Source organism: Gossypium raimondii, chromosome 2 (assembly GCF_025698545.1).
Source record: "Gossypium raimondii isolate GPD5lz chromosome 2, ASM2569854v1, whole genome shotgun sequence".
NCBI classification, from domain to species: Eukaryota; Viridiplantae; Streptophyta; class Magnoliopsida; order Malvales; family Malvaceae; genus Gossypium; species Gossypium raimondii.
The window spans coordinates 29,002,668-29,074,756 of record NC_068566.1 but is presented as its reverse complement, the minus strand read 5'-3'; the positions used below and the strand labels follow the sequence as shown (position 1 = coordinate 29,074,756).

Sequence of the window (72,089 nt, the reverse complement as noted above, 5' to 3'; positions counted from 1 at the left end):
TCCCATCTTTTTTCTCCCTTGCATTACTCTTCAATATATTCATCATCAATCTAACAATGACCTGCCAACTCGCACTTTCTTTTGTCACACACTTACTATCATTTATCAACTCAAAGGACTAAGTCAGATCTAAGGTATCATGTATGTAGGGCTATTTCATAATTTTCTACTCCTAGAGGATTGGCTAAATCAAAGCTCTAATACCAATAAAATTCTCACACTCGATGCTCGACCTGATCACCAGGTCTTGATACCGAATGATACGATGATTTAATTCACATAGCAGGGTTTCCAATTATGTTTATATTGCACGTTTAAATTCTCAAATCTAAATTATAGCATTTTTTTCGTGCCAGACTACAGGTGAGTGCTTACAAAATAGATTTCTAATAATAAGGTACAAATTTTAAATAAGTTTATAATGCAACACTTAATCAAATTAAACCATGAGGCGTGGCCTCAGTGAGTGCCGCTCTATCTACATGAACAATTACCACACTCCACGTAACTTGGGATAAGTATAGCTTGGTCCCTCTTGATGTCCCAATCTTTGTCAACCTACATTCAAGCTACGGTTTTATAAGTTCCGAAGAACTTAGTGAGACCTGCACATAAATTTATATAAGCCGCATAATTTTTAAGAAATTAGGGTGTCTGGATCAGAAGTACAACTCCCTAATTTTCGTAAAAGAATTTGCGAACTCCCTTCGCAAGACCCATGCCCTAGTTTCTCTAAGCCATTCATTGGAAAACTTAGACTCCAGACTAGTCCTGATAGAGTCCATCTCTTGGGTCTCATTTTCTCTTCCTATCTCTCATCATTCTACCTTATGATATTCGTTTTCATTACATTTGGCTGGTGGCGCTTAGCGTCTACCCAAGTAATGATAGTAACTATGGTTATTTCAAGAACGTAATACCTTTACTTCTTCAATGAGCTAGTACCCTCAGTGAGTGCCCCTCTATATACATGAACAATTACCACACTCCACGTAACTTGGGATAAGTATAGCTTGGTCCCTCTTGATGTCCCAATCTTTGTCAACCTACATTCAAGCTACGGTTTTATAAGTTTCGAAGAACTTAGTGAGACCTGCACATAAATTTATATAAGCCGCATAATTTTTAAGAAATTAGGGTGTCTGGATCAGAAGTACAACTCCCTAATTTTCGTAAAAGAATTTACGAACTCCCTTCGCAAGACCCATGCTCTAGTTTCTCTAAGCCATTCATTGGAAGGCTTAGACTCCAGACTGGTCCTGATAGAGTCCATCTCTTGGGTCTCATTTTCTCTTCCTATCTCTCATCATTCTACCTTATGATATTTGTTTTCATTACATTTGGCTGGCGGCGCTTAGCGTCTGCCCAAGTAATGATCGTAACTATGGTTATTTCAAGAACGTAATACCCTCACTTCTTCGGTGAGCTAGTACCCACATAACAGCACCATAATACCCATTCTTTCAGCCCATCCTTTTGGAAGCTTCATTTGATAGGTGGTGCCCAACCTATCATCTCTTACTTAGGTATTATGCAAAGGTTTCCACCTTTGGCTGATCCGCCTATTAATTTATGTGTTTCCTAGCCTTGACGAACTTTCGTTTCCACCCTTCTCTAGTGGACTTAAGCGATCATTCTGCATTAAGCTACTTTTCCCTACCGTGGCAACCTTGGTCGGTCTACCTAATCTCTCGACTACCTCTTTATTAACTTAAAATTTTAAAATTGCAACCGTGATATCCCTGGTGGACTTACTTGTTTCACATTACCTTTACTTACTTTTTTAAAGAGCCTTTTTTCCCTTTCACCTTAACTGGGTTGAAAAGTCATCTTGACCTTACTTATTATCGCCTTTGGCAAATTTTCTCATTACCCGATGGTCTAAGTCTTTCAGACGCACCACGTTCCTTCATTCTTGTGACTTATCGTGTAACACCCCTTACCCGTATCCAACACCGGAATAGGGTACGAGGCATTACCAAAACACATACACTTGTAAACGTATTTAACCGAGTTATAAAATTTCATTAATATATAAAACTTTCAAAATAATTAACATGTTTCTATAACTTTTCACAATATATCCTCAAAATATTATAATCATAATAATTAGGGCCTGCGAGAACCGATACATACTCATGCAATTTAATGCTTCATTTCCATTTCATTCAATTCGCAATTTCTCATGCTCATAATTTAAATCATATCACTAGCAATTTCCATTTAATTCACGTACAATTCAATGACATCAAATTCAAAACTAATACGTATTTACCATTTAACTCAATGTTTATTGATTATACCATTCAATAACACATTTATGAAATTCTCAATTTAGCAATGAAAATATCACTTTAGTTTGAATAACAACATCGTCCTGATATAAATACACTACCACTTATCCATTTACTTTAATTCTTTTGGGCCCATTTGTCACTTACCATCCTTAATCAAATTAGGGAACGGTCACGGAAAATTGAGTACTTCACTTTCACTTTGCCATAGTATAACTATGGTCTTACGTATGATCACTTATCACTTGTCCCCGATCGATAAGTGTAGCCACCTATCACTTTGTTTCTTGATCGATAAGTGTAGCCACTTATCACTTTGTTTCTTGATCGATAAGTGTAGCCACTTATCACTTTGTCTCTTGATCGATAAGTGTAGCTAAAGCTATCACTTATCACTTTGTCTCTTGATCGATAAGTATAGCCAAGCTATCACTTATCACTTTTCACTTGTCACTTGATCGATAAGTGTAGCGAAGCTATCACTTATCACTTTCCACTTGTCACTTGATCGATAAGTGTAGTGAAGCTATCACTTATCACTTTGTCACTTGATCGATAAGTATAGCCAAGCTATCACTTATCACTTTGTCACCGATCGAAGTACTCAAATCCGCGTTCCGCTCAATTTGATCATTTATTCATATATCAAGCTTACCAACATGTGTTAATTCATAAACCATTCATGGTATTATTTCATGCCAAATCATATACTGAATATACCATACACACATACTATGAAACTTTATTTTCACACATGAGCTTAAACCATGACCAATAATGCACAAAAATAAGCATCATTCATATTTCATCGTTTATGAGTTATAATCAAACATATGACCATTTATACACGAATCATTCATATATTTCCCAATTTTCCTCCTCCTCCTCTCCATTCCACATCCTTATTGTGTATAACACACTTAAACAACATTAACCATAATTTCAATATTCACTAACATGTATATTCAAAGCTGTTTATCCGAGTCAGAGTCACTAAATTATTTTTATCCAGAGCTACAGACCTCCAAATTAAGATCCGTTAATTTTCCCTGAAACTACACTCACATATCTTCATACCATAAAATTTTCAGAATTTTTGGTTCAGCAAAATAGTACAGTTTATTCTTTAAAGTTTCCCCTGTTTCGCTGTCTGACAGTTTCGACCACTCTTCACTAAAAATTAATTATCTCATTGTACAGAATTCGGATGATGTTTTAGCTTGTTTCTTCTAAAAATAGACTCATTAAGGATTCTAACCATATAAACTATAACTCATAATCATTTTTTTACAATTTTTAATGATTTTCCAAAGTCAGAACAGGGGAACCCGAATTCATTCTGACCTTGTCTCACAAAATCTATTATATCTCATGATTTACAATTCCATTGCTCACATATCTTTTATAAGAAACTAGACTCAATAAGCTTTAGTTTCATATTTTATTCATCCTCTAATTCAATCTCTACAATTTTTGGTGATTTTTCGAAGTTACACTACTGCTATTGTCCAAAACTGCTTTAGTGCAAAATGTTGATTTCCATTTTGCCCCAAATTTCACAGTTTATACAATTCGGTCCTTTCTCAATTAACCCCTCAATTAATCTAATTTTCTCAATTAGTACTTTACTAGACATTATAAGTTGTTACACAACTATTGAAATTCAGAATTTCCACATATAACTCTATCTTCAAACTCTTTTACTATTAGGTCCCAAACATTTACTTTCTATTCAATTCTTTCAATAAAATCAGCATATGAACAATTTAAAGCTCTAATTTCATGCTAAATCATCATATACTTCCAGTACATATTCATATCAACTTTCAACTTCTTTCATAAAATCAAAACTAATGAATTTAACAAGTGGGCCTAGTTGTAAAAGTCATAAAAATACAAAATTTCAAGAAATAGTCAAGAATTGAACTTACTTGTAATAAAAATATGAAGAAACAGCTTGAAGAAGCCCTTCCATGGTGTTTTAGCTGATGAGAATTCAGAAAATGAAGAGAAATCTAGATAATTCCACTTGGGTCCTAACTTTATTAAGCAAATTTTGCAATTTTCCAATTTTGCCCTTAATTCTCCTTACTTTCTTGCTGATTTCATGCCTCTGTTGTCCAGCCCAAATAGACCTTGGGTCTATTTGCCTTTTAACCCTCTTCCTTTTATCATTTAAGCTATTTAATCATTTCCCAAAATTTTGCATTTGTTACAATTTAGTCCTTTTGTTCAATTAATTATCGAACTTTAAAATTTCTTAACGAAACTTTAATACTAACTTTTAACACTCCATAAATATTTATAAAAATATTTATGGCTCAGTTTAAAATCCCGAGGTCTTGATACCTCATTTCGATTCTAATTATTTTAATATTTATTTCTAGTGCACTATTCACTATTTCAAAAATTTTCCTAACTTCATATTTAACTTATACTTACTAAATTAATAATATTTTCTACCCATTTGTCGAATTTAGTGATCTCGAATCACCGTTCCGACACCTCTGAAAATTCAAGCCATTACATTTTTTTTTCGTCGGATTTGTGGTCCCGAAACCACTGTTCCGACTAAGCCTAAAATCAGGCTATTACATATCGCACCAATCACACCTCAAACTCTACCTTAAACCCTGGCGTCCCCCCTAGTGTACTAACCTACAAATTTCCCATGCATAACCCCATGTTTTTCGTCCTAGTATAACCCCATGTCCTGACAGACTACTACGTGTTTTTTGTGTCAGTGGACTACTTATGTCGCCATGCACAAGCCATGGTTTTCCACATTATTTCCTATGTTTGTGTCTTGGCGAACTCCTTTGGATCCCATAGTCAAGTTATAATCTTATACATTATACCTCTTTGAGGTGTCACCCCGAAGGACCTTACTGTCATCATAAATTTTCCCCAAAGAGCCTACTGACCGTCGTCATAGTGGTACTCTATAAAGCCTAAATATTGTCGTCACGATGTCGCCCCGAAGGACCATTCTATATCATTCATTTTCACATTTTTACCTTGATGCTCGAACATCGAAGTGTCCCCCCTAGGCAAGGCCCGGAGCTTTACACATCATGATTTGCACTCAGCAACACCGTGTGACGGTATCTTAATGAAATTCTATTTCCCTATCCATCTGTCTATTCCTCCATTTCACCATTCCTATACCTTGACGCTTGATCTACTGTAATTCGATGTAGCAGATTAAACTAGTTTTCGCACTTGAGGAGCTTGAATACAAGCACTTTTATTATGTTTTAATTAAGTTTTCCTAGTTTCATTTACATTCAATAAAAAGTGTAATTTGAGTCTTTTATTGACCTTAGGGGTCGAATGAGGCCTAGGGGTGAGTAATATACTTAGTGAGTGTGTAGGGGACCATTTGAGGGCGTACCAACTCAAATATTGGCCGTTGTGTTGCAACACGAGGAGTTTGATGTTGCAACATAGGGAGAAAAGTACAAGAACCTCGAACCTTTGGTGTCACGACAAAGCCAAGGGATGTCACAACACACCCCTGAAGTCACCCGAAAGTTGAGTATACTACCTTCGATGTCACGACACAGACACTAGGGTGTTGTGATATCGGTCTTGTACGAGAAACACTTATGAGCCAGGGACATTTTGGCCTGTACAATCAAATGTTTAATATGAGAGTGTCAGCTGACCTAGGATTAAGGATGGTGAAACCCTAAATCTATAAATAGGCTCATTTAACACTTGTTAGGGACGACTTTGATACTTGAGAATTTTCTTTGTAATTTAAGTTTTCAGTTTTTCCCCTTTCTTAGGTTTTAGGTTGTTTCTAGCTTTTATCTTTGCATTTGTTAGGATATCTGATTTGTAGTCTCGATCAACTCTTTGTGGATTTTCCACTTCATTCAAATACAATTCAGGATTCTCTTAAACCTTTCTCTTGATTCATTATTCATGTTTATCTTTAGCATCAAGTTTGTTGTGTTTATGAAATCCAAGGGGAACTAATTCTTTTATGGGGGATTAGCGAGTGGGGGTATGACTAATTAATTTTTGTATAAGGTTTTCTTAGCAGATCAGTTGTTTCAAAGATGAAGAACTTAAACCCTAGGCTTGACAACCCTAAAAAGTTATCTGGGTGTGAATTAACACAAAATTAGTATGCCCTATCTGTAAACACCTTAGCCTTGAACCGATTTGGACTATGACGTCGAGAGATAAGTAGTTCTTGCCGACTCATTAGTTTAGTGGAAGATTGAGAGATCCTACTAGGGCAACAATTAGTTGATTCAATAGAAACCCAAAGCGATAGTTAGTTATGATTACCAAAGTGAGCTAATCACCCATGCATAAATCTGGATTGTAAGGTCGAGAGATAAATAGTGCTCACCTACTTCGTTGTAACTATATTACAACCTAACCTGTATACTTATGGATACCACTTATTCCATATCTTTTGTGCATGATTCTTACTCTAGATGTTAGTACGTCCGAAGGTGGTCACTGCTCGATCACCAAAGTGTCCCCTCCGCAAGGCCCGGAGCTTCGCACATCCTGATTTGCACTAAGCAACTTCATATGGCGTATCCAACAGAGTTCCCATTCCCAACTCTTATATTTATTTATCCTGTCAATTCTTTTTCCGTCCGTACCTAAATTTCACCAACGTGCAAACACAGTCATGCAATTTATCATTTCACATTCATCATGAACTCAGGCCATCTCAGTACATGTTCAATGTAGTTCATGCAAGCAACATAATGACAATTTAACACCCAAAAAGCAAGGTACAAAGACTCACTTGGCTTTCCTATTCTTGTCAGCTTAGCTTATCCTAACGCCGAAGCCTCTTTTGTTTTGGCAGCTAGGCATGACAACCATTTATAGGTTAAGCTAATGGTGGTCAGCCCTTAAAAACCCATAATCTTAAATCATACAGAACCTTTAAGAGTTTTACTCTACTTTTTTCTTCAATCCATAAGTACAGAGAGATAAGGAAGCTTACTAGTTCCACAATTTCTCTACTACTTAACTTCCATTCACGGGGTTGCTGTGACATGCAGAGCTACCTACAGCCGCATCCCTTTCTTCCTCAAAACGACTAAAGAAGATTATGCAATAGAGAGAAAAAGATTGGTAAACAGAATTGAGAAAATTTTACCTTCACACACACCTATATATACATTCCTTAGTCATCTTGTCATCGGCCATCTCAACCATTTATCCTTAATCATCTTGTCTCCCACTATGGAACTAGTCGATTCTAATCTAACTAAACCAAAAGGGAAATCCAACTAATCACAATTCAACCATTAAAATCTCTGAATTTTCCAATAGAGTTTGAAAATTTGTTAATCCTTTCAAGTTAATCCTAACTTTCCTTAAATTTTGGGTCAATACATATAATCGAGTGTTACAGAATGTTGAATACATTTAAAAAAGTTCACTATCTCGTGCATGAAACTCATATTGATAATATGGATGAATAAGTAGTTGAGAATGATGAGGACCCCGAAGAGGTCCTTCAAGCTCTTATCGAGGTTTAACCCTATCTTATATGATTGTGGATTGTCATATCACATGAGTAAATATGCAGTTGAACAAATTTGAAATTCAATTTGTGAGTATTTTCTTTTTTAATTTGGATGTAACTTGTTTCCTGATTAATTTTCAAAACCTAAAAGGATAATTGTTGAATAAGTGAGTTTTGACAATAATTTTGGGACTCTTTGGGGTGTGATATAGTGAAATCGCGATATCATATGAAGGATATCATGCTTTCTTCAATGGATTCAATTGGAGTACCAAAAATTTTTTAGGTATCTGGATATTGGACCCCTGATATCGTGATACCCTTGGAATTTCAATAATAAAAAATTTTGGTTCATACACAGTGGTATTACGATATCAACTTTCGATATCGCGATACCTTGGAAAGTGTCAAAATGGGTGAAGGTCCAAAAATGGAGGATATCGCGATATCTAACCCCTAGTATTGCGATACCCACATCGGGTCAGGCAAAATAATCATTTCTAAAATCGTGACTCGTATGTTCAACCATTTTTTCCCTTCTTAACTTTAAAACACTATAAAAAACTCCAAATATCCCTAAATTCTTCTCACTCTTTCATCTTCCATCCCTATTGCACCTCTCGTGTCGGTTGCTTGCTCTTGTTAACACACCACTTTGTCTTGCTGTTGTAAATTTTGTTTGCCTTCCTTTATATTTACAGGTCTTTCTTTTTCCCCTCATTAGGACTCCTTAAAGTAGCAAGAAGAAGCGTAAACAAAGCTTCACCTTCATCATAAGGTTTTGCTTTCCTTAGCTTAATATGTTGTTATACTTCATATTTGCATTGGTCATTGTTTGTGATTCGATTTTTTTTAGGAACTAAATTAAAAAGACCCTAAATGCCTCCCCATCAAAATAGATCCCAATCTTCATCCATTCGGTCACCAAGTTTAATAGTGCAAAATTTGTCTCGAAACAAGCTGAAGAATTTTTTCTTAAGCTTTGGGAATGACTATTTGTCCACAAAAGTGGCTTTGATCATAACTCACATTTAGAAGATGAAGTTTATGACCTAATTGAATTACATGGGTGGAAATACTTTTTCCTTCGACCTTTGGCTCCTATGGTTATACCGATAGTTTTGGAATTTTATGTGAATTTGTAAGGTATATGTTAGGAACCGAGAGATGGAGTATCCCTCCTCATGTGTATATTATGACATTTCGTTTTATGAAAACAATGATACTGAAGAGATGGATATCTCTAGATATTATGGCTTAGATATGGATGCCATACTATCATACTTGACGAAAAATAGGCGAGAATGGGTTCGAGACAAAGAGTCGAGATGACCACTTTCATTTGATCATGCATTATTGTCTTCGATTGTGAAACTCTGGATGGAATTTATTTTTACCCAAGTTATTCCCCCCGCCTAATGCTCAAACGGTTAAAGCTTTCCGAGCTATCTTATTGACTTCTATTTTGCAGTGAAAGTGTGGTTGTCTAAGAACCTAGATATACTGATGCATGTTATTTTGCATGGAGAGTGACACGCCTGGCATCTATTTCCCCCATTTGATCACGGACTTATGCAAAAAATTTGGGGTAGTCATAGATCCCAATGAACCACACCATTGCCCACCTACATTTTTAATCGACGGCTCAATGCTACAATAATTCCAAAAGCTGAGGGAGCAACAAAACCAAAAGAGAAATCATAAACAAAAGAACAAAAAAGATTGACCTTTAGCTTAAAAAGAAAAGCTTTATTTGCAAGATATTATTGGTGCCATGCAGACAAAGCTAGAAGTGTTAGTAGAAATTATCCAATATAATACTCAAATGATCGAAGCAATGAAGTCCCACATTAATCGAGAAGCAACAGAGTATGGTTTTTTGCAACCAAGTTGGTAAGGGAAGCTAAAGGGAATAGAAATTCATACCTTAAGCGAGGAAGAGTCAGGTATTCAACCGCAAGATCAAATTAGGTCCACTTTCAAGAGAAAAAGGGAGCAACCATTGATCGATGAGTCAAGCTCTGACTTCGAATAGTTACATGGTTTCACAATTTTATTTTTAATTTTATTTATTTATGAGGCATGTAAATTGTATTAAACTTCATTACTTTTGGACTTATTTTTCTGTTTCTATATTTTGTATGCTTTTTTGTGCTTTTTGATTTTGTGTGTTTGTTTTATGTGTAGAAAATTACCCTAAAAGACTACACAACTTTCGTGAGCTTTGATAAGGAAGTGGACCTCCGAGCTCGTTTGACGCTCCATTCTAAGGAAGTCTGGTAACCTTATATCTCTTTTCGAGAACACATTGAAGATAATGTGTAGTCTAAGTGTGGGGGATGCACATAATTTTATGTGTTTTATTTTTTTCTTGCATTTATGTTATTTTGTGTGTTTATTTTCATTTTTAAGCCTTTTACAAAAAAAATTCAAAAAAATCCAAAAATATTTTTCATTTTCATTTTCATTTTTCATTTTTCATTTTTCATTTTCATTTTCATTTTCATTTTTCATTTTCATTTTTCATTTTTCATTTTCATTTTCATTTTCATTTTTCATTTTTTGTGTAATTGCATGGTGCTTAGAAAATGATTAGGTAATAAGTTATTAGTTGTAAATATTGAAAGTACATTGAATTGTCAAACTTGTACTAAACAACTTGATGTTCTTAATTGTAAGCTAATTAGTTCATTTACTTAATGTGTATAATATAGTAGAGGCAATAACCTAAATGAAAATGTATAAAGTATACCATAGGATGAATAAAGTATACAGATCCTTGTAGATAAATAATTTGAATTGTTAATTGTTAATTGTCCGTTTAAATAGATGTATACTTGATAGAACTCGTGTTGAGTGATTAATTCGGGAAAGACCTTAGGCATTGTTTGTACTAAACGAGAGCCTAAAAGCTTACCTTTTGCTATGTGCCCCTATTTCCCACATCTTTGAGCCTCAAGTACCCTTTCCTTGTAACCTTAATATCAAAGCTTTGAGCCTAAACGAGTCTTGTACTCAATCCTTCTCTGTTTTGATCTTTAAAATACACTATGTAATGGACGTCGGACCATGGACATTGAGGGTTAGGTAGAGACATGATGGTGGCTTTGTGTGTGAAAAAAGAAAATGAAGAGATTACGTGATTTAGTACGTAATAATAATAAAAAGTGAATGAAAAAGTACAAAATGAAGAAAGAGAGAGCTAAATCAAATTTAAGCTTGAAAAAGAAAATCTTTCGGTTTATAATTATCAATTTTGTGTGTACAAATATTGCGTAATACCTTATTACATTTTGGAGAATTAAGGTAGACAAATGAAGGAGAAATAAGGAAGTGAGCTTGTAAATAAATTGGGGGCAAGTAGGGAACAATGTCATGTGTTTAACCATTTATAGAGCTTGAACCTATTTTGAGTGCCTATTGCATCAATTCTGAACCGTCTTAAGCCTCAGAATGCTATAAGCCTAGAAGACCTTTGGGACCTGAATAATTAGCTAACACAATAATTTGTGAATAGCTTGCATTTGTTTGAACGAATATGACCAATTCTTTTTAAATATCTATGAGCGATCCGCATAATTTATTTTGATGGATAACACTTGTACATATGTTTATTTCCATTGCCTCTATATCTAATGACATTTTAACTTAGTGAACTAATTGTGGGGTAGAGGACACAGAGATGCAGGACATAGGAAATGTGAAGGGATTTTTTATGGATGTAGCAATCGCTCCTAAGGGAGAAAGGCGGTCCTATGAACCAGAAGAGTACGAAGTAGAACAATTTTCTGATGTCGATAGCTTGGATTTTGTGGATTCTAAATAGTAAGGATCACCTCTAGTTTCTGCAGCTCAACAAGAGGATGAAAGTCATTCTGATGATGATGACACTTTGGATGCTTACAACGATATTGAGGATCAAATTGAGCAGGAATGGGGTTAACCAACTAGATTGGTGGAGGAATTACAAGGAACCGTTGGGTCCTTTGGAAAACACCTCTGAGAAAATTATACCCTCTATAGTTAAACCGTCGAAATTGGAATTGAAGCCTCTTCCCAAAATTTTAAAGTATGGGTATTTAAGGGAGAGTAACACGTTACATGTGATTATCTCTGCTCAACATACAATCCGACTAGAGGAGGGTAAAAAGCCAAGGGTGGATGCCCAGAGAAGATTAAATCCCGCAATAAAGGAGGTTGTGAAAAAGGAATCAACAAAATGTCTAGATGCAAGTATTGTATATGTGATTTTCGATAATGAGCGGGTTAGCCTGACTCAGTGTGTTCCAAAAACGGGCGGCCTAACTATGGTCCTTAATGAAAGGAATGAGTTAGTCCCGACCCGCATCGTAACTGGATGGCGTGTTTGCATCGACTATAGGAAACTCAATGATGCTACCCGGAAGGACCACTTTCCTTTACCATTCATTTACCAAATATTGGATAGGCTAGCAGGGAAAAAGTACTATTCTTTTCTTCATGGCTACTCTAGATACCATCAAATCCTGATTCACGATAATCAGGAGAAGATTACATGTCCCTTTGGGACCTATGCTTTTTGGAGAATGCCTTCGACTTCTTTAACGCCTTGGCTACCTTCATGCGTTATATGAGAGCAATCTTAATGTGTTTGCTTGAGGACAAGCAAATAGTTAAGTGTGGGGGAGTTTGATCTACTATAATTTGATATGGCAAATTAGGCTTTCCAGGTACACTTAAAGAGTTTATTCTCAAGTAAAGTAGTGTCTTTTTCGTAGTTTTTCGTAATTTTTAGGTTTTAAATTTATAAGTGTAAATGTCATTTGGGCCCCTAACGTATGGTTAGGTGATATGGGGACACGTTGGACGCTGAAATTGGGTAAGAACAGCACCAAAGGAGAGGGTAGTGCAATATTCAATCCTTGGAATTGCAATACCTCTAAACGACCAAAGAATAGACACCACCCTTTAGTAGTTTCGCGATATCCACATTGGGTATCAAGATATACACCTGCTAAGAAGCACCCCAAGTTCAAGATTGCCCGAGGTATCACGATATCCTATTCCTTGATATCGCGATACCAACATCATGAAGGGACAAAAATTGACAAAAAAGGTAGTCTTTGTCCACCCGAAGCACCAATCATTGAAGGCCCGTTCAAGGGTATTTTGGGCACAAGAATAGGGTCATAACAACTGCTTATATTAGCCAAAATTTGGTTAAGAGAAAGAGAGGTCACATTAGCTTAGTTTAGGTTTTCTTTTCTCTAGGTTTTCTCTTAGTTTTTCTTTCTCTTCTTCTAGGGTTTCCTAGTTTCATTTCCTTAGCTATGGATTTAACATTTCTTTACAACTTTCATGCTTGTTTTAGTTGTTCTTAGTGTTAGTTAGGTAGTTATTACTATAGCTTAGGTTTATTTGCACTTTCAGTCTTTATACATTGGTTGTAAGACATTTTTAGCTTTAGTTATGTATTTCAATTTCCTTTACTATAAATCTGTTAAAGTTTGTTCCTTTTATGTTTTTTACTTTAGATTTTCTTGTTGAATGCTTCTCTTTACATGTCTTTTAAATTTTCTTGCATAAAAATCTCAACTTTTACATCTCTCTCAAGCTTTTCTTTAATGACTTCTATGCTTTTAATTCCCATGTTTATTAGCTTTATTTTCAGAATGAGTAACTAAACTTTTAAGGGGGTTGGTTGATGGAGATGTGGTGAGCTAATTTTTGAATAAAAGACCAAATTGTATAAATTGGACTAATTTGAATGAACCTAAAAACTTAGGATTGATGACCCTAAGGGATTATCTCTTGATTTCATTGGTTAGGTGTCCAACTAGATATCCTCTTGGTCTCACTTGCCTAGATATTCCCTTAGGGTCATCAATGCTAAGTTTTTCGCCTAAATACCAAGTTTTACCGAGAGATAAAATGGAGTTATTTTGGAAGTTTAAGTGATTTGGACCCTAATTCGAAGATTATTGAACCACATCAAGATCAACCAACCACTGCTTGTTATTTAATTGTTAATTTCGTAATTTTACACATTTTTCAATTTAGTCCTTGTTTGCTAGGTTGTAGATTAGTTGAATTTCTCTTGACTTTATGATTTGTCGTAATATAATCTTTTGTGATTAGTTGGTTATGCTCTTTATTTCGTACACACGTTATTTATAAATTGTTCAATCCACGATTCTCTTAGGTTTAATCCTTGGAATACTCCAATGTTCTATTGTAACACTACAAATATTACAATGGACCTATCACACTTGCAGTAAAGTTATGATATTTATATTCATTTTAATTCATTTTAATTACACATTTATAGCTAGAATTCACTTAATCGCCAACTCATTTGGGTTCTATCCTTGGAATACTCTAGTGTTCCTTTGTAACACTACAAATATTACAGCTGACTCGTCACACTTGTAGACACCGCACCTTATTATTCTGATTTTATTGTCGTTTTAGTGTTGATTCTCAACCCCAGTGCACAAACACCGAGACGAGGCGCTCACCAGCTTCTTGAAGTTTGTGATGGAATGTTGTGGTAATTGCAAATACCATGCTTGAGCTGAATCTTTTAAAGTCATTGAAAATGTCCTGCACTTAACTTCATCCAAAACTCTAAATATATTTATATGGTTGACATAGTGGACTAAATGATCCTAAGTATCCCTTCAACCATCATACATAATTTTAGGAAACTTAAAGGTATGGAAGACATGGTGTCGTAATATGCTTTCAGCTAAAGGTTCATTTTTATACTTTTTCACTAATCCTAGGTATTCAACTTTCTGAAAATCCTATAAATGTTTCTCTGACCTTTTTATTTTTTGCTCCAAAGTATTTTAATTATCTGATCCATGCATAATATCATGAAAAATGAATACAAATTTTTTACTGCTACTTAGGACCGGCAATAGGTCTGAAGTATATAAAAATATCAAATTTAGATATATGTGACCTGTCGATGTAAGGAAGCAGTCATATATGTTTGGAATAGATTCTATTTTGAGAAAGTTGAAAAAGCACTATCTCGTTGAAAGGTTCTATACATCCACCCTTTCTCAATGTATTTCTTCAGACAAAGACTCCGTATTTTTTTTGCTTTTCAGATGGTAAATATTTCTCAGAACATGGAGTGTGAGTCAAACACATGTTTGAATTGAAATAGAGACATTGATGCAACTAGAATAGCTATAATTATTATCATAGTCTTCATCATAACCATCATCCATGTCAATATCATTTATTACATTTTTGTTACCTCAGTTTGCATGTTGACGATCGCAATCGAAATGGATAGATTCATCCTCTCCATGCCTTGGGTTTTGATCACGATTCATTTTGCATGCTCTTGACTCCTCGATAAGCTTTTCATTTCTTTCATCTACTTGCTTTTGTCTATCCATTTGCTTCTAGTTAAAATTTTTTTGTTCTTTGTATCTCTTTTCTTGAGAGGACACTTGTTTCTCCATAACTCTTATTCTCTCTTGCATGTCTAAATATTTTTGACTACCAGAATGATGATGTTGAGATCCTTGGTCGATTGGCGATGCTCCGATGTGATGTTGGTTTTAGGGATTATAATACCATAGGAGGTATTGGTAGAATTGTTGGTATGGGTTTTGCTGGGAGGGATTTTGTTGATTTTGGTTTTGAAAGTTGGTTTGATTTTGTGGGTTTGTGTTTTGGTTGCTATGCAAGTGATTCGGGTTTTAGGTTGTTCTGGTTTGATCTATATTTGCTCATGTGTTACGAACAGTGGGTCTATAACTTGGTCGTTGGTGGGATCAAACTCAGTGTTGGGAGGATCGCTAATACCTGGGTTTGTCATATATGTCCATGCTCACCGCATTAATTGTTAACAAGTGAGGAAGACGATGACGAAATGGAGGAAGGTTGGGGGAAGAGATTTATTTGGGGAAGAGTCTGATAGTTGAAGGAGAGGGAATCAACATTTGATCTATATGAGTTGTTGCATGGCCCTTTTATAGTAGGGGACAAGCATAGCTACGCGTCTTAAGGTCACTAACTCAAAAGTCTTATTTGATACTTTTGGCAATGACGGTAATGCTAGGTCCTAGAGTGAGACGTTTTAAGACGACTGGTAATCAATTAATTTGGGCCTCCATGTGGTCCTTATATAATCTCAGCGGAGATGCTCAACTCCAAAGTTCACCAAGTTGAGGTTCGCAAACTAAACCAAGGCTCGCCATATTGTTAATTTAATTGAGAGACATATATCAAGCTCTCTTTGGGTACGTTGTGAGATTCAAAAGATACGTTGTGATGTCTGCGAGGTCTGTTACATAAGGTATAACAAATTCATAACAGTTTAATATTTGGTTCTATACCACTCATCCAACCAAACAACCAATTTAATCTGATTCTAACATTACTACCTGAAATAGATGCATGAATGAATTATTTAAGTATAAACCGAGTATGGACCATTGTTTCACTTGCTTGAAAATACATCTTTATAATTGTGTTTAAGATGTTAAATATTTTTATCATATCATATCATATCATATCATATCATATATTAGTCATTATTTTGGTATTGTATTGTATCCAAAATTGTTGGGTCGTTAGCCCATCTATTAGGTAAAGATTGCAGATGAACAGATGAATTACCAGAGACAAAATATTCACAATGTTGATACAAAGTCATAGTCCCTGATATAGCAAAACACTACACTCCTGTTACATTGAGGTTTTTTTTCAAGCTAAATGCTAATCAAAGAATGTGTATCTCTACCAACCACACCCCAGTTTACCCAGACAGCAAAGTAATGAATATCGTCATACTGCTACTAACAAGTATCAAAACCCAACCTTGGCTCGTCTGGTATACCTTTTCTGACCGCTCGGTGGCTCCCAAAAACATCGTGACTCGGCTCGAAACTAACTTCAGAATGGCAATGCAAACAAAGAAAAGACTTACTGCTAATACAGCAAGTTCTTTTGTCTCCAAACTTGCTTGATCATGTACAACCTTTTCAACATCTAATCTGTTTGGCCACAAAACAGAAGTGAATCATGTCAGATATACGTTGCATGCATGTATGTATGTATGTATGTATGTATGTATGTATGTATGTATGTATGTATGTATGTATGTATGTATGTATGTATGTATAGATTTCTAACCTTAACATGCTGTTTTCTCTAAACAATGTACTTATACTAGAAGAAACCACAGCTTTCCATGATTCAAGGTCTGCAAATTCTCTTTCCTGAAAGGGATAAGGCAAAAGATGTAACCTTTTTATTCATTAAGGAAACCTATGATGGTAAAGAAGAAACAGAATTTTTACAGTACCATTGCTTCTTTCCAATGCATGAGATCTTTTATTTCTGTTTTGCTTTTCTCCAAAAGTAGAGAAATTCTTGATAACTCGGAATTGATCTCCGGTAACGCATCGCCTTCTCTTCGGTTTAATTCTTTGATATACTCTTCCAAAACAGATAAGTTCAAATCAAGAGACCTCACTTTCTGCATCAATATCTTTAAGACAGTGTCACTAGGAATTCTACCAACAGGTAGTTGTTTAATTTCAGTTAAAGGATCGGGAATCCTTCGTGTGGTAACTGGATTCTTCGTTGCAGTCTCATTGAGCTTTTGAACATCCTCGGCATTGTCTATCCCGGAAGCAGCAGTTTGAGCCTCGTCATTTCTTTTACCCTCATGGGAACTCACATCTGATTTTACAGAAGGCCCTGTTGAATTAGAATCTGTTGATTTCGTGACATGTTGTTCGGATGGAACAAATAGATCTTCGAGCATCCTCTCGATTGCATCGACACCATATACCTCTACAACACTCAGCGTGCAGTAAAAATCCGAACCGTAATGACTTAGTAGATTTAACTTCAGATACCTCAACCATTTTGGTTCTGATAGTGTAAAGGTCTGAATTTGCTTCACATTAGCAGCAACAAACTTTCCTAATGGAGACCATGTATCAGTTGGATAATTCAAACTACCATACAACTCGAATTCCTTGAAATTCGAAGAATGGTGTTCGAAATTAGCGATTTTAACAGCATCAACCAATGTCTCCTCTGCTAACTCAATCACAACATACTTTCCTTCCACGGTACAAGGATTTCTTAGATATTGATCATGATCTTTTCCCAATATGTTGTTTGCACCTTTTGCTTCCTTGTTATATGCAACCACTTTAGCACCTTTCAATGTAGATGCATAATTGTACTCAGAACCATCGGATTCAAGACGATGAGTGATCTTAAACGTACCCGGAGGATCACCCTCTTTCGCTTGCCTTGTTATATTCCGGAATTCATCGAATTTGAGATAAGCTGAAGAGCTTTTCAGATTAGATTGTTCCATTTCTTTTCTTACATTATGCTCCTCCTGTTCAACTATGTCGCAACAAAAAGCAGTGTAACCCAAAACTTTGAGAATCACTTCATCAAGCCTGCTTGTTTTGCAGAAAGAGTATTCATACTTCACAAACTTCTGATAAGTGGAGTTATTATAACTCACTGACTTATTAAGCTCTAACAACATTCGATTCGTACAATTATCTTCTGTATTTGCATCATTACAAAGCTTTTCATTATGACCAACACTAGGAGAACATGCTGTTTGGTTCTCAGGACGTGAATTTCCTGAACAAGACACAACTATATTTATAAATGAAATCTTGAATAAACATCTAAAGACATTTAAGAACTAAATTTATAATTATTTTTTGTTTTCTTACCTCCATTTTCATGGCTATGACCAAGTCGAAAGTAGAACAAGAAGATGAGAAACCAAAGGGAGATAATAACAGACAAGGAGAGCTCATAGATACTCTTTCCATTGAGCAAATTGTTCTTGTCGTTGTTGTTGTTGTTTTTGTTGTTCTTGGTCTTGATGGTAGTGTCTCTGTTGGGTTTGACAGACTCGTTCCTGCCATTATTGCAGTCGTTTCGACATGTCACGTACACGATGGAATGCCCATTTCTTGGTTTCTTCATGTCTCATCCGTACAAAGGAAAACTAGACGATTGAGAGAGATGATGATAATAATAACAATAATAAGAGAGAAAAAATGGGTGTTTTTCTTCTTCTTCTTCTTTGCTTTTTGAGATTAAGAAATGAAGGGAAAAGGAAAGATATTTCCTTTTTGTTTTTGTTTTTCCCTGAGAAATTGGAGCAGCGGTTAGCTTTTGGCTCCTTGTGGAGAGAACAAGAAAAGTGGGGAAAAAAAAAGTTAAAGGGGTGGGAGAAGAGGAGAGAGAGAAGGGGATTTTCCTTTTTTTTTTCTTTTTTTTTTTGTGGGGTTAATTTATTTTATGGAATCCAGATATTGCGGCAACTAATTTTCTACCGTCAAAAACGCACAGCCTCTTTCACTTCACTTTACCATTGATTTTTACAATCAACAAATAAAAGGTAAAACTACCATAGCAATCCTTGTATTGTATTTAAGATTATGTTTTAGTCCTTATACTGAAAGAATGGGTAAACTAACCCTCCTACGTAAGATGAATGAGTAAAATAGTACCCGTTAAATTATTCTGTTAAATACTATTTTGTTGTTTTGTATACATAATATAATGATAAATTTAACCATTTACCTTTATATTTTTATTCAATTTGATTTTCCTTTTGTTTAGTAAATTGACCATCACCTCATCACCTCTTTATAGCTGATGTTGTATTGTTTTTATATATCACGTCAATAAATAATTTAAAATTAATGAAAATATAAAAATGAAAATTATAATTCTAAAATTTATGAAAAAAACTCTTCAAATTTTTAAAACGTTAAAGGAAAAAAATTTTCTAAAAAATTGAAAAATCAATTAAGCCATAAAAATACACTCAATTGAGTCTTGAATTATCCAAAAAATATAATCTAAGCTCTTCCATCAATAGAAATTATCGCTAAACAATTTGAACATTAATAAACATTGACTTAGCTTACAGAAAAATTGAGAATTGAGATGTGACATGCTACATAAATAAGTACATTGACTAAGCATGTTAGCATATATTTGAAAAATTATAAAAAATTATTAAAATATAAAATAATACATTTCTTAAAAAATTTAAATACTATAAATTTTATAATAAAAAATAAAGCAATCCCATACTATTCTGGGGCTATCTCGGAAGAAGATACTAAAGTATCTGTGTAAGCAGGTAAATTTATTTGGTAAGTACGATGGTTAAGCATTTCTGTAAGCAGGAAAATCGTTCATACTTTTTTTTTAACTATTAAATTGATTTATTTGATAAGAAAAAATATATTCGAAAAGAATTAATTTCTTTTTGTGTTAAAAAAGTTGTTTGAATTTAAAATTTTACCTTTATTAAAATAAAATTTTAGATCAGTCCTGATATGTTGGTTAAGAGATGGTTGAAAAGTAAAACGAGATCAGTAAAAGTAGGAGGAAAATTAGAAAGGGTGGCAACAAACAAATTTATTAGAAAGTAGCATGAGAATTTAATGGTTCTATGGTAGTACTGTAATATTTATTCTAGAATTATAAATCTTAAATTTCCGAATAAAAATAGTAATATATACATAAAAGATATGAAAAGAAGAAGATTACAAACGTAAGAGTAAAGCTTTTGTCAATCAACTCAATTCAACAATAATTTAACCTATCTTTCGTAAAGGCCCAATTTTGACCCAGGCCCAATGCCAAAACCAAATAAAACAAATAAAACCAAATACAAAATAATTAACAAACCCAAATCGTTTCAGCCCATTACCCAAAATTGACCCTAAACCCAAATGGCCCAATAACTGAAACCCTAGCCCAAATGGAAAACAAACTTTCAGCTAAGGGAACCCTAAGGTGCGCAGATCGCCCATGCCCATTGTCAGATGCGGCCTCCTCACAGGTTCTTCATGCCGCAAGACGCCAGCCCCATCCACGCAGCATCCGACACTCGCTCACACCGCAAAAGACCACCAAACACGCAACAGGAGGAAGCATACAAATTGCAAACGACAAAAAATAGAAGTTTAGGGGTTGTAAAAATCAGTTATATAAGCTGAACACAAACATTGTAATTTTTTCTAGATTTTTTTCACGAACATTTTGAAATCAGAAAAAGAACAGGTTGCTTTCTCTTTTTCGATCCATCTATTTTATTTATTCGTTTATTTATTTTTCATTTTTTTACAAATCTTTTTTTAAATATTAATAAAAAGATTAAAAAAAGAAAGGGAAAAGGGAATACTTGAGGTCGCCCGCAAAGCCCGTCGCCGGAGCCTTGTTCAATCGCCGAAATCGGGACGGGAGAGGGCGTGGGTTATTCTTCTTCTTTCGGTCTTAGGGCCCAAAAGGCTAGGCCTTCAAATATTTTCGAATTGGGCTGAAAATTCGATCTCCGCGTCACTCCAACCGCCGCCTACGGTGGAGCCACGGCGGCGCAGACGGTGGCCCCCTTGGCCGGATTTGAGACTGCTAGGGAGAGAGTTTGAAAGCTCTCTGAAATTTTTTAAAAAAAGTGGGTTTAAACTGATTTTTTTTAGTATTTATATTGGGTATAAAACGACGTCGTTTTGAGCCTTAGTATCCATTCGACCCGCAACCCGACCCAGTGGCATTGAGGATCCGCGTGTTCTAGCGCCTAATGGGCTATTTTCTAGCCTGGTCCACTCACCTTTTATTAATCTCTCAATCTGGACCTATTTATTTTTCTGCATTTTACCTTACAATTTTATTTCCTTTTCATTTTAGTCTGCGCTCAAACGCCGCACTTTTGGACCGGGTAATATTGCCCAATTAGTCCCTCATGCCTTAAGCGTGTTGTATTTTAGCCTCGAGCTATCCCTTTTTATTTATTTACAATTTTGACCCCGAATTCTAGTCTGTTTTCAATTCAGTCCTTAGTCTGTTTAACTTTAATTTTTTTATTAAAAAAAAACAGTTTTGTCTAATATTTCACTTACCATTTATTTATTTACTTATTTTCAATTATTAATCAAACTTACATTAGTATTTGTTTATTTATTTATTGGCCTGTTCATTTTATTTTGGCCATTATTATTGTTATTTATTTCATTATTTATTTATTTGCTATTTTTAATACTTTTAAATTTTAGATTTATTATTATGGTTATTGTTGTTGTTATTATTATTGTAATATTGTCATTGGCATCATTATTTTATTCATGCATGTTAATATTGGGATTTGTTAGCATCAATGCTACATGTATATTTTGTATGCATATTATTTCATTGTCATTTCAAACGTATATTGCAATATCGTTATTAGCCACATATGATCCTTTCAAAGTTTTTAAACGATTTCTTTTAAAGCATAATCAAATAAACTACGTGCATATTGATAGATATTTCATCGACTTTCTCCCATTATTCAAAAAAAAAAGGAAAAAGTTTTAAAATAAGGCAATATTTGGCATTTTCAAGATTTGAGAAATTGTACCCTAACTTACAGGGTTTCGATTTCCTCGTTAAACCTAAATAGAAAAATATCATTTTAAATTATGACTTTTGAATAAGCAAAATTTCGTGTTTAGATTCGAGAAGGTCGTACCCTAACTTACGGGTTTCGCTTTTCGCAATAAATCTAAATACAAGAATCTTTTCAAACATGAATTTTTTTAAATAGTCTCGGGAATTAACAAAAGATCACGTTCTAACTTACGAAACATGGTTTCTTTTTCAAACCCGAGATAGTCAAATGTCTTTCAATTAGTAAATTTCCGGCATGTATTCTTGTATCTGAAATTCGATACGTTGTGTCCTAACGCATTGGATATGACATGTTGTTTTCTCGATATGAGGATTTTTTTCTAAAAATAATAAAGGCAATATTTTGCATTTGGATATTCGAGAAAGCATGTCTTAACGTGCTGGGTTTCGATTTCTCGTTTGACCAAATAGCCAAATATCCTCTTAAAAAACTTCAAAGTATGGTTTTTTAAAACCATAAGGTGATCTTGGTTTCGATTGTTTAAAGTATCATGTCCTAACGTGCTGGAGGTGATATTCCTTCATAACAAGAGAATCTTAAATTTCAATCCATGTTATTCGGGTTTTTTTAGATCGTTTTTTAAACAAAAAAGAAACTCTTCAAAGTTTTTAATCTTCGACACTAAGACACTAATTAATCAACTAGGTACCAATTTTGGGCACATCGAGGGTGCTAATCCTTCGTCGTGCGTAATCGACTCCCGAACCCGTTTTCTGGATTTTTGTAGACCGAAAAATAATGTTTTAATAAATCAAATTATTTATTAAAACGATCAAATTGTGAGGTGATCCGATCACACTTCATTAAAAAAGATTGGTGGCGACTCCCATTTTCGTTTTCGTTTTCAAAGTCCAAGTCAATCTCATTTTATAAAAAAAAATAGTGTCAACAGCTTGCAGACTCCACTAGGGACCCAAAATAAGTGAGTCAAGCCACGAGTTGATTAATCTTTGTCTTTTGTCGAAAATTAAAATTTGATTTGAATATATGATCCTTTCGTTGCATTTCATTTCTTCTTATTTTGATTTTTTTATCATTTAGATTTAATTGATATGTTAGTTTAAGTTTTGATATTTTTCTGCACATTGCATTGCATGACCACTCGGTTATACCCTTTTAAGTGGGAGTGAGAAACTATTCCTTCGTGAGGTTTTCACCTCCGTGTAGGATAGTGGATCGCTTTCGGGATACATCCGTACCTATGTCTTCGTGAGATTTTCATCTCTGTGCAGCCATAGGAAAATGTATTCCCCTGAACTGAACTCGGTCCATATAAGCCTATAATGGGTGAGGATCGAGAAATCACCGGTTCAGGTACCCTTACTTTAGAACCGAACCACATATAATGAGCCCTATGAGCCTACCCTAGGTAGAACCATATCGAACCCTAGTGGTTTCCTGAATAGTAGCTTTAATTATTATTTCTTGTTTGAATTTTAGTTTTGTGTTATACTAACTTACTTTGTTTTTGCTTTGACTGTGATTGCATGGCATTTTCATCATAAAAGAGGTGTTAATTCACGTTCAGTGTCTAAATAGAGAACTTGTCATAAGAAAATGAGTTTCTTGATAAAATGGAAAACAATACGGTCGTCCAAATACGGTCCAAGAAAACGTAATGAGGTAAAGGTGATAGTCTGATAAATGAATACATAACTTTACTTTGTCACCCGATGATTCAAGTTGACAAAGATTATTCGAGAGTCGTCAAAGTCCAGACCTTTTAAAAAGAAGCTAATGAACATCACGAGGATGAGTGAGCAATGAGCTGCGGCCCGGATCAAGCAAAAAGGAGCTAGTAGAGATATCTATTAGAAAATTCGCGAGATTTATCTTAACATCCACATGAAGAAAAGGATCGATGTATCCGTTGGAGTATGAGGGAAAAGTCATATATATATATATATATATTTGTTTTATGTAAAGATATTTGTTTTCTAGTAAAGTTGTTCTAATAGAATTGAATCAAAATAAATGTCTCTTTCTGCATTCATTCCATTCATCTGCATTACATTTCATTGCATCGTTTGCATTAAAATTCACGAAAAAACCTTAATTAAACGAGATTATTTTAGTTAATCTGGAAACCAACAAGACTCCAACAACCAAATATCACTACGGTACACGCCGTAAAACAAAAGCAATGGATCAGAGGTTAGAAAGATTGGAACAATTGCAAAAGGAGATGTAAGATCAGATGCAGGAACGACTGACTAAAATCTAACAAGACATGCTAGAATCCCAAAGAACGATGATGAACCAATTGGCGCAGTTATTGGCTGGAGGGAATGATAAAGGAAAAAGCCCTGTAGTTGATTCTGGGGTTGATCATCAAGACCCTTTTTATCCTCCAAGTTTCACCCCATTGAGTACCCAGGCACAACCAGATATGTGCCCACAAAGAGTACCTGTCACCATCAGACCCTAATATCAAGTTGGTGCCCCGGTGTCGATAAACTTTCCAATAGGCTCGGGTTCTTATCTTGGGGATAACCCTACCAATCCTGTGGTCTCTGATCTTGATGACGTGGCAGAAATAGAAAAGGAAAGAACGAACATGCCAAAACAACTTGAGGACCGGTGTAAATGGCTAGAGGAGAAATTTAGAGCTATGGAGAACGCCGACTACCATTGTGGAGTTGACGCAAAAGACTTGAGTTTGGTTCCTGATCTGGTGCTCCCACCTAAGTTCAAAATGCCTGAGTTTGAAAAATATAATGGGACTAGTTGTCCTGAAGCTCACATCACGATGTTCTGCCGAAGAATGATGGGATACGTTAATAACGAGCAACTGTTAATTCATTACTTCCAATATAGTCTGATTGGATCGGCTGCCAAATGGTACAACCAACTAAGCCGTGCCAAGGTTCAATCATGAAAGGACTTGGCACAAGCTTTCATGAAGCAATATGGCCACGTGACAGACATGACGCCTGACAGAATTACACGACAGAACATGAAAAAGAAGCAAAGTGAGAGCTTCAGACAATACGCCCAGAGCTGGAGAAAAGTGGCGACGCAAGTTCAGCCACCTCTTTTGGAAAAAAAACCAAGATGCTTTTCATCAACACTCTGAAAGCCCTATTCATTAACCATATATTGTTAAGCGCTACCATGAGCTTCTCAGATATAGTAATATCTAGCGAGATAATTGAAAACACAATAAGAAGTGAGAAGATAGATGTGGGGGAAAGCGTCAAAAGATCAACCCCAAAGAACAAGGAAAATGAAGTGAATAACTTGAGTATGTATAATAAAGGGTATCCCAAATCGGTCACAGTGGGCCAACCGAGGGTCGTAACCGTTGGCTATCAAAGCACTTCAAAGCAAGAATCCAACTCGAGGCCAAATACAGAAAGACTCCAGTTCACACCCATCCCAATGACGTATAAAGAACTATATCGGAATCTATTTGATGCACATGTAGTAGCTCCGTTTTACTCAGAACCCATGCAACCTCCGTTCCCGAAATGGTACGATGCGAATGCCTAATGCGAATACCACGCGGGAATAACAGGACACTTCATTAAAAACTGCACTACGTTTAAAAAGTTAGTCGAAAAGTTCATCAAGATGGACATCGTAAAGTTTGACAATCCATCAGGACCTAGTATGGTAGGAAATCCTTTACCCAGTCATCCAGACCCAAGAGTAAATGCGATAGTTGAGAATGAAGGAAAAAGAACCAAAACCAATGTTGCAGAAGTAAAACCCAACTGAAATTGGTTTTGAAAAAAATAATAGACATGGGATTAATCATTCAGAATTTGAGGAAGAGACCAAAGGGGATGAGGAGCTACTGTGAGTTCAACGCTAAAGAAGGCCATGAAATCCAAAAGTGCGCTGAATTCAAGGCTTTGGTGCAAAGCCTGATGGATGATAAAAAGTTGAAATTCTTTGAAGAGATCAAAAGCCCGGAAGGAATATTAAATGTTGATACCGTATCCAAAAATGGGGCCAGGGAAGAGAATTTATGAGGCGTCTACCCTTACACACCTGGGAGTGTTTTGAACAATGGGACTGTGAAAGAGATCCCTATATTTTTTAGAGCTAATTTGGAGTAATGTCCAAAACACGCTTATTGCTCTAAGCCTAGGAGCGATAAGAATCATTTTGTGAGATAGGCTTATGTCCAATATCTTTATTTCAATAAAAATACATCTTTGTTTCTCACTTCGAGCAAATATTTTTTTATTATTTCCATTTCATTCATAATCATACTGTACAGATAAATATTCTTAGATTCTTTTATTCTTTGGATCTGCCTTCATCCTTACAACAGGTCTCCAGATATCAAAGACATGAGCGACACTGCTATTGACTCAGAACCTCCTTTTGAGCAAGATATGTGTCCAGAGGAACCTCAAGACTTTGAAGGGGATCAAGACTGTAGCTTATCTCCTGATTTGTTAAGGATGGTAGAACAAGATCCTACCTTACAAAAAAATCAATGAAAGCCATGGCCTTCCTTAATGTGGGGCATGGATGTCATCGAGCTGATCGCGCCAAAAGATTCTAGCGATCATCAACTCATCTTTATGGTCGTCGATTACTTCACTAAGTGGGTAGAAGCTGCTTCATACGCCAATATCACAAAGCCGATAGTTAGCCAATTCTTGAAAAATTATATGTCAGTATGAAATGCTAGAAAGGATTAAATTTGAACAACAGTACGTCATCAGAAGTTTGCAGTCTGTTCAAGGTTAACACCATATCGCCCCAAAATGAACAGTTCAGTGGAGGCAAAAAAAAACTCTACCGGGGCAACGCCTTTCTCTTTGGCTTATCATAGTTTTACCCATTGAAGTCGAGACTCCTTCTCACCGAGTTTTTAGATCCAATCCAGTTTGAAGAAAAAGTTTCAAGGTTATCCGTCATGGTCAAATATACCAAAGGCAAATAATGCGAGCTCACCAAAAAAAAGGGTTCACTCTAGAGAATTCCATGAGGGGAATTGGTATTAAAGAAGATCCTTCCCATACAAAAAGACTTTAGAGGAAAGTGGATGCCAAACTGGGAAGGACCTTATGTAGTAAAGAAGGCATTTTCTAGAGAAGCGTTGATTTTGACCAGAAGGGATAACAAGGACTTGCCTAATCCTACGAGTTCAGATTCAATCAAGAAATGTTTCATAAAAAAGAAAAAAAAGAAAAATACAAAAAAAAGAAAAGAAGAAAAAGAAAAAGGAGAGGCCAAGGTGAAAACCCGCAAAGGGCACCTTGAGACCAAAAGGGTTTTGAATTGAAAACCAGGAATGGGAAATTCAAGTTTTGATCGAAGGTGGGGCATGCAGTAGTCTTGTCCTCTCCAAATTAGCAAGAAGGAGAGATGCTACCTCTTGGGGCATCATCAAAGTCTTCTAAGACTTCTAAATACATATCAAGTTTAAAAGGGTCCTCAAGAAGTTTGGGACAGAGAAGCTCATGCTACAATATTTGGGGCACCTATTTTCATTTTATTCATTTTTTTGGAAAAATACATCATCTTGATTAATATATTCTCATTTCGTATTCTAGCAAAATTCGCTATCTTGATTAGTCTATTCATTTCAAGCTTTGCTCCCAACAAAATTTCATCTTGTCTTTTGTGATAATCTTTTTCAAGCATTTTTCATTGAAATAATGATTAATGGACTGATAATATTCAAATAGAAGGAGTTCTGTATATTACTCTGAAAGGTTTCTAAATAAGTACGATGACCTGAAATAGGGCTATTGTTTAGAACTAACTAACTTAAGGGTAGGAAGCATTTGAGAAAGAATAGTCTAAGTTGCGACCATTTCTTTGGTTTTTCTGTTAAAGATACCGGCTGAACAAGAAGGAATAAATGATAGAACCTTGATGAACAGCAATTAATGACAACCCAAACATTAAAAAGAGATCATTCTCGAAAAATGACATTCTGTATTCATGCAAATATCATACATACACATCTAGTTAGGAGCATTTGATTCATTCTAATCATAACATCCTAATCACTAGGCATAAATAGGTTCATAAAATGGACTTTATAGGTCATGTTCCCCAGAGAGCATATCAATGGAGTTACTCATACCCCTGAGGTTACAATAAAAAGATTGAAGCCACAACGGCGAATCTTACTTCCCTAGCGGTGCAGTGGGACAGATTGAAGCTGCAACGGCGAATCTTGCTTCCCCGACATTGCAATTAAAAATATTGAAGCCACAACGGTGAATCTTACTTCCCTGGCTATGCAGTGGAACAGATTGAAGCTACAATGGTGAATCTTGCTTCCCCGACATTGCAATTAAAAAGATTGAAGCCACAACGGCGAATCTTACTTCCCTAGCAGTGCAGTGGAATAAATTAAAGCTACAACGGCGAATCTTGTTCCCTTAACATTACAATTAAAAAGATTGAAGTCACAACGGTGAATCTTACTTTCCTGGCAGTGCAGTAGGACAGATTGAAGCTACAACGACGAATCTTGCTTCCTCGACAATATAATTAAAAAGATTGAAGCCACAACGGCGAATCTTATTTCCCTGGCGGTGCAGTGGAACAGATTGAAGCTACAATGACGAATCTTATCTCCCTGAAGTTGTAGTGGAGCAGATTGAAGTCACTAATCTTATCCCCTTGAAGTTGCAGTGGGGCAAATTGAAGATACAAGTCTTATCTCTCTGAAGTTGCAGTGGAGCAGACTGAAGATAGTGAGTCTTATCTCCCTGATGTTGTAGTGGAGTAGACTGAAGCTACTAATCCTTTCTCCCTGAAGTTGCAGTGGAGCGGATTAAAACGATGAATCATATACTTCTGAAGTTGCAGTAGGTCGAATTAGATCTTATCATATCAAACATTATCTCCCTGAAGTTGCAGTGGAGCAGGTTGAAGATACAACTCTTATCTTACTGAAGTTGCAGTGGAGCAGACTAAATACACAAATCTCATCCTCATGGAGTTGCTGCAGAGTAGATTGAAGTTATATCTCTTTAAAGATGTTATGAAGTGGATCAAAGCAATAAGACGCGGTGGACTAAAATGAAGCTACCTGAAGAAGATGAGCACCAACAAGTCAAAAATTATCGAGACCGGGCAAAATTGGTCTTTCTTGGTCTTTACTCTGTTCTCGTTACACGACAACAAACAAAGAGGGGTAGTTGTAATGGCCCAATTTTGACTCGGGCCCAATGCCAAAACCAAATAAAACAAATAAAACCAAATACAAAATAATTAACAAACCCAAATCGTTTCAGCCCATTACCCAAAATTAACCCTAAACCCAAATGGCCCAATAACAGAAACCCTAGCCCAAATGGAAAACAAACTTTCAGCTAAGGAAACCCTAAGGTACGCCACACTCTGCCAATGCCCCAGCGCCGCATGTGGTCTCCTCGCGTGCCCTTCGCATCGCCGCACGCCAGCGCCTTATCCACGCGCATCTGACACTACTTTGTCACCTGCGAAAGACCACTAAACACGCAACAGGAGGAAGCATCCAAATTGCAAACGACAAAAAATAGAAGTTTAGGAGTCGTAAAAATCGGCTATATAAGCCGAACACAAACATTGTAATTTTTTCTAGATTTTTTTCATGAACATTTTGAAATCAGAAAAAGAACAGGTTGCTTTCTCTTTTTTGATCCATCTATTTTATTTATTCGTTTATTTATTTTTCATTTTTTTACCAATCCTTTTTTAAATATTAATAAAAAGATAAAAAAAAAAGAAAGGGAAAATGGAATACCTGAGGTCGCCCGCACAGCCTGTCGCCGGAGCCTTGTTCGATCGCCGAAATCGGGACGGGAGAGGGCGTGGGTTCTTCTTCTTCTTTCGGTCTTAGGGCCCAGAAGGCTAGGCCTTCAAATATTTTCGAATCGGGCTGAAAATCTGATCTCTGCGTCGTTCCGACCATCGCCTACGGTGGAGCCACGACGGTGCAAACGGTGGCCCCTTTGGCCGGATTTGAGGTTGTTAGGGAGAGAGTTTGAAAGCTCTCTGAATTTTTTTTAAAAAAAAGTGGGTTTAAACTGATTTTTTTAGTATTTATATTGGGTATAAAACGATGTCGTTTTGAGCCTTAGTATCAGTGGCCAAAACGACGCTGTTTTCCATTCGACCCGCAACCCGGCCTAGTGGCATTGAGGATCCGCGTGTTCTAGCGCCTAATGGGCTATTTTCTGACCTGGTCCATTCACCTTTTATTAATCTCTCAATTTGGACCTATTTATTTTTCTGCATTTTACCTTACAATTTTATTTCCTTTTCATTTTAGTCTGCGCTCAAACGCCGCACTTTTGGACCGGGTAATATTGCCCAATTAGTCCCTCATGCCTTAAACGCGTTGTATTTCAGCCCCAAGCTATCCCTTTTTATTTATTTGCAATTTCGACCCCGAATTCTAGTCTGTTTTCAATTCAGTCCTTAGTCTGTTTAACTTTAATTTTTTTATTTAAAAAAAAACAGTTTTGTCTAATATTTCACTTACTATTTATTTATTTACTTATTTTCAATTATTAATCAAACTTACATTAGTATTTGTTTATTTATTTGTTGGCTTGTTCATTTTATTTTGGCCATTATTGTTGTTATTTATTTCATTATTTATTTATTTGCTATTTTTAATTCTTTCAAATTTTAGATTTATTATTATGGTTATTGTTGTTGTTATTATTATTGTAATATTGTCATTGGCATCATTATTTTTATTCATGCATGTTAATATTGGGATTTGTTAGCATCAATGCTACATGTATATTTTGTATGCATATTATTTCATTGTCATTTCAAACGTATATTGCAATATTGTTATTAGCCACATATGATCCTTTCAAAGTTTTTAAACGATTTCTTTTAAAGCATAATCAAATAAACTACGTGCATATTGATAGATATTTCGTCGACTTTCTCCCATTATTTAAAAAAAAAGGAAAAAGTTTTAAAATAAGGCAATATTTGGCATTTTCAAGATTTGAGAAATTGTACCCTAACTTACGGGGTTTTGATTACCTCGTTAAACCTAAATAGCAAAATATCCTTTTAAATTATGACTTTTGAATAAGCAAAATTTCGTGTTTAGATTCGAGAAGGTCGTACCCTAACTTACGGGGTTTTGATTGTCGCGATAAATCTAAATACACGAATCTTTTCAAACATGAATTTTTTTTAAATAATCTCGGGAATTAACAAAAGATCACGTTCTAACTTACGAAACATGGTTTGTTTTCCAAACCCGAGATAGTCAAATGTCTTTCAATTAGTAAATTAAAAATATTTCTATTTAGCAAGTGTGTTTTTTAAATTAAAAAAATAAAAATATTTTTATAAACATTTATATTCTGAGTAATTCTTGATTATAAAATGATATAAATATATATATTCAACAAATATGCTCAAGAATTTCTAGATTTTTAAAGTAAATGGGCCAATGAAACTAAGAAAAGTGTAGCAATTAAGCATTTAGATTTATTAATAAGAAAATAAAATTTCTCCATCTTTTATATACCATGTATTCACAAAATTACATTAGTATGGCATATTACTTTATAATATATTATTCATCATTTTTTTTAATATAGAATTGAAGCCCTGGGCCATAACTTCATAAGCTTAGGAGGATGGTCCAAATTCAAAGGTTCATTTGCGCTTTGGAAGCTCGATACTTGAAATGAAATGCCAACCAACATCAACGGGCAGAGCAAGCGTGCACAAGGCAGGATCCCAAAATAAAGCAATACTTGCCACCTGTCCCGACAGCTTCGCCGTCCTTTACCGGGAGCGTAACTCTTTCTCTACACGTATTCTGTAGTTTTGTCTTTCTCTACAATCCTTGAATATTATATTCCAAAATTTAACCGTCCGTATCTCTTTGGACGGTGGCTTTTAAGTGTTTTTTTTTTTTTAATTTGATCTAAGCAATATATTTTCTCAAAAAAAAAATGGCTCAATATCAAATACAACACTAATTATCCTTAAAAGATAAAAAAACAACAACATTTTACGTATTTTTTTCTAAACTGGTTTCAGAAATAAGCTAATTATAGCTTGTATCACAGTAACTAGAATTAATTATAAGCGGTTGTAAGTTTAGTTACAAGGTAGTTCCACTATCTGTTGTAAATTAGAATTATACGTATGACAATGGTCTCTAGTTTTGGTAGAGAAAAGATTAATGAATTACATTTCTATTACTATTAGCTTCATGGTTTATTTTGACAAAAAGATTGATTTTCGTAGTTGAATTATAAATAGTGATACTAAGTTAATTAGAGGTTTAATAAATAATATAAGTATATAAAAGTGAAACTAAAAATTCGGTATTGAGACTAAAATAAATTTTGAAAAGTTATAAAACGAAAATTGAAAATGGCTTTTAACTTTTTATAAGGGAAAGAAACTAAAATTAGTATCATACCATTTTTAACTGGGGTAAACCCACTTCATCCCCTCTAACTACACAGATTTCAAAGAAATTTCCTTTTTCATAAAGTGGCATACAGTATATAAATTACATAAGCTTATCTAACTATTCATATCTCAAAAATTTTATAATTCAATTTTAATTTCTTCTAAAAGAGAATTTTCAAATTTACTATAATTAGTTTTAAATATTTTTCTTTAATTCTAGTTAAACTTTATTGACTAATTAATAATAAACTTATATTATTTTTTAAAAGTAACTTAGTAAAAGAAATTATTATTTGATTCAAACTTCTGAGCATGAGCATCTCGACATGGGTTTGCGTCCTTAAAAGCACTGTTCCTTCCATATGGTATAAGTTAAATATTCATTTCTCAAATTGAAATTTTAAAAATTTTAAAATTAAGTAAATGTCGTAAATAAATTTTCTCTCAAATTTATTTTAAATTTCCAACCTTATCAAATATATTCCAATTAATATATGGTATAATTGAGCCTTAAAAAAAAACTTTAAAGCCTTGGGAATCTTATGACTTGGAACTCCATTTGGATGTTATCATTATAAAGACATAAATATTATATATAAAGGAGAAGAATTGACAAGTGCATGCACTAAAACCTATTCTTTTTATGAAACAACTCCGTAGGTGGTGGCACCATCTTGCCAGCTTTGCTCCGAAAATAACTATTTATACGTCTACAAGATTTCTCGTTGCAAGAGTTCTGATTCCCTTGTACAAGGAGAATACAAGAGCCATTGCCCAATTCAAATGTGCTTGTCACTTTAACATTTCTTATTAAAAGGGACAAATCATTTGTATCAAAAAGAAAAAAGGACAAATAAGACGCAGGTCTTTATTTTAGAGAGAATAAATACATGCACCGACAAAGTGAGTGACTACTTTCACAGACATAAGAATGAGTTTAAACAAATAATAAATGTACTATTCTTTAAAAAAAATGTATTTGTTGATGACAAGAAAGTGATGGAGGTTCGAGACACGGTTCATTCAAAAAATCGAGAGTTGTAAGTGGTGTTCTGGAAGAGGGAAGAGCTTAGAGTCGTTATACAGCTTCTGGAGAGAAGAGGAGATTGAAAGGTGTGTTGGTTGTTCGTATCTTCATTGATTTTTAAGAGGTATTTAAGGGAGACATTTTTAGGTTACGTTCCTCTCGTAGTTAGTGAGTTATCATTCAGGTTGTACAATATAAGTCTACTTGTTAGGTTGATGATGTGATTTGATGTAATTGAGTTATAATATATGTAATTGATGAGTGATACTAATGAAAGTCGAAGTCAGAATTGTTTATAAAGAGAGCTGAAATAAACATTTCCAAAGTAGTCTTTCCTTAAGAATTGGCTATGGGTTAGGTTTCCTTTTAACAAGTTATTTTTAAATTTGAGATAATATTGATAACCAAAATTTAGGAAAAGCAAATTAGGTTAAATGCTCGATTTGTATTAGATATTGTACTTATTTAAGTTTTTTACCTAATTAATGTTTAAATACTATTTATACTTAGATGTTGTAATTATTTAACTTTATTTTTATCAAATTAATTTTGTAGATACTACTTTGTATTAGTTTACCAAATTAAATTAAAATGCTACTAAATTTATCATAAGAAATTATAAATTCTATAAGAGAAATCAATTTTTTTTAAAAAAAATTGGACTTTGGGGACCAAATACAAATTTATCTTATTTTTAGGCACTAATTATAAGATCAAAATAATTTTTTTTAAAAGGACTTGAATGAAAATTTACAAAATTTTGGAGGGGTTGGGCGCTACCATCCCCTAAATTCGCCTCCGACAACAATCATATTGAGCAGAGCTTGCAAGTTGGCTAAGGCTTCCTTTGGTTTTGCTTTTTCTTCCAATTAGGGGTGATGAAAATTCAATTCGACTCGAAAAATCGAAAAAAAATTAATTTCAAATTATTCAAATCGAGTTAATCGAATCAACTCGAATTTTTTTCGAATTTCAAGTTTAAGTCGAGTTAAATTTTTGAATTAAATTTTTGAATTCAAATAACTCGAATAATTTGAATAAATCGAATACTGAACTATATTATTTTATATTTTAAATTTATATTATTATTTATTGTTTCAATATTTTTATTATTTTACATTTTCCCTCAAATCTCTTTTATTCTACCGCCCCTACCCTACCCCACCCCACCCCACCCCACCATTTTCCCCCAAATCAAATTTTAAAATCCCTAAATCAAACCTATCAATTCATTCAAAGTTTCAGACCACCAAATCAAAATTACTAAAACAAAGCCCTCCATTCTTCTTCTTCATCAGTTCATTCAAACCCTCCATTCAAATTTTCAAATTTCAAACCCCTAAATTGAGCCTTATTAGAAAATAAGCTTTTGAAATGACGTAGCACTACCAAGTTTCTTCAGTATCGAGTTGTGTGAGCCTTATCAGGGTGCGTTTTTTAAATATTATTAACATGAATCATCTAAGAATGATTCTCAACCTTCAAACTACACAAAACTACACAAATTCATGGTTCCGAAATTTCGATGTACAATGACAATTTTCACGAAAACTTAATAAAACATTAGAATTTTTTAATGAATCTTCAAGGAAAGTTTAGAAACTTTCTAATCACATCAAAACAAGTTGAAAAACACTTCGAAATATTGATTTCATTCAAAATTTCAAATCTCACCTTTGATTCAATAGATAAAAACTCGATTTAAATGACTAGACTACATCAAAAACTGTTAAAAATAGAAAACCTTATCCCGATTGAAGAAAACGACGAACAATTGATTGACATCCAAGAAAACCCATAATATGAGTAACAATGGATTTAATGGTGTTCTTGATGTTCTTTTTTACTTAAAGAAAAGATTTGGTCTTTGGAAGATGGTAAAAATAGATTTTTGAGAATCAAAATTGATGAATGGGTTTTGGGGATTCAATTGACGGCAAGAAGGGGGAGGGAATCTTTCTATTCTCTCTCTTTTTTTTCACGTAAATATTAGGGTGAATGGAGAATAAATTGGGCTGATTTTAAAACTTAGTATAATTCTTTAAAACTACTCCTAAATTAAGTCCATTTATAAAACAGTCCTCTTTTTAAAATTGAAACTCATTTTCACACTATTTTCACAAATTGATTTAGTTTTCAAAAAGTCATAGATGAATACATTTCTGGTTTACCATGCTTCGAATTTTCGAACACATTTTGAGCTATTATTCTAAAATTACCCTCGAAATTTCTAGACCCAATTTCGAGATGTGACATAGAGTCTTTTTATCATCTTACACTGAATGTGTTCGGATCTTTCCATGCTACATCTCTTTCACTTTATGAACTATTGACAGATGTGCATTGTCTTTTGTATGGGTGACAAGATTGTGGAGATTTAGACATAATTTTTATGACTTCAACAATGAGGGATAAACATAATAAGTATTGGGATGAAGGGAAAAAAATCAACATACTAGTTTACTTGACGATTATGTATGATTTGCAATGCAAAATGAACTTTTTGGACTTTGGGGTCAACTTTCTTTTTCCTCATGTTGCTAATGACATTATGAAAATGATTGATAAAGAATTGCATTGCCTGTTCAATGATTATTCTTCTAATGCCAAGATAATTCAATTGTTTAAAGGTAGATCTAGTTCTTCTACAAATCTTTTTAGTTTAATGGAAATAGATCAGTCAGAAATACAAACGAGCTTGGCCAAACAAAAATACCTTAAGAAGAAGAAACAAGTTGGATTGGAAAGTAAGTTTGAGTTGGATAAGTATTTGGGTGAGGAAGACGAAGTAAACAATTCAAGCTCATTTGATTAATTATGGTGGTGGTTCATCCTAGATTCTTTATTCCTGCACAAATGGCTTGAGACATTCTTGTTATTCCTATCTCAACAATTTCCTCAAAAGGTGCATTTAGCACGGGCGGATGTGTTTTTGATAGTTTTAGAAGTTCTTTAACTCCTCTCATGGTCGAGGTTTTGGTTTGCACACAAGATTGACTTTGGAAATCTAATGATTCCATCGATTTTGAAGACTATGTTAATGACCTTCAAACCATGAAAAATGGTAATATATTAATTTTGATTCATAAAATAAAATTTTGTGTTATTTATATTAGTAAGCATTCTCATTATTTAACTAACACTTTTGTTTTTAAATTTTCTAGACTTATCCCAAAATACTCGAAGATCAAGAAGGTAATATACTTAGCAATATTTTATAAATTTAAATATTTATTTAATTTATTTTTGCAAATATTTTTTATTATTTAACTAATTCAATACTTTTACTAGATGTTTCAAGTTTATCGAAGGTGGTTGAAGCAAAAGAAGAAGCTTAAGCTAATCTATAACGGTCTTTGAACTGATGCGTTATTGTTACCAATTTGTTGTGTTATTGCTGCTAATTTATTGGACTTTTGTTGTATTGTTTTTATTTTTTGTTTTGTTGTTTGGGCTGATGTAGTTTTTTGCTGTATTTTAAAGTTTTGCTTATGTTTCTATTATAATATTGTTGGGTTGTTGATGTTGTTTACTTGAATTCATGTTGTGTTGCTTTTATTTGTTCACTTATTTACTTCAAATTTTCTTTGTACGATCATATTTAAAAATATTTTCAAAAAAGATTACATAAAATAAGGGATGGTCAAAGTCATATTTTTAATTTAACTAGAACAAATATATTCAATTTGATTCAATTTCATATAACCTGACTCGATTCGAGAAAATTCCAAATTGAATTAAGATGATAAAATATGATTCGTCAACTCGATTAACTCAAAAAATTTTCATTCAATTCAATTTTGTCGAATACTCACTCCTACTTCCAATGCAATGAAATTCAAAGGCAATTCTTTTTCCAATTGAAACACACCTACTTTTGGTGCTATTTGGCACACTAGTTGCCAAAGTTTTGGATGCAGCTTAAGGGTGTGCAATAGATAGTTTCAATTGATTCGCTTCAAAAAAAAATTGAAAATCGACTTAATCAATTTTTCCTTTTGTAAAAATTAAAATAAATTGAATATCTATAAAAAATTAAGGAAACCGATCAATCATTTATTTGATTGGTTAAATTATGAAATCCATTGACATTAACTTTTTTTTACAAAACAAAGATTAGATGAAGCAAAATCATTATACTAGTAGCTAAAATGACATCATGCAAAGCTAAAAATTTAATAGTAGCTAAAACATTATAGAAATCTTAAAAAAAAAAAACAGAGCATATCTAGACCAACACAAAGCTAAAACATAATACAAACCATCATACTAGAACATAACAATAGCAATAGTTAAAATGCAATCCATCTATGCTAAAACACAACTAATAGATCTTACTAACATCAACCCTAAAACAACATTAGTACTTCAATACAAACCAACTAACATCAATACTTTAAATACAAATCATAACAGTAGCTAAAATATAACAAAGTTTACTAAAATAAGTACTTCAAATACAAACCAACAATAAAATAACCCCATAGCTATAACTTCGCAAATCAAATACAATCCAAGCTACGTGAAATTCCAAATGCAAATGAGCGTCCAAATCCAACGTGCGACCTCGAATTGAAGTGGGTGTGGAGCTTGCCATGTTAGATATTTTAAATTGCAAAAGAAAAGATTTCTAGACATTGATACTCATTAAGCTTTCAATTCTCGATTTTACTGAAAAATGAGAAGGGCACAAACCGTGTTTTATAGTTGTAAATATGAAAGACCGTGGCTACTAAAATTGGTTGCTCAATTTAGACTTGAGTAGAGGTTAACGCATCTATTTATATTATTAAATTTTATTTTTAATTGATATATAATTATAATATTCATTTATGTGATAAATAATATAAAATAATAAACGTAATTTAATATGAATATAAATGCTAATTCAACCACTTATTTTTGGTTAATATCACTATTTGTTGAATGGGATAATAAAATCAAGAGAGTTTAATTTTCACAATAATTAACATGTAATTGATTTTGTTTTTGGATAGTTATTTAAAAAATTACTCTACAAACGGGTTAAAATTTCGCCTTGTGTCTTTAGATTTTTTAAATCAAATATTTAAATTTGTATAGATATACTAATAGAATTAGAATTATTGAAGTAAATAATTTATTTTTTTAAACAGGTAACTTATGTTTTCCATTTAAAGAATCAATATATGACAGAATTGAGGTTGTATCTTGTTATCCGTACTTCGTGCCAGAGTTAGAAAATGTTTTTTGGGTGAAATTAAATTGTATATTTTTACGATAATAAAATGTAATTTCACCATTTTAATAGTCTACATTTTTATAATTTTAAATGATTAAATCAAAATTTTATTATTTGGGGGTGTAAAGTGTAATTCTACCATTACTAATTTAAAATTTTATAAATTATAAATAGCCTAAATGAAAAAAAAATTCATTTTAGGGGGGCTGGACCCTTGCCAGCCCCCGGACTCCACCATTGTCTATACTATTTATAAAGTCCTTTATTGAGTTGTGTCACCCATCAATCAAATCCTAATTCGGTTAGGGAAATTACTTTAATGTCACTTTGCATTTAATTTAAATTATATTATTTGAGGGTATTTTAGTCATTTTATTTGAAAAAATAATAAAAATACATATGATGAGACTTGAACACATGCCAATTGGATTAGCAAAATTTTAAATTTACCAAAAATTTTAACTAAAGTTTTATTTTAATATTTTTATACATTTTAATTTTATTATTGACACTTTGTTACCCCACCAATTATATATTAATAATGTTGTGATTGAGATGATGTTACAAATTAACTCAACACCAACTTAGGATTGATGACAATACCATGATAAATAATTGTATTTATTTAGTAATCTTAGTCGATATATTCATGTGTTTAAATTTTATTTTACTTACAATTTAATCTAATTTTGTTATTTTAATATCGTGCATATATCATGTGTTATTATTAATTAGTTTCAAATAATACATTTTATTATTTATTGTATGTTATTTTTAAACACAAATCAGTATTCTAAATACATGATTTTCACATGCAATAGCATCAATTATTGATAAAAATAAAATAAGAGTCACTTTATTTATAAATTGTATATGACAATAGATATTCATAATGTTACATGTAGGAGTTTTCTTTTTATTATTTTGGTATGAATTTTAGTTTAATTTAAATTTGAATATATTTTAATTTGTCTATATTGTAATCCAAACTTATTGATTCTCATTCATAGTTACTTGTATACAATTATAATAGTAATTTGAGGAGAAAATATTAAATACAATCGGATTGAAGATAAGATTAAAAAGACGATTCTCAGTGGGTATTTCAGTAAACTCAACAGTCAACCTCCGCTCCTTCTTTGAACTTTAACCAAACGACCGTTACTGACACTAACCGTATTTAAAACAAACATCTAAAATAATAATAACAAAAACAGGCCCCTTATAGTCGTTGGATCAAAGAGTGAAAGCTTTATAAAAGGCCAACCACTCCAGTCTCATTCCTCCTTTTTATCTCCTTTCTCAGTTTTACTTTGGACGACTACGATTTTTATTTTGCATTGGAGCAGAGAAAATAGCTGATACAATCGCGCTAATCAGAAACGGAAACCACCATTTTCGGAAAAACATAAAAACAAAGATGGCGATTATTTTATATTAATCACGGTAGTTCGATCTCCCACTTCCATAGTTTTTACTTATTGTTTCCTTTCTTCATTAAAAAAAAAAATCCCTCTCCTGCTGTCTCTCTTTGCAAATGTTTGGAAATTTCATCTTTTTGCCTAAAAAGTTTTATCTCTGTCCCTTTGACTGCAGATTGAACGGAAAATAAATAATTTTTTTTTCTTTTTTCCTAACTTTTGTTGTTGATTTCTTCATTCAAATGTTTTTCGGTTGAAACAAAAGAAGAACGACAAAAACCAGAAATGTCTGTTGTAGATGTTGCTTTGAGTCCGGTTCGTCGAGAAGCGGTTCACTCTTCTGGTTATTGCTATAACCAAGCGGGTGACTCGATCTTGATTTACCTTTCGGTTTCCGGTTCGGTGATTCCGATGCGGGTTTTAAAATCCGATTCGATAGCCTCCGTCAAGCTTCGGATCCAGACATGTAAAGGCTTTGTAGTGAAGAAACAGAGGCTTGTTTTCAAAGGCAGAGAATTGGCTCGCAACGATTCGCTTGTTAAAGACTACGGCTTGAAAGGTGGGAATTTTTTGTACCTAGTTTTAAAACTTTCCAATCTTTTGCTCATCACTGTAAGAACAAGTTGCGGGAAAGAGTTTGAATTGCATGTTGATAGGTTTAGAAATGTTGGGTATTTGAAACAAAGGATAGTTAAACAAGGGAAAGGTTTCGTTGATGTTGATGAACAAGAAATCTTTTGTAATGGTGAAAAACTCGATGATCAAAAACTAATTGATGATTTATGTAAAGATAATGATGCTGTGATTCATTTGATGGTTCAAAAATCAGCCAAAGTTCGAGCTAAGCCTGTTGAACCAGTTAGAGATTTCTGGTTTGAACCAGTTATTGTGAACCCCAAAGTGAAATTGCCTTGTTTTATGTTGGATATGATACATTCTACATTTGATGGGTTGGATATAGGGAACCAGCCAATTCGATCACCGGAAGGGACAGGAGGGGCTTACTTTATGCAAGATAAGTTGGGGGTTGATTATGTTTCGATCTTTAAACCGATCGATGAGGAGCCGATGGCAGTTAACAATCCACATGGAGTCCATGGATCATCAAATCGTGAAGGGTTGAAAAAGGGTACAAGAGTTGGAGGAGGAGCAGTGAGAGAAGTGGCTGCTTATATATTGGATCATCCCAAGAGTGGACCTCGGTCTTTGTCTGGTGAGATGTCGGGGTTTGCTGGTGTACCTCCTACTTGCATGGTTCAGTGCTTGCACAAAGGGTTTAACCATCCAAATGGGTATAAATGTGCACCTGAGAATGTTAAGGTTGGGTCCTTACAGATGTATATGAAGAATGCCGGGAGTGGTGAGGATGTAGGTCCAGGAGGTTTCCCTGTGGAGGAAGTGCACAAGATCAGCGTGCTCGATATAAGAATGGCAAATGCCGATCGACACGCCGGTAATATCTTGATTGGTAAAGGGGAAAATGACCAAACTGTGCTTATTCCAATTGATCATGGCTACTGCTTGCCTGAGAATGTAAGTTTATATATAGCTATATCATTCTAGTAATGCATTACATCTTTGTTGTCCAACCCTTTTCTTTTTTTTTATCTATTTGCAGTTCCAGGATTGCACATTTGATTGGCTTTATTGGCCACAATCACGACAGCCTTACTCCAAAGAGACTATAGACTATATAAAATCACTGGAAGCTGAACAAGATGTTGCACTTCTGAGATTTTACGGGTGGGATGTTCCCGTCGAGTGCGCTCGCACGCTCTGTATCTCGACCATGCTTTTGAAAAAAGCAGTCGACCGGGGTCTTACCACTCCCTTTGCTATTGGAAGCATCATGTGCAGGGAAATTGTGAACAAGGAATCTGTGATTGAGCAAATTGTAGATGAAGCTCAAGATTTGTTGCTTCCAGGCATGAGTGAAGCTGCATTTATGGAGACTGTGTCTCAAGTCATGGATTCTTGGCTTGACAAGCTCACAAACTAAAGCTACCTATATGGTCTGTTCATGGTACATATTTGAACGTATTGAGTTAATGATGAGTCCATTTTTGTAAGGACCACAAATTATGTCAATGTAGATAGCTTATCCTTCATAGGAGATTGAAGCTTTCCTTTATTTATTTATTTATTTTTTAAACTCTATCAACTTATTACTTGATCCTGTATTAATATGTTGAACAGATTCAAAGATAATGAAATAATAGGTAGGCATTGATGATTGGGTTTGATGTAAAACTTGCATATATTGGGTTTTTTTATGTGTAATTTGATGATTGTTTTGGACCATATATCGTTTCAGAAAGGTAACTAAAAATGGGCCAAGATCAGCCATATCCAACGTTCTCTTAGAATTTTACTCAACCCATATGAAAGGCAGGTCATGTCAAAGAGCCTTTCTATTTTCCCTTCCTGAAATATGGAAGTAATGGGTGAGGTTAAACATGACCATCGGGTTTTAATCTGAACTGTTACTACAGGGGTAAGTTTTTTTTTGGATTGAGTTGGTGAATCAGATTGGTGGTTGAATTATTAAGTCATTGATTTTTAATTTGATCAATTTGATTGTCAGATTTAATTTAAATTAAATAAATTACTAAATTTTATTATTTTTAACTCAACCGATTTTATTTATTCATTTATTTTTTCAATCGATCCAATAAGCGAATCCAATTTGGTTTTAGCAACCTTAATTGGAGTAAAATAATTTCTCTAATTTTAGGGTCATGTTTGAGGATGATATCAGAACGAGAGATATACAAATTGGGTCGGACAAACAAAAACTCATCTCACCTGACCCTGTAAGTAAATAAAACCAATTTTAATCTATCCGTTCATACAATAGCTTATATTCAAACACCCACAATTCTTACTGCAGTAAATTTAGCAAATTTCTGTCATTTTCCACTGCCACCGCCATTGAATCTATTGTTTCACTTCTTATAAGAAGACCACTGATTTGTTCCAAAACACCAAATAGACCACGCTTTTGCCGTTTGACAATCATTCCACTGACCATGTGGAAAGGCATCAATTTTTCTTTACCTAAAGCTTTTTCCTTTGACTCCTATATGTAAAAACAAGACAGTACTTACCTTTCGACTTACCACCCTTTCTTTTTCTTTTTTTACTATTCTTACCCTTTTTCATTTTTTTTTGGATATCTTATCCAGTATTTATCTGATTTTCTAATATCAATTTAACGACAATATTTTGTTCTACCAATCTTCAAACATCTACTTTTAATAATACTCTTTGAACAAAATTTCTTATTTTTCATATTTGAGTGTTAAAATTCTATATAAAATACTATATTTAGGTTAACAGTTAATAACCTAAATATTCCTGTTTTGTTGCGAAAATCAAACCCATCCCAAACTAGAAAGAAAAAAAGAGAAGAATCTTAAAACTAAATAACTGATTTTTTTTCATAATTTCCACCTCAAACTGCAAATTCTTACAATATGCATCATCTTCTTATCCATTTTCAAAAAAAAAAACATTCTCATCCTCTTTAAAGTTAAAAGTTAAGAACTAACATACCCTCACTTTTTCTTTTCAATTTTCTTCTTAATTAATTTTCTTCTTCTCTTTCATTCACTTCATCTTTGATTCAATGATTCCTTCCCCCAAAGCATAAAAAAAAACACTCAAAAATCTAAGCTTTGAATAGCTCCAACATAAACTTCAAATCCTTTCTTATAAAATGACAAAACCCAACAAAAGAAAAAGTCTTCCCTTTCACATTACTTTCCTTTCCCCACTTTCTCTTCTTCTTAAATACTCTCTTATTTTCCCTACATCCAAACACTCTTTTCCTTCCCCCATTTCACTTCCTTTCTCTTTTTAGATCAACACCCAAGAAAAAAAAAAACACAGTTGAATTTAAAAAAATCATGGTGAAGTCTCAAAGGCCGCCATCTGGCCGTACAAATCTGGCATCATGTATTGTAGCAACCATTTTCTTGATCTTTCTTGTAATCATTGTTCTCATTGTTTATTTCACCGTTTTTAAACCCAAAGACCCTAAGATTTACGTTAATTCCATCCAGCTCCCTTCTTTTTCCGTCGGCAACAACTCCGTCAGCTTCACTTTCTCTCAATACGTCACCGTTAAAAACCCTAACAGAGCCGCTTTTTCCCACTACGACAGCACTATTCAGCTCCTTTACTCCGGATCTCAAGTCGGGTTCATGTTCATACCCGCCGGGAAGATCGAGTCGGGTCAGACTCAATACATGGCGGCCACTTTTGCAGTTCAGTCATTTCCCTTGGCGCAACCGAATCAAGCGGCGGCGGCCACCACGATACCTATACCTGGTGCTACTACTACGGTGGCGGCGACGATGACAGAGCCCGTTGGGGTGACAGCTGGGTTCGGCGGTGGTAATAATGTGAATCGAGTTGGACCAACGATGGAGATTGACTCTCGGATGGAATTAGCCGGTCGGATTCGGGTTCTAAATGTGTTCGCCCATCACGTGGATGCTAAGTCGGAGTGTAGAGTCACCGTGGCTGTGAATGATGGGTCTGTTTTAGGGTTTCATTGCTAATTTTTTCTTCTTTTAATGTAATTTTAGACATTTAACAGCTTTTTTTTTCTTAAAATTTATCAGTTTTGGAGGATTTGGTGATTTGGGTATTAAATTTTTTATACCCAATTTGTCAAAAAAGCTGTAAAAATTAGAACTTTGATTGTTGTGGGTGCTGCAAGTAAGGTGTTTTTAGTATAAAGAATGAAAGGTTTCAGCTTATGAGCTTAATTTGTGAATTAATGAACTTTTTATTTAAAGGGATTAATTGAAGAGTAAGTAAAGGATGGATACTAATGATAGAGTGAAGTGAGATTACTTTGTGGTGGGGTTTTTTGTTTTGGTTTTGGACCAATAATGAAGCAAAGGTGAGTTGAATAATGAGCTGGAAAAAAGGCAGCGCAAAATCCGGCTTGTTTTCCGTTTACTCTTTTTTTTCCATTGTTCGAGGAACGGCACTAATTGGAAGGTCAGAAAGTTTACGACGTCGTTTAAACTTTAAATTTTGATAGAGCAAAATTCAGTCAGTTGCAGATGAGTGCAGAGTTTGGGATCATCGTCGTTGGAGAATTAATTGCCCACCGGATTTCGATAAAAGTGCCAGTGGGAGTGTAACTGAGAAAATTAAAATTAAGTGGGAAGAGTTGAGTTAGTGAGGTTTGTGGGGCCCAAGACAGCGGAGCAGAGGAGACACTGAATATCATCATCAGTCAGTGTCCTCCAAATTCGAGTTTATGTTTTTCTTTATGTTAGAATCCTTCATAACTCCTTCAGCTTTTAGAACATCTGGAATTTAGTTTTTATAATTTAAGTTCACTTTTAATATCGTTAATTTTTTTATATAATTTTAAGTTAATTATTATTTTATTTTTTAATTATATGATTATTAAGTGAGACTTTTTAAAAATATTACTCCAATAAATTTAACTATGTTAATAGTTAGACTTAAATTTTAAAATTTGATAAGTAAATGGACTATTTTTAAAATAAAAGTAGAGACTTATAGCATATTTTAACATTTTTCTTATTTTTTTGTTAAAAGTACATTGAATAAATATATTTATTATTTTATTGTTATATTATTTGTAGGTTGTTAAAGAAAAATTGAGAAATTGAAAATCAATTCGAACTAATGTATGTGACCGTTTATGAAATATAACTTAAAAATTACTTGAACTAAATCAAAAGCAATTTTTATTTAATTTAGAATTAATTTTAATTTATTATTATAAAATAAATATTTTATATTTAAAATAATGAAAATAACATAATTTTTATATAAAATTTATTTTTAAATCATATAAAATTTATTATATTTATTTATTCGATGTCGGAACTTCCACCTTTCGATGTCGCGACATCCCTACACTTTTGAAATAAAAATTTTTCTTGTGTTTATTTTATTTTAGGCCCTACCTCAAAATTGCCCATGATGTCGCGACTCCCATCCTAGGATGTCGGGACATCACTGTAGCATGCACAAAAGCTTTAGTTTTTTTTTTTAACTCAAAATTCTCAACTACACAAAGAAATTCTATACTAAATCTTAAACATGAAATAAGTTTGAAAAATAAGAAAAAAATAGATAGAGTCTCGTCTCCAATTATTCAATTATTTACAATGCTCAAATTCCTTTGGGAAGTTTAAAAAGTGGTTCTTGGCCAATCCGTGATGCCCCCAAAGTAGAGCTTCCACAAAGTCCTGGAGACTTTGTGTAATAGCTCGTCTTCTAGGGGTGTCGAAAAAAATGGTTTTGAGACCACAATTCCAACTAATATTTACGAGGTCATTAGAATGTCATATTGAAATTTGCTTCGGTAATTTTGATGTTTGGTTAGTTAATTAAATAAAAAGGATTAAATTGTAAAAACTGTGAAAGTCAATTGTTATTAATTTTAAAGGGCTAATTTGGGTTGAGGAATTTAATTACATGGATTTAAATGTCAATTTAACCATAATAGCTTATGGTGGACGGTTTGTGATTCTTTTACAATGAATTTAGTTAATTTTAAAAATTAAAAATAAGGTAAATGAAACTTAAAACATAAAATAATCAACATTCTTCATTTTTACTTCTCCCCATCGAAACTCCATTGTTAGACTAGCTTGAAGGTTCAACCATTTACTTTTTTGCATGTAATTCGTACCAAATGTTGTTAAAACAAATTATAGAAATGGGCCTCTTTTTTTAAAAATGACAGGAATGGTTCATTTTCAATAAAACGCACTGAGCTGGCATCATTTTCAAGGGATACGCGGAAAAGCACGTCCAACTTAGCTTTTTTTCCCTGCTGTTAGGGTAAAATGCGTTAATGTGGAAGCGCTTTTCTAAAAAGCGTCTCGTAGGACCGTTTTTGCTCGTGTTTCCTAGTTAGGGTTTTGTTTTAATTTTTAATTATTTAGGGTTCGGGTTTTTAAAATTAGGATTTAAGGTTTTTTATTTTTTAAATGTTTAGGTTTTAGGGTTTAGGGGTCTAAAAAATAAATTGTACAGGATGGATTTTGAGAAAATATTTTTGAAAGGATGGGTTTTGAAGAAATAGTTTTAACGAGATGGGTTGAGGTTTGTAGAGGAAAAATGCTCCAAGCAGGATGTACTGTCAGCAAAAGTACTGAAAACGCTTCCAACTGAATGCCCTTTTCAGTACTGCTACTTCTGAGAAAAAAATTTTGATGAGATGGTTTTGAAAAAATATCCCAGGATTCCCGGGATGAGGTTTCTAAAGGAAAACTGCTCCAAGCAGGATGCACTGTTAGCAAAAGTACTAAAATGCTTCCAAATGAACGCTATTTTTAGTAATGCTTCTGATAGTGGGATGCATTTTACAGAAAAGAGTGTGATGCATTCCCTTAGGCTATAAATGACCCATATTTCAGCCTTCGATGTCATAAGTTGGAGCAATAGAGGTTGAAGAAGTTCAGAAGAATAGAAGTTGAGGTTGAAGGTATAAGTTGATTTTTTGTGTTAATATTTATATGAAGCATTATATTTTATTGCATAATGTTTTGATTTTTTGTGATAATTTTTCGTGTTTTGAAATTTTCTCTCGATAGATAAATTGGTTGAAAATGAGTGAACGAATTAATGCTATTATTATTACGACGGTGAGGCCCATGACAACGAGAACGAAGTGACTTTTTTATTGGAGAACACAACGCGACTGACTTTTAACCAGAACATAGAGTTGACAGAACTTTGTAAAAAAATTAGGCGAAAAATCTTCGGATCTATTGCAATGAGAGTTTCGTCTATTAAGTATCAATTTTTTGTTTCAGTCGATCTCATGAGATGACTCATTTGATATCAAAGATGCTCGAGGCTAGAGGCAATGGTACAAATGCACCTTGAAAGTGGATCACTATTTCTTGAGTTATATGTGGAATTTTCAAGACTAGATGAATGACTTGCGACTTTAACATCTCTTCCTGTTCGAAAGGTGAGAACGGTTGAAAATGTCGATAGTACAACCACTCTGGTAGAAAGTTCCTATTATGATATCCCAGGATCATCAATAGGAAGACACTCATTCGTCTCAGCCTTAGATTTCAATCGTGGGAGGCAGAACACCAAACTATCTGATTTTGGTAGTAGGACAGAATACACGACCCTTACACGACACTCAATTAGTGGATGGGGCATGCACCTCGGTGGGTCGATGTTCAACGTTCAGAATACTTACCGAGGAATGACATCATCTTCCAGTGATTAGCAATTGATATGTGATTTTGGACGTTCTGAAACGTACATGAGAAGGGATGATTTACTCCCTACAATTTCCACTGGTGAGGGGACCTCCAACATGGCAGATGTTAGTGGGCCAGAGAATGAAAATGACAATGAATTCGATATGGATCCACCCCGAGAGCTTGGTGCCGACGGTTCAAAAATTGGGTTATTTTCTGAATCGGAGCCTGTCCAAACTGAACCTGAAGACGGTGAAGGGAGTGATGAAGATGAAGATGAAGATGAAGATCCATGATTCACATCATACTCTCTGCCAACCCACATGCATAATGTTGATATTTCGACAGATGATGCATTGGAGTTTGTAGACCTACCATACAAGAGGCTTGGCTACAGTAGTGCATCGTTGTATTCGGTGATTTGGAAGTGGGTAGAGAGTACTTCAGTAAAGATGGTTTTCTCGCAGCATTGAGGCGATATAACATCAAGAACGGGGTTAATTTCTACGTGATTAAATCAAAATTAGAGAAGTTTGAGGGGAAGTATGCAGTAAGAGACGACGGCTGCTTATGAAAAATTATGGCTTCTATTAGGAAAAAGATAGGGTTATGGACAATTAAAAAGTTGACTGGTTTGCATACATGTGTTGCCTTGGGTACATTATCACTAGGTTATTTGGGTTTTATTTAGGGTTTAGGGTTATTTTTAATTTAATTTGACGTACTCGTGGGGTTACATGTGTTTCATGGGATCATCCGAAGCTGGATTCAGATATGATCGCAGGCCTAATACTACCGATGGTGAAAGCGAATTCGAGGACTAACGTGTCGGTTTTAATTGCCAATATTTGCAACCAATTCAACTACATGCCTTCGTACCGTAAGGCATGAATAGTTAAAAAGAAGGCATTAGGGAATTTCTATAGTGGGTGGGACATGTTATACAATAAGGTATGGCTGTGGTGTCAAGTGTTGGAGAGGTACGTACCTGGTTGTGTAATAGATCTTGAAACGAGTCTCGCATACTACAATGACCGCTTACTCTGTGGGTGTCGAGTGTTCAAGTGTTTGTTTTGGACCTTCAAGTAATGCTAGAATGCATTCAAGTACTGCAAGCAGTTGGTACAAATAGAAGGTACCTTCATGTATGGTAGATATACCCATCGACTATTGTTGGCTGTGGCACAGGATGGTAATCAGATGATCCTTCCAATTGCGTTTGCAATAACATCGAGGGAGAAAGCAAACGACTGGGATTTCTTTTTGTCTAAATTGAGGAGGCATGTCTGCCCCCAACCTGATATATGCGTTATCTCGGATAGGGGAGTTGGAATACTGTTCGTAATTGAACAGTAAGGAAGCCTCTAGGATCACATGCACCATCGGTACTGCTTGAGGCATGTTGCATCCAACTATTACCAACAACATCAGTCTACCATTAAGCGACGATAAGTGACGAACATGGGTATCTGATTGCCGTAATTATTATTTGGTTTGTAATGTTTCGTTTGTATTTTTATATTTTTTTGTATGTAATCATCGCTATGCAATTATATTGACAGGGTACGAGATCATGAAGGATCGCTTTCATGAAATGTTGGCAATATTACGGTCAACTAACTCGGCAAGCGCAGCATATCTTGAAAACATACCATTTGAACAGTGGACACAAACATACGACTGTGGGCTACAATATGGCCGCATGACATCGAACCTAGTAGAATGCATCAATTTTGTTTTAAAGGGAACGCGTCATTTGCCGATAACCACAATTGTGAAAGAGATATACTTCCGTCTGGTGGAACTGTTCCCAAAGCGAGCGACGAGTTATACCGGACAATTGTAGGGAGGCCATGTATGGTGCCTAACGGTAGTGACAAAAATTAATAATGGTAAGGCACGAGTAAACTGCTTGCATGCAGCTTGTCACTTGCGCGATGACCTATGATTTCGAGTGACAGAGTTCGACAAGTCGGATCAATGTATTGTCGGGGGTATATTGGGTACACCTTAGAAATAGGACTTGCGATTGTAGGATATTTGATGCACTTTGTTATCTATGAGCTCATACAATTACAAGTTGTATCGATGAAGTGTACAAATTAGAAAACTCGTACAACCAGTGGAGACACATATTCCCACCGGTTCCAGATGAACGTAAGTGACCACCTGTATCGCTTGCTCCATTTAAGTTGTTACCTGATAGAGATCTGTGTCACAAACAAAAGGTCGACCGTTCTCAAGCCAAATTTGCGACAACATGGATATTCGGGAGCACACAAACCAACAGAGGTTATGCGGGTGGTGTAGGAACCTGGGTCATACAATGCCATCTTGTCCATATCGAAGTGAAACATTATAACATGTATTCATGAGAATTGTTAGCCATTGTTAATCCAAAATAAATTTAATACTTGTTCCTGTGAATTATCAATAAAAAACATTTATTATTTCTATTCAAATCAAATCTTATTGCAATGTTATGTGAAAATATTCAAGGTAAATTTAAATTTTGATTAAAGTTTAATGGATAGCTAAATTAGATAGTGTACCAAAAAATATTCAAAAGAACTTATACTAATTTAAATGATACAATTTACAAATCATTAGTGCATATGCCGGTCAAAATATATGCCACATCAGGGTGGTCGACGATTACGCGATGGATTCCTTCTAGGTTCAGCTTTCAGTGGAGGTTGTGGTTGTTGGGGTTCGCCTTCAGGTGATGTAGATCCTTGCATTTGTGCAACCTCTGGTCTATACCTAGGTGGTTGGGAAGATGACCCACCTTGATATAACAAAGATGCTGGAGATGTTAGCGTCACCCACGTCGAATTAGTGTAACTATGTTGAGTCCCATAAGCTGATGGGACAACGACTAGACTCTCCGTTGGTGCCTCATGCATAGATGGCCAATACATCGTTGTATGCGTCACTACCATCGAGAAATGAGATGGCCCGGACGTGTACCAAATTTGTGATGCGTGACCGACATTCCAACCTGTCATAGGACTACATACAGAAAAGAGTTAGGATACAGACCAGAATAAGATAGTACAACATGAAGGAGGTGTGGTGAGTGCGGCGGTGCTGATATTGTCGGGGTTGGCTCTTGTGTGGGCTTTGATGATGGGCCCGTCTCGTCATCCATTGGATTTTAAGGAGCCCGTCGTGGCCTAATCATTAGGGGATGCCGACGCCTATCCTCTTCACTCAACAAATATGGCTTGTCATGGATCTTAAACTATGACATGTAATCCGGATCGCATGCTAACTCAGGAACGAGAATCACGTTGCGAGTAGGTAAAAAATCATATCGATTATTCCACATCTTGATGTATTACGAGTGGAATACTGGCCAATTCTTATCCGGTCACCGTAAGTTGATACGATGTAGATCATCAAGCTCTTGAGGTGCTACAGGAATCGATTATTAGAATCTGAACTGTCACAACACTCTATCCGCCTTGTGCATCTCAACGGTAGCATATACTACCAATGGGACCTTAACATGCCAAGTGTTAGGATTCACAAAGAACTCATTAGGAATTATTGCCTGAATTGTTGGGTCCTCATATAGCGTCCATTCAAACTATATGAATGTTATAAAAACATTAGTTATATATATACTACTAAATACTAAATACAAAATTGACTACATTATTTGTATATAGTTCAAAATTAAATAAATACATACATCCGCTTCCGAACGCTGGTCCAATAGAAGCCATATATCTTCAAACTCGGTAGATAATCCTACGTGACTCAGAGTATGAACCTAATTAAATAACTTATTAGCATAATAATTTCATTTTAAATCAATTTAATAATGGTAATATATACTGAATTTTACCTTGTTATGAGTGAGAATGTATACGGGTTGTAACACCCTTGACTCATATCTGTTGCCGAAATAGGATTACGAAGCATTACTGTAAAAACATAAATCAAATCCTTAATTTCCAACATTTCATAATCATTGGAAAATTCAATCAAACACATGCATAACGTCCCTTTTTCGAGCCTTCAAGGCTTTAAAAACACTTTAGAAATGATTCGGGACTAAATCAAAAACATTTAGAATTTCATGGCAAAAGATAGAAAAATTCATACTACAGGGGTCACAAGGTTGAAACAGACGCCCGTGTCTCAGGTCGTGTGGGCATTTGAAGTAGGGACACACGACCGTGTCCCAGCCCGTGTCCGTGCCCGTGTAGCTCTCTGACTTGTTTCACACGGCCAAGCCAGATGTCCATGTGCGAAGCCGTGTAACTCTCGAAATGAAACCTTCTAAAAACTACAAGGGACACACGGTTGAGACACACGCCCGTGTCTTAGGCTGTGTGGACAAGAAATAGGTCAATTTTGAGCCATTCCTTTCACTTATTTCAAGCTCACACTTACAAGACATTTGCACATACAATCAAGCTTTCAAACATGCCAAATCATGCAAATTAAGACCAATTCAATAGGTTATTTATCCATATACAAACAATATGCCAAAAGGCACCTCAAACATTATCATCAAATCAACCTAAACATGTGCACATTTACCATTTATCAACTATTTTGTTTCCATGCCAAACATATCACAATTGCTACATACCAACCATACCATATTAGATTCATGCCATATCAAAATAACCTTACCATTAGGAGTATTCCTCTCATGCTTCATAACCACTTAAATGACATAAACCAACCATTTCCAAATAGTACCAAACAACCGATATTTATATACCATATTTACATCAGGCATATCTAGTTCAAAACCTTTTCAAAGTAAACTATATATTGACCATGATTAGATCAATTTATCATATACCATTTTTGCCATTTAAAGATACATTAACACATACCAGTTTTTGATCACTTCAAAACATGCATCAATTTGACCATATTAACCACAACCAACAAGATATCAATAATATCTTAAGTACTTCAAATCCAAGGCAATATTTCCTGCCACAATCATCAACCAAAATGACATATACATGCCAAACTCATCAATTAAACATTAGATATAGTTCACCTATACATGCCATTATAACCACGACTAAAGCATCAAAATCTATCGATAAAATCGATGGATAGTGTGATAGATCTCCTACTAGCTTTCAACCTGTTCGAGCTTCCGATAATCTATAAAGTAAAAGAAAATAACTACATATGTAATGAATGCTTAGTAAGCTCGTGTAAACTTTAAGCATAATATTCCATTTCAATAATAAAGTTTATTGAATAAGCATAAATCTATGCCAATGCCATAAGATTCATAAATTGATATGATCATCAACTCACAAATGAGTAAGTTCATTAATGTCGCATATATTATCATTCATAACATGATAGGATTTTATGGGACTTAATAGATAATCATCAACCTTTCTATAAGATTATACATTTTCAATCTACTTTCTTGTTATTCAGTTCCCAATGCTTATCGTAGCCTAAACAACATTATGAATTCTCGACTTAGTGTATTTATCAATGATATAGGTATATTCATCCATAGTATACGTAAATTTCTCAAATATAGTACATCATTTAAACTCATTACTCCCTTTTCATCAAATTTTATTTCAACTATGAATTTACCATTTCATTACCTTTCCTCACTCGTTTCATCTGCATAACACACAAAAGTACGCATAATATCAACCATGACTACAAACTAGTGCATTTAAATATAGCTCATTTGGAATCAACTACATGATAAACCATTTCATAAGAAATTTCATAGTTTAATTTATACCACCGTATCATGTACAAAAGCATATTACCAATTGGACACTTACCGATTCGATGTATTTCATTAAGACTAAGCATGGTATAATCCAATTATAAGCTTCGCACAAGCTTAAGCGCATCAACAACACACGTTAGCATACTTGAACATAATTCATGTGAACTTAACATAGATAACTGTTATTCTTGAGAATGATCCAATTGGATTTATCATCTTTCATAATATATTATGTTTTCCATGCGTCACCATTTCAATGAGTTTCATACATACATGTCTTGGTTCATATTGAACACTTACCATTTCCTTTGCACAACACATAAGGCATGAACATAATAGTCACCATAGCCACAAGCTAGTGATTAAACACATAAGTTACCAATATCATCACTTGGTAAGATTGATTTGATAAACATAATTCATATGAACTCATACTTTCCATAATTATGAATATACATCATACCTTTCCATAATATCAAAGTGAATTTCATCGTACCTTTACCGAAGCTTACACAAAGTGTGTTAAACGATGGTCGAAACCATCCCTTTTCATATTCGATGGTCGTCACCATCCCTTTTCATATTCGATGGTTAAAACTATCCCTTTTTATATTCGATGGTCGTCACCATCCCTTTTCATATTCGATGGTTGAAACCATCCCTTTTCATATTCGATGGTCGTAACCATCCCTTTTCATATTCGATGAACGTCGATACGTCGTTTGATTTTTCCATCGAAACATGATATGAATGAACATGATAGCATTTAAAAAAATTAAAATGCTATTTAAACGTACGAACTTACCTGACTAAATTGCAGAAATGTCAAAATACATGAGCATTTTGGTAATTTGCCATTCTCCTCAATTTTCCACTCGATCTTGATCTAAATTAATAATTTCATTCAATTTATTAATTTAGATAGTAAGAAAATTTTACTTTATGCAATTTAGTCATTTTTGAAATTTTTACAAAATTGCCCTAACATTTTACTTTTATTTAATTTAGTCACTAAGCCTAAAACATGAAAATTAACCATTTTAATGCCAACTCATATTAGCCAAATATTCATAGCCTCCATTTCAGCCCATTTTTGCAACAATTTCACATCAACTCTTTGTACTTTTATTATTTTAATAATTTAGTCCCTAATAAGAAAATTCATCAAAATTACTTAACAAAATACTTTTAAACAACAACTAATATTTCAAATTCATCATTTAACATAAAAATTACTAGATTCATCAATGGAAACATTCAAAATCTTTAATAGTTTCAAAATCGAAGGTACGAGCTAGTTGGAGCTAGTTGCAACGATCTAAAAAACATAAAAAAACATTAAAAACGGGTGAAAAATGACTTACCATGCATGAAATGAAACATGACTGAACCTAGCTTCTCCATATCCATGACTTTTGGTTGAAGCAAAAATGAGAAAGGAAGATGACAACCATAATCTTTTACTTATGTTTTATTTAATTTAATTTATTATCAAATTACCATTTTAACCTTGGTTAATAAATAAAATACCAATTTCATACCCATAATTGTCCACTAACTCCTTGAATGGTTTAATTACCATTTAAGTCCCTTTTCCTTTATTCAATAAAACATTTAATCACTCAAATCAAATAGTGATCAAATTTTACATCTTTTACGATTTAGTCCTTTGTAATTAATTAACTATCGAAACGTTCAAATTTATTAATGAAGCTTTAATACCACCTTAATGACACTCCATAAATATTTATAAAAATATTTACGGCTCAGTTTATAGAAACGAGTCTCGATACCTCATTTTCTAAAACCACTTGACCTTAGGGTCTTACCACTTGAGCTTAATTAATCATTCAAATAGCATAAAGTATTGAATTAAAAACCTTTTCAAAACCATATTTAACTTGTAAATATTATTATATAATATTTATGAACTTACTCGTCGAATTTGGTGGCCCCAAAACTACTATTTCTGACAGCACTAAAAAATGGGCTGTTACACGGGTAGTCCATTTGAGTACATAAAAATGGAAGGCGGTACTGAGCCCATGATTGTAGTAGTAAAAGGCAACTACCAATTTTGATTTTTTCTAGTTTCGTCTCCCAATACATTTCTCAGTACAATGCCACCAACACTGCGGAGCCCCAATTGAGTTCGCCAGCCTGTCTAAAATTGACGGGCCATTCCCATCATTTTTTGAAAAGTGGCCCATTTTTGTAATTTTTAAAAAAAGGGCTTGGTCATTTAGCCTGTAATTCCTTCAATTACTCGTTTTTAATAATTTTTATGTTTTTGAAATCGTTGTAGCTTAATTCATCTTGCCCAAGGACTATTTTGAAATTTTGTTAAAGTTTTGAAAACTTTCTATTGATTTTCTTGAAGCTTTTTAGTTGCTAATGGTTTAGTTTGAAGCTTGATGATGAATTTGGACTGTTTTGTAAAGTGATTTTGAATAGTTTTAAGTTTAGGGATTAAAATGGTAAAATCTTAAAATTGGCTTGATTTTCTTGTGAAATTTCATTGCTAGAGGGTTGATTAATGGTGAATATGAATTCGACACTATGGGTTAGGGGTTAATTGTGAAAATAAGCTGGTTTCGATTTTAGAGACTAAATTTAACAAATGAGAAAATTTTAAGGAAATTATGAAAAATGTTTTAGGAGGTCATATGCATCAAATTAAATGTTATAATGTGATTGGACTGATAAATTGAAATAAAATTACTATATAGATAAAGAACCGATAAGTAATCATGGAAAAGAGAAAATTTTTGACTAGTCCCTGATATTACCATCTTTGTTGTTTGGCCTTGGTAAGTTCATATGGTTTTGTTTTGTGTTTTAATAATGTTTTATTGAGTTCTATATAGTGTGGGTGTTGAATGTTACAATTGGTATAATGTGAGAAAAATAGATTGAAATGGAAGCTGTTATATTGATATATGTATTGAGTTCGGATGAACATAGGATAGAATACAATTGGCATGCCAATAGGTTATTTTCTGCGCTATACGGGAATGACTTGTGATGAGAGGATGATATATGACATGTTATTATACATTGAGTATACCGGAATCCAACATTTGTTGCGGATTACCGAGTTATATTTATAGTGATCTTGGCATGTTTTGAGGGGTAGATGTAAAGCCTACGAGCTTGGCACTTGGTGCCCAGGCATGTTCTTGGTTAGATTGGCTAAGTTGAGCATTCTAGCGTGTTTTGGGTGGATAATCGTGTATCCGTATCTTTATAAATAGTTCATCAGGTTGAATCTTGAGGTTTAAATGATGAAATGATATGTATTTGGTACTTGGTATTAATGATATAATGATATAAATATTTCATTGGGTTGAATACTTGTAATATGCTCACCTATATTGAATTGTGACTTGGTGTTGAATGATCTCGTATAGTTTGAATGGTTAAAGATGTGTGTATAATGAACTCACCGATTCAATGATTATGATGACAGGGATAATGTTAGCTAGTTATGTTGGTAGTTAAACTAGGATAATAAGGTATGCTATATCATCTCCAACCTATTAACTTACTAAGCTCAATTGTAGCTTACTTGTGTTGTTTTCCTGTTTCCTTATACATAACGTTTTGTGGAACTGGGCGATCAGACCAACTTGAATATCGCACTATCTAGCTTCATTTTGGTAGACCTTGAAATATTTATATTTCAATTTTGTGGCATGTAATATGAGTTTTTGGTTTATGTATTTATGTGGTTGAAAGGTATATATATTTGGTCTTATGCAAATTAAGTGTGCTTGATGGTTAAATGGTATGAATGATCATGACACAATGTGGTAATCTTGAATGTGGAATTTTGTTTTGGTATATGATGAAGTAAACTAGGTTGTTTGGTAAGTTATAATGTGATATGGAACACTTGAATAGGTGAAACTTTTATCGGCTATTTGTTTTGGATATCATGGAATGATATGTGCATAGGTAATTTTAATGGTCAATAGATTAGGGATTGTGCCTTGATAAATGGTTGTTAGTTGATGAAAAAAATTGTAGAATTTAGCACTTTACACGACATTGTTTACTTAACAGTGAATGTGATAGGAAATAGAGTTGAACATTTGGTTTGAATGTTGTTTGTGAAGGTACCCTATAACACATTGGTTAGAATTAGGCAAATGACATGTTTTGGTATGAATATGGTGTATTTTGTATTGGTTGATTGAATGGTTAATGGCATGCTTGTGGTTAAGTAAACCATTGATTGTATTACTTGCATTTTAAGGTAAAATTACACACACGCACATGGGCTACCACACGGTTTGGCACACGATCGTGTGCCACACATGGGCATGTGGCATGGCTGTGTGCTCTATTTGATTTTGGTAACTTTAGGTACACACGGCCATAATTTATTACATGACCTAGAGACATAGCCGTGTGACCCTTTTATACACAACATCAGTTTCTTACACGGTTTGGGGACACGTTCAGGTGATATTACACCACACGGCCTCATGCCTGTCATACGGTCGTGTGACCCCTATTTTTATTTTTGTATTAATTTTAGAGTTTCGTAGGCTTGATTTAAGCGTCATTTTTGTATGAATAACATGATTATTGATTTGTTATTTATGAATGATTGTTTTAAAGTAAATCTTGAAATAAAATAGCTTATACTTGTCTTGTTAAATGCTTTAGCATCACGTAACCTTAATTCGACAATAGAGACGGGTGAAGGGTGTTACACTTTGACCTGACGTTTGTTCATAATCGAGCAGATAATGACCTTTTTCAGCCAATGAACATATCGATCTCGTCTTATTTTAGACTGCCGTGACATCCACATGACAAGCCATTTCTTACCAAAATTGAGCCCACTCAAAGACACTTTTCAAGGCATCATCAATTCAGGAGCCACAAACTCAATTTCTTTCGAAGAGGGAAGTACCGATGTAACAATTCATTTTTAATGAAATCAGAACAGTGGTTTTGGGACCACAAATCTAACGTGTAAATTATCATTTTATTATTATTTTAATGTCTATGGGATATTAGTAAGGTCGTATTAAAATTTCGTTAAGAAGTTTTGATGTTTGCATGATTAATTAAGTTAAAAGGACTAAATCATAAAAAACTTTAAAAAATGGAGTTTTATTATCTAAAAGGTTCAAATGGCTATGAAACTTTAAAGTGAATGGACTTAAATGGTAATTAGACCATTTGTATGAGTTAGTGGATGTGCATGGCAAGGTATTAATGTAATTATGGAAGTTTTTAAAGGTTAAAATAGTAAATTAGTAATTAAAAGGAAAATTAAGTTAAGAAAAGATGAAAACAAGCTATCATCTTTTTCTTTTCAACTTGTTCTTACCGAAATCACCATTTGAAGGGGGAGAGCTTCGGTTTCTATTTCTTCTTGGATGGTATGCATTCAAGCCCCACTTTTAATGATTTTTATGTTTTCGAGATCATTTTCCATGAATATTCTTGAATTATTTTTGGTGTTTAAGGGTAGATTATGAATCTTTGTTGAGAAATAAACAAGTTTTATAAAGTGATTTTTGATGAATTTTGGAAATTAGGGACTAAATTGTTAAATGTATAAATTTTAGGGTTTTACTGTGAAATGATGATAAACATTAGTTGCTTCAAGGTCCCTTGCATGTTTGATTAACATGGAATTTGTTTTAAATGGTTAGATTTTAAGTTATAAGCTTAAGGACTAAATTGTGAAAAAATCAAAATGCTAGGGGCAAAATAGTAATTTTGCGTAAATATGAAATGTGAACTAAATTGAATACTAGAAGTATTAAATGAATTGAAATTGTCTATTTAGATAAAGATAAACCATGTACGGACTTAGATCGAGGCAAAGCAAATGCTTTGGAATAGCTCGTTTTAACTTCTACGCCCCTAGTTGTCGAGGTAACTTCATATGAACGATTGTTATATTAATGTTATTTCAAGTAGTATGTATTACATGTGAATTAATTGATGTGTAAATAAATTAATGCTATGACAATTATCGAGTCTCGGTTGAACCTTAGGAATTCGTAGGATACAAATGACATGTAATTATGGATTTCATGTTTCTGGTGTTGGTCTTGAATGTCCTACGGATGGTTGAGGTCCTGCATTTGTTGCGGATACTCCAAAACTCGTGTGAGCAGCATCGTGTAGCTTACATTCCAACCTACAACTCATGTGAGCAAGCCTATTTCACAGGTCGTGTGAGCAATGATGTAAAGGAAATGTTACAGTTATGTAAAGTCACACTTTGTATGAGCTTTCCTGAGTATCCAATGAAATTCTAGATGGTTCAATAGGTATGAAAAAGAAAGGAAATGGTAAGTGTTCATATGTAATGTTTCACAAACTTATGAAAAGGAAATGGTGGGCAAAATGATGTGAATACATGTGTAAATTACTTGTTATGGATGAATTCATTTGAACCATGTACAAATGCACACGGCTTGGCCACACTACTGTGTGACCCCTGTTTCCCAATTTTTGTGAGTTTTTCCTAGACTTTCCAAATGATTTCAATTTGGTTCCGAATCGTTTCTAAGGTAATTCTAGGGCCCTAAGGGCTCAATTTAGGGACAATATGTATGTGCATGATTTATTTATGATATGTTTATAATATTGAATGATAATTAAATTTAAATATTCTGATTGTACGGTAATGCTCCGTAACTCTAGTCTGGCGATAGATACGGGTTAGGGGTGTTAGAACCGAACCTTATCGTCCACTTTTGTTTGAACATATCTTTGTTGGAGCCTATCTTTGGTCAGTTCTTGTCATGGTATTTCTTCTAACATGATTGAAAAATGTGGTGGCTCTTTCACACCTTCACGACCTTTCAAGCTCAATGATCTCTTCTTCTAAAATTACTTCTACTCTTACCTCCACACATAGTTAATAGAGTTAGAGAGTTCATCAATAATTCCCAAAACATCACTCAATTCCCCGATCTTTTTCTCTTTTTGAAAATCAACTTACAATTCTTAATGTTCAACAATAGTATAGGGAACCTCTTCCTCAAATTTAGAATTATCCAACTCTACACACTCTTCCACCCGAACATGGTCTTCAGGGCGTCGTGGCATGTAGACATACCATCATCAAGTATGCCAACCCAAGTGGTTAAGTAATGATCTCCATTATACTCTTCACCATAAATACCCCTATCCCGATAAGAATTCGAGTAATACAAATCATATTTTGAGTTACCACCTAACCATCCTTGAATGTAACTATCCACTCCATACGTGTAACATGAGAATCATAAGGAGACTCAAATCATTGTCTCCCATAGTCACCATCATACTTCTAGCTAGGCATTGAAATACCATTCGCACCACACGAATGGATCTTGTGGCCACCTATAGTCATTATTAAACATGGTTATCAATCACTCATCAATAAGAAAAATTAAGGAAACCATTAAAAAAATAAAGTGTTGTATCTATACACTTTTATTTGGCAAATTATCTTCCTAGAATAACATGCAACAATCACACAAATCAACTCAATATACATAAACCCCCCGGCAACGACGCTGACAACTTGATAGCGACAACACAAATACAATTTTTCAAACATCATTCAAAATTTGCATAGATTAAAGAATCCATTACACAATATCATACCATATAAACCAATTGTCATTCACACTATGTTCAAGCACCATGCAAAAATTGAAATAAGAAGGTAAAAACAAGAACACAACTATAAAAATAACTAAGCATGCAACTTTTTTTTGTGAACACCCCTACACTTAAATTACACATTGCCCCCAATGTGTAACCTAAATAATAATAGAAGGGTTAACAGACTTCCCTGAGTCTTGTGAAGGTTCTTGATAGAAAGTTAGGGTTGTCCATCTTCTCGTTGAAACTTGAATATGTACTGTAATCATCAAGTGTTTGACCCATACAGAAAAACAAAAAACACACAAACATAATATGCAAATAATAAAAAAATAGAAACAAAGAAATCCAAACCAAATCAAGTTAAAATTACATTCCACAAAATATAAAAAAAAATCTGCAAAGAAATGCAACTAATCTTCATTGGAGTCCTACTCTGGTTCGACGATCATCTTCCCATTTTCCTTCTTCCGCCTGCTTTCTTGTAAACTCACAGAGATGGTTTATGAAGCGAATCATCTTCATCTGGGCTGCAAAGGATGACCCATTTAGCTAAGAAGCATTCAAGAATGAATGTCTCATCAAGGTCATTGAAGTAGAATGTCAGGGCATCTTCTTGTTGAAAAAAAAATTGGTTCAACAATGGTTATCCTGCACAAAGGAAAATAAAAATTTTGAAATTGACCCAGTTTGTGATATTTATAGCAATAAACCCTATATCAAAATTATACCTGTGTTTTCAGATTGATGGATTTTTATCATTCCTGGCTTTCAACCAAATGATCTTCTCCGCTATTCTCATACTACGAATTGTTTCGAGTGTTGGCTCAAACAAAAAAACTAGAAATATTTTTCTTTTCCTTTTGGGTGAAAATGAAAATTCTCTCTTCAAAATAGAAACTGATTGAATTGTTATTCCAAAAAAAAATATATATTTAATAGTTGAGAATAAGTTCTCTCTATTTTTTGGCAGAGTAACAATATCTTCAAGTTATGTAAATAGTCCTATTGGTGCCATCTATTTATAAGGAGAGAAGTTTTCCCCTTATTGAATTATAGAAGTTTATTTCAACTAGAAAATGAAATCCTAGTTCAACTAGGATGTAGGAGGCGACAACCCTAGTTAATAAACTAGAGTTTGTTGTACCCCCTTATTACATAAGGGGATTTTGGGCCTCTTTCATATTGGGTCCAATTATAAGTAATTCTCGGGGTTTTAACCCAATACTTTATAATTTGATCTAACCCAATATTTGATTTTCTATTTCCCAAAAATAAACTTAAATATATTTCTAATTAAATAATTTTCTCATCCTAATTCTGATTTCATTAATATCATGTCAACTTTACGTAAAAAATCTATGAGAAAATATATTTAATATTTTCACATTCAAAGGTTCACTATGACGAGATGATTTATTTCCTTTTTGAACTTCATTTAATCTGAAAATCATAAATTCATTTTTAGGTCATTTTCATTGTTCTTTTCTCATTTCTCTTATTTCATTTTCATTTAGGAGAAAACCTTAATCATTTCAATATTTTTCCTATTTCTACATTTCTATTCATTTTTATTTATTTGATTCAACATGCAATTCATTTTTGGCTTCAACGAGCTAGCGGAGAGACCAATTTGACATATGTAATTGAGACTCAAATGATTTATAATTAAGTTCCAATTTTTTTCCTATTAATTGTAAAATCATTTAGTCATGAAGTCATTCCACTATAGTATCGTGATTGAGCTCTCTTGAATGACATACCATTGCGAAAGCAACTCGATCAGTACTTGTCCAATGACTTTATCATAACTATGTTACTCTTATAGGATATCATTAATCTCTTTAGGATAATATCCATTCTCCCAATATGATCCTATTTTATCTCATGGTAACCATTACATCTTCCTTCATGACAATTCAATTACTATTGAATAGTAATCAAGTCATTCATCAAAAAGATGAATGACCCATGGCCACGTTTACTTTTCATCAAACATGTAATGCCAATGAGAGGATATCATTTGCCCATTTCTCGGGCTATGAATTCCACTATTGTGAATGACACTACATATTACAGAATTTGTATACCCAATACACGAGCTCTCAGTTCCTTATCTATTTGAACTTAGGATTTTACTTACATTAAAGTATACAAGTCACACATATATAGTTTGTCATCCACTCAGGATTTAGGTATGCTACACTAATAACGTCACAAGTGAATAAATCTATAAAAATATTCAAGATCTGTTCTTCTTGGGTTCATTCCGGTGTACTGTCAGTCCAGTTAGTCACATCTATATCTCTAACTTCTGAGAGTCATTCACTCTGATGCCTAATATAAAACATCTCCCCAATTGGACTTAATAGATGACATATTAGTCTATCAATTGATTTTCTCATTTTCGATTAGACTAAGGACATGTTTAGGTTATTCTACTAATATAAGCCATCTTTCGTATTATGATCCAACCACGTAATATCGTTTAATATTAGTTTAAACATTAGAAAACCAATGAGCAACATTTGTTTCCAATTTGCTTTGCATGCAAAAATCATATGAGGACAATCATAGAAATTATATTAATGTAATCAATGAATTTGTTTTATTATCCAATGGAATGATAGAAATGTGCAAGTGTACACAATTGTAAAAAGTAATAAAGTGACAAGTATATCAATTTATCGTACCCACAGAGACCGTACAAGCAAGTATTTATGAAATGTAAATTTAAGCAACTTGGTAGAGGGAAAATGTATTCTTTGGAAAAGGTGATCTAATAACTAAGAATCAACTAAGTTAATCAACTAAAATAAGAAAAATAAAATTCCAATGCACAATTTTCTAAAAAGGTTTTAATCAATATGACATAAGTGTGTTCGATTAATTTTATTGTTTAACTTAGAATTATTAAAACTATGTTCTTGTTATTACGAATAATTTCATGGAAACTTGGTCTTTTGCTAACTAATGCACATATATACTTATTGAATTAATCAAATAAATATATTCCTATGTTGAATTAGTTAATCAATTCATAAGTAAGTATAAGACAGAGTGAATTAAATATATTTCTATCTTGAACAATTTAATCACAACAATCTTACAAGTTATGCAAGGCAAGAATATTGTTTAATATAATTGCTAATTTAACCCTTATTTACCTTAGAAGATTAAACTTGCGTCAATTAAATGTTGTGTCAATTAATAATAATTTCAACCCGATTAATAATTAATTTATTTATCACCTTACATTTAAAATGCAAGTATCACATGAGCATGATTTTATCTAATTCAACAAATTACCAAGGCCTATAACAATACAAATAAATTTTTAATAATTTAAGCAGACAAAATGCAATCAATCTAACTCAAATATGAATTAATTCATTTTAATTAAAATGGAAGCATCAAAACAATAAACATTCATTTTTATGATCACAAAATAAACTAGAAGGTAAATCGCGGTGAGTCTCCTAAGCTAGACTAGCGTGCTCCTCTTCCTCTTGGCTTGTTCTGTTGATCAATAGCCTTCAAGAATGATTGATTGTTGCTACTCCAAAAGGCGTGTTAGATCTTTCTCAATAGGGGAAATCGGCAAAAGGGAAGGGGAAAGAAAATGGAAGGCAAATGTGAAAGAAGGGATGAGTGAATGATAAATGGTCTGAATGAGTTGATGGGAAATGAAGAGGTGATGAGAGGTATTTATAGTGGGAGATGGCATCTTGTATTAGCTAAAATAACAACCAATCCCCCTTTCCATGATCGACCCTTGATAGTAGGGAGAAGGGTTGATATGGCTGTTAAATTTAGCTTAATGCCACAAGTGAAAATGCACTAAAAATGGAGGGGTTAGAATGTGTTTAGGCGAAAGTTAAGGGCTATTTTGCAAATATTATAATCATCTTAATTAGCTGATTTGGGAAACATTTGGGTTGGCATTGGGCTGCTCTCTTGGGCTTGTCCATCTTCTTTCTTCAGTTGCTCAATTCAGGCTTTTTTCATTCACTTCAAGTTGTTAGATTTTTCTTGAGAAAATTCACTTGGACCAATTGATTCAAATAAGTCTAAGAGCATGAATTTGGGTCCTCCATGGCTAATAATTTATCATCTTGAGCTCCCAAGGTGCCTCGGTACTTGAATAATTAAAAGTGACTTCTGAGATGATATTTCACACATTGTGCAAAACTGTAAAAAATTAGCCAAATTATACAAATTTAGTATAAAAATAACTAAAATTTGAAATGAAGTATAATTTAAGTTCAATTTAATTATTGTATAATAAAAACATAAAATTTGATAGAGATTACCTAAAATTTTCTTGAATTTATGTTCAAAAGGTGCTAAAAAAGTATATATATTTTAGTGTTTCCAACCAATCTATTCGAAAAAATTATAAGGTTACAAACAAATATACTACACTTAGAGCACCAGATCCAACAGTCTCCCACTTGCCTTAGTGAATTAGATGAGTCATATTGCACTTTTTCATGCTTTCCACGTGTTTCTCAAAACTCCTAGCAAGTAGAGTATTGGTAAACGAGTTCACAAAGTTTTCCTCGAATGGGACCTTGGCTACATTCACGTTTCTATCTGTAACTGCCTCCCTTATGATCAATATGTTTTGTCCTCTTATGGTTTCTCATCTGCTTGGTATCAGCTATTGTCGCACTGGTGTCATAATACAGTGTGATAGTTTTTCCCATACCAGGAACGAGTTCAAGAGCTGTAAGGAAATTTTGAATTCATATTACTTCTTTAGTAGCCTAAGAAGTAGCCACATATTTTGCCTCCATAGTGGAGTCAGTAGTGCAACTTTGCTTTACACTTCTCTACATAATAGACTTGCCACCTAGGACAAAAACATAGTTCGCCGTCGATTTCCTCGAATCTCAACATGTTTGAAAGTTAGAATCAATATATTTGGTAGGTGTAATATCTCCTTTGCTACACTAGCATATAATCCCTTGTTCTTTGTAAATACTTGAGTATATGCTTAACTGCTTGATAATGTCTTGGTCTAGGTTTCGCCTGATACCAACTTACCAACCCCATTGCAAAATAGATATATGGGTGCGTGCATAACATAGCATACATGAGACTTCCTACTGCCAAAGCATAAGGAACCTTTCTCATGTTCTCTCTTTCTTCCATTGTCTTAGGATAGTCCTCCAAAGAGAGATGAAATCCCAATACGGAGGGTTGATTTCCCTTCTTCGAATTGGTCATTCCATAACACTCCAATATCTTGTCTATGTATGAAGCCACATATTTTGCCTCCATAGTGGAGTCAACAGTGCAACTTTTCTTTACACTACTCTATACAATGGACCTGCCACCTAGGACAAAAACACAGTCTGACGTCGATTTCCTCAAATCCCAACACGTTTGAAAGTTAGAATCAATATATCTGATAGGAGTAATATCTCCTCTAGAATAGACAAGCATATAATCCATCATTCTCCGTAAATACTTGAGTATATGCTTAACTGCTTGATAGTGTCTTGGTATGAGATTCGCCTGATATCAACTTACCAACCCCATTGTAAAATAGATATATGGGTGTGTGCATAACATAGCATACATGAGACTTCCTACTGCCGAAGCATAAGGAACCTTTCTCATGTTCTCTCTTTCTTCCATTGTCTTAGGACAATCCTCCAAAGAGAGATGAATTCCCAATACGGAGGGTTGATTTCCCTTCTTCGAATTGGTCATTCCATAACACTCCAATATCTTGTCTCTGTATGAAGCCTGAGATAGTGTTATCACCTTGTTCTTTCAATCCCTTAAGATTCGAATACCTAGAACAAAATTAGCTTCTCCCAAGTCCTTCATGCTAAATTGTTGGGTTAACCATAGTTTAACCGATGAAAATGCCACTACATCCTTCCTAATTAGTAGAATGTGATTGACATATAGAATGAGAAAGACCACATTTCCATCCCCTAAATATTTATACACTCAAAGTTCATCTACATTTTTCTCAAATTCAAAAGTCTTGATCACTTGATCAAATCTTTGATTCCATGAGCGAGATGCTTGCTTAAGTCCAAGTATGGATCTACGCAATTTGCAAATTTTATACTCGTTTCCTTTAGTTATATGTCCAGTGGGTTGCATCATATAGATGCTCTGTTCAAGATAGTCGTTTAAAAACACTATCTTGACATTCATTTTCCAAATCTCACAATCAAGGGCTGCAGCAATGGATAGCAATATGTGGATTGACCTGAGCATGACAATCGGAGAGAAGGTTTCATTGTAACTGATACCTTCTTTTTTAGTATAACCTTTTGCTATAAGTCTAGCCTTATAAGTTTCTATTGAAAAATTGTGTTTGGAAAACGCAGAGGAAAATAAATTTAAGGAAAAACAAGAGTTTTTAATTTTTTTTTCCAAAACAAGAAATTGGTTATGATATCTAAAGTAATAAACACTTAATCCAAATTTTACCTTTTCAGGTTGTCTAGGATGAACACTTTAACCGAGTAGTCTTCTCCCGTATCCTCAAACTCACGTCTGTCGAGCGTGAGCTTGCTTCGAATTAGAAAACTTTTTACAAAAATTACTAGTGGGTTAATTTCGTAATTTCTCTAAACTTTTGGCTAAGTTGTAAATAAGAAAAACATGTTTAGAAATTTTCTGAAATAATTTCTTTAGAGAATTTTCCCTATACAACTTTCTCTTGAACTCAAGTGTGTGAAAAATAATGGCATAAGACTCTTTATATAGGGAAGGAGAGTTGAGAGAGTTCAACTGTGATGAAACTTAATCACTGTAATATTAAATCTAATTAAATTAATAAAATATTTATCTATAAGATAAACATTAAATTAAATTAAATATTAAATCTATTAAAATAATATTATTCTTGGAATAGTTAATATGAAATCAAATTCTCTTGATGAAACCCAGTAGGAGTGTAATTCTTCTATTCCTCAACCATCGAAGACTCGCCACCTACCATTTGCCGGCCACCAGAATGCCGTCGTCATAGTCGCTGGCACCTCGAGCTGGTTCAGTTTCTACCAGTTCGGTTTGACCCAATTCACATACCAGGCCTGGATCGATCAATTTTTTGGTCTTGGTCTCGGTTTTGGGCTCCCGAGCCCAATTTATGATCTCAAGTCCAATTTTCAAGTTCAATTACCAGTAGGTCAATTGTGTGACTTGAAAATTAATTTCCAAAAAGATAATTTTAATTTTAATTCATTTGATTAATTTAATTTTACTTGATCAAAATTAATTTTCTCAAAAATCACTTAGATTTTCTAAATTAATTTTTCAAGGAAAATCTTTAATCAAATTCTCTAGTTGAACAATTCTTACAACCGCCCAATTTAATTTCACATTGAATAAATCGACTCAATTAAATTATTTCCAAAGTTGTAGAATTTTCTTCTAACTCAAAAGTAGTCTGATCGAGCTTTTGTTGAGCTAGTGGAGCGACCAATCACACATTTGCAATTAGGTTCTAGTAATTGTAATTATTTCCAGAAGCATCGTCCTAATAGTTCTCAATTTCTGAACCATGGAGTCAGTCCACAAGAAGTACCATGATTCAAAAATCCTTATTGTATACTCTTTATGAAAACAATGTATTCAACTACATTGTCCAATGATCTCTTCATATGTGTGTTACCCTTATATGATATCCTTGATTTATTTGAGTTAAATAAATTCACACAATACAATCCTATTTTATCTCATTGTCACCATTATGTCTTCTTAATGATTAATATAATCACTGTCAACAAATGACTGTGATAAATTACTAGTTCGGGACCAAACAATCTGTGGCCACGTTCCATATTTATCAATCCACACAATACCAATGAAAGGATATAGTTAACTCTTTAATTGAGTTATGAATTCCACTGATGCTAGTAAAACCATGCCATTAGAGATTTTTCGAAAATTGCAAAGCCCTTATGCTCATTGTTGGAACAGAATAAAAAATTCTTTTTTGACGATGTATGTCTGGATGCCTTTATTTAGTTAAAAAAGTAGCTAATGAATGCACCTATTGTCGTTGAACCGGATTGGTCTCAACCTTTTGAAGTTATGTGCAATGCAAACGACTTTGCTGTGGGAGTGGTTCTAGGACAACGAAAGGGAAAATATTTCACGCCATCTATTATGCTAGCAAAACTCTTATAGAGGCTCAATTCAATTATACCACCACAGAGAAAGAATTGCTGGTTGTAGTTTTTACTTTCGACAAGTTTCATTCCTATCTTGTTGGCACAAAGGTTACTGTATTCACTGATCACTCGGGATTGAGATATTTCTTTACGAAAAAGGATGCCAAACCAAGACTGATATACTGGATATTACTGTTGCAAGAATTTGGCATCGAGATAAAAGATCGTAAGGGTTTAGACAATCAAGTTACCGACCATCTGTCTTGATTGGAAGTTGGCAGCGAAGATAGAAACATACTTCAAATTGTCGACGCATTCCCAGATGAGAAGTTATTTGCTGTAGATGTAACTCCTTGGTATGCGGATTTTGTTAATTATCTAGTGTATGGAAAAATCCTATTGGGTGTCACAAGCCATAAAAAAGGTTTCTTCGTGACATAGTGAAGTATCATTGGAACGAGCCGTAGTTATTCAAGGTATGCAATGACAACATCATTCAACATTGTGTTCCGGAAGAGGAGATGCTTTCAATCCTGAAGCATTGTCATGATGCTCCTCACGGGGGTCATTTCAGTGGTATGAGAACCGATGCTAAAGTTCTACAATCAGGATTTCTACTGGCCGTCATTATTTGAAGATGCCCACAATTTTGTGAATCAATGCGATAGGTGTTCACCATTTCTATATCCTAATGTAATGAAATGTTGCAGCAACCAATTATGGAGGTTGAATTATTCGATGTTTAGGGTATGGATTTTATGGGACCATTTCTAAGTTCATTTGGAAATCTTTATATATTAGTAGCTGTTGACTACATCTTGAAGTCGGTTGAAGCTGTTGCAGCCCCAAAGGATGATGCAAAGACAGTGCTAAAAATTTTTCACAAGCATATACTCACCTGCTTCGGCACACCAAAAGCATTGATTAGTGATCAGGGTACACACTTTCATTGCAACCAAGTGGCAACCACACTAAAGAGATATGGAGCTAATCATAGAATGGCTACTACTTATCATGACAAGCTGAAGTATCGAATCGACAAATTAAGAACATTCTTGAAAAGGTTGTAAACCCTTCGAGGAAAGATTGGTCTTTCCGATTAGATGACGCTTTATGGGCATTGTGGACAGCATACAAAACTCCATTAGGGATGTCGCCGTATCAATTTGTTTTTGGGAAAGCATGTCACTTGCCAGTCGAATTGGAACACAAAGCAATGTGAGCAATTAAGCAAATGAACATGGACTATGAAGCGGCTAGAAAGAAAAGGCTGTTGGATATCATTGAACTAGAGGAGATTAGGAGAAATGCCTATGAAAACGTGGTGATTTATAAAGAAAGGACCAAAAGATGGCATGACAATATTATTTCACAACAACAATTTATCGCGGGTCAATAGATTTTATTATTCAATTCTTGACTTAAATTGCACCCAGGTAAATTGCGTTCATGTTGGTCTGGACCTTTTGAAGTTGTCGACGTATTTCCTCATGGTGCAGTCACAATTCAAGATTTACGTGATGGACACCAGTTCAAATTAAATGGACAGAGGCTGAAACACTACTTTGGCAACAGTGATCAAAAGCAGACAGAGACCATTAAATTGGTCGAAAAGTTTCAATTTTTAATTATTACTCCGTGATTTTAGTTTATTTTATTTATGTTTTGTTAAAGTTTGTTTTCCTTTTTGCAGAATAATTAGGGACCATAATTCTGTACTATCGTTTATAACTCATCAAAATTCAGGGACATTCAAATTCCACCATTGGATCAAAAATCACTCAGCCATTTGATCCTTCTGAGCGGGCACTATTTCTATTGGACACAACTATTCTCGCCAGCTTCATATCTCTAGTCAAAACAATACGCCTCTCTATTTTCCTCTTTCATTCACTAGAAACCCTCCTCTACTGTACTGACTGTAACACATTCAAGCAACCATTTTTATTTCCTTTCTCTTCTCAAGATCATATCTTTCCAACTTTAAATCGTTATTCGTCAACAAAAGACAAAAAAATGAGAGGCTCGGTAAAGA

At 34.0% G+C, this 72,089-nt stretch overlaps 3 protein-coding genes across 6 annotated transcripts; 2 read left to right on the top strand and 1 right to left on the bottom strand.

Annotated features, from left to right (window-relative positions):
- Positions 1–16,391: 16,391 nt before the first annotated feature.
- On the bottom strand, positions 16,392–19,073 carry LOC105788210 (SUN domain-containing protein 5). 2 transcript variants are annotated; one of them, XM_012614986.2, is made up of 4 exons: positions 18,522–19,070; positions 17,114–18,426; positions 16,942–17,027; positions 16,392–16,802 (listed from the first exon to the last, which is right to left on the bottom strand). In XM_012614986.2, the coding sequence occupies exons 1-4, from the start codon at positions 18,778–18,780 to the stop codon at positions 16,565–16,567; spliced, it is 1,896 nt and encodes a 631-aa protein (XP_012470440.1). In that variant the 5' UTR covers positions 18,781–19,070; the 3' UTR covers positions 16,392–16,564. The 2 variants fall into 2 exon arrangements, with proteins under 2 accessions (XP_012470440.1, XP_052482908.1); XM_052626948.1 differs by lacking the exon at positions 16,942–17,027 and having other exon boundaries at positions 16,644–16,802; positions 18,522–19,073.
- Positions 19,074–40,156: 21,083 nt separating this feature from the next.
- Positions 40,157–42,551, top strand: LOC105788211 (phosphatidylinositol 4-kinase gamma 2). 3 transcript variants are annotated; one of them, XM_012614988.2, is made up of 3 exons: positions 40,157–40,326; positions 40,567–41,834; positions 41,920–42,551. In XM_012614988.2, the coding sequence occupies exons 2-3, from the start codon at positions 40,587–40,589 to the stop codon at positions 42,298–42,300; spliced, it is 1,629 nt and encodes a 542-aa protein (XP_012470442.1). In that variant the 5' UTR covers positions 40,157–40,326; positions 40,567–40,586; the 3' UTR covers positions 42,301–42,551. The 3 variants fall into 3 exon arrangements, with proteins under 3 accessions (XP_012470442.1, XP_012470441.1, XP_012470443.1); XM_012614989.2 differs by having other exon boundaries at positions 40,159–40,860; positions 41,263–41,834; XM_012614987.2 differs by having other exon boundaries at positions 40,157–41,834.
- Positions 42,552–43,930: 1,379 nt separating this feature from the next.
- On the top strand, positions 43,931–45,076 carry LOC105788212 (uncharacterized). The gene has a single exon (XM_012614990.2). The coding sequence runs from the start codon at positions 44,210–44,212 to the stop codon at positions 44,864–44,866; it is 657 nt and encodes a 218-aa protein (XP_012470444.1). The 5' UTR covers positions 43,931–44,209; the 3' UTR covers positions 44,867–45,076.
- The last annotated feature ends 27,013 nt before the right edge of the window (positions 45,077–72,089 follow it).

Excerpts from the sequence above, each read along its gene's own strand:
- LOC105788210 (XM_012614986.2), bottom strand. The coding sequence starts at position 18,780 with ATGAAGAAACCAAGAAATGGGCATTCCATCGTGTACGTGACATGTCGA. Across the intron at positions 17,028-17,113 it reads TGCATTGGAAAGAAGCAATG|GAAAGAGAATTTGCAGACCT; the intron begins GTACTGTAAAAA and ends TATCCCTTTCAG. Across the intron at positions 16,803-16,941 it reads AGAGAAAACAGCATGTTAAG|ATTAGATGTTGAAAAGGTTG; the intron begins GTTAGAAATCTA and ends GTGGCCAAACAG.
- LOC105788211 (XM_012614988.2), top strand. The coding sequence starts at position 40,587 with ATGTCTGTTGTAGATGTTGCTTTGAGTCCGGTTCGTCGAGAAGCGGTT. Across the intron at positions 41,835-41,919 it reads GCTACTGCTTGCCTGAGAAT|TTCCAGGATTGCACATTTGA; the intron begins GTAAGTTTATAT and ends ATCTATTTGCAG.
- LOC105788212 (XM_012614990.2), top strand. The coding sequence starts at position 44,210 with ATGGTGAAGTCTCAAAGGCCGCCATCTGGCCGTACAAATCTGGCATCA.